Source organism: Trichomycterus rosablanca, chromosome 6 (genome assembly GCF_030014385.1).
Source record: "Trichomycterus rosablanca isolate fTriRos1 chromosome 6, fTriRos1.hap1, whole genome shotgun sequence".
NCBI classification, from domain to species: Eukaryota; Metazoa; Chordata; class Actinopteri; order Siluriformes; family Trichomycteridae; genus Trichomycterus; species Trichomycterus rosablanca.
This window is the reverse complement of record NC_085993.1, coordinates 7,977,306-8,029,695: the sequence shown is the minus strand read 5'-3', so window position 1 is coordinate 8,029,695 and position 52,390 is coordinate 7,977,306. Positions and strand designations below refer to the sequence as shown.

The 52,390-nt window shown below is 38.8% G+C and overlaps 5 protein-coding genes across 8 annotated transcripts; 3 read left to right on the top strand and 2 right to left on the bottom strand.

The window, feature by feature from the left end:
* Positions 1 to 1,023: 1,023 nt before the first annotated feature.
* utp6 (UTP6 small subunit processome component) lies at positions 1,024 to 14,376 on the bottom strand. Its single transcript, XM_062996571.1, has 19 exons — positions 14,139 to 14,376; positions 13,967 to 14,051; positions 13,007 to 13,048; positions 11,074 to 11,166; positions 10,950 to 10,997; positions 10,341 to 10,404; positions 9,528 to 9,646; positions 9,270 to 9,347; positions 7,797 to 7,878; positions 7,622 to 7,703; positions 7,357 to 7,532; positions 6,620 to 6,699; positions 6,074 to 6,151; positions 5,441 to 5,620; positions 4,980 to 5,060; positions 4,146 to 4,255; positions 3,977 to 4,043; positions 3,821 to 3,893; positions 1,024 to 1,332 (listed from the first exon to the last, which is right to left on the bottom strand). Exons 1-19 carry the CDS (start codon positions 14,228 to 14,230, stop codon positions 1,178 to 1,180), a joined length of 1,785 nt encoding a protein of 594 aa, XP_062852641.1. The 5' UTR covers positions 14,231 to 14,376; the 3' UTR covers positions 1,024 to 1,177.
* A 2,042-nt stretch (positions 14,377 to 16,418) lies between these two features.
* Positions 16,419 to 28,332, top strand: suz12b (SUZ12 polycomb repressive complex 2 subunit b). Its single transcript, XM_062997355.1, has 16 exons — positions 16,419 to 16,637; positions 17,280 to 17,326; positions 17,566 to 17,630; positions 17,741 to 17,809; positions 18,640 to 18,689; positions 18,851 to 18,936; positions 20,189 to 20,420; positions 21,032 to 21,143; positions 21,437 to 21,542; positions 21,634 to 21,808; positions 22,003 to 22,121; positions 22,818 to 22,961; positions 23,495 to 23,652; positions 23,789 to 23,987; positions 24,572 to 24,651; positions 25,485 to 28,332. The coding sequence occupies exons 1-16, from the start codon at positions 16,487 to 16,489 to the stop codon at positions 25,765 to 25,767; spliced, it is 2,076 nt and encodes a 691-aa protein (XP_062853425.1). The 5' UTR covers positions 16,419 to 16,486; the 3' UTR covers positions 25,768 to 28,332.
* Positions 28,333 to 31,602: 3,270 nt separating this feature from the next.
* Positions 31,603 to 42,170, top strand: atad5b (ATPase family AAA domain containing 5b). Of its 4 annotated transcripts, XM_062997351.1 has the most exons (14): positions 31,603 to 31,640; positions 32,718 to 33,562; positions 34,459 to 34,544; positions 35,050 to 35,183; positions 36,052 to 36,184; positions 36,591 to 36,743; positions 37,103 to 37,224; positions 38,041 to 38,134; positions 38,999 to 39,063; positions 39,812 to 39,997; positions 40,361 to 40,983; positions 41,637 to 41,786; positions 41,881 to 42,008; positions 42,081 to 42,170. In XM_062997351.1, the coding sequence occupies exons 2-13, from the start codon at positions 32,778 to 32,780 to the stop codon at positions 41,957 to 41,959; spliced, it is 2,610 nt and encodes an 869-aa protein (XP_062853421.1). In that variant the 5' UTR covers positions 31,603 to 31,640; positions 32,718 to 32,777; the 3' UTR covers positions 41,960 to 42,008; positions 42,081 to 42,170. The 4 variants fall into 4 exon arrangements, with proteins under 4 accessions (XP_062853421.1, XP_062853423.1, XP_062853422.1 ...); XM_062997353.1 differs by lacking the exon at positions 42,081 to 42,170 and having other exon boundaries at positions 40,733 to 40,983; positions 41,637 to 41,922; XM_062997352.1 differs by lacking the exon at positions 42,081 to 42,170 and having other exon boundaries at positions 40,730 to 40,983; positions 41,637 to 41,922.
* On the bottom strand, positions 41,507 to 46,946 carry tefm (transcription elongation factor, mitochondrial). The gene is made up of 4 exons (XM_062997354.1): positions 46,834 to 46,946; positions 45,866 to 46,347; positions 43,507 to 43,656; positions 41,507 to 43,416 (listed from the first exon to the last, which is right to left on the bottom strand). Exons 1-4 carry the CDS (start codon positions 46,874 to 46,876, stop codon positions 42,991 to 42,993), a joined length of 1,101 nt encoding a protein of 366 aa, XP_062853424.1. The 5' UTR covers positions 46,877 to 46,946; the 3' UTR covers positions 41,507 to 42,990.
* A 1,129-nt stretch (positions 46,947 to 48,075) lies between these two features.
* On the top strand, positions 48,076 to 51,881 carry LOC134316712 (E3 ubiquitin-protein ligase RNF135). The gene is made up of 4 exons (XM_062997141.1): positions 48,076 to 48,238; positions 49,445 to 49,543; positions 49,633 to 49,909; positions 50,571 to 51,881. Exons 1-4 carry the CDS (start codon positions 48,200 to 48,202, stop codon positions 51,098 to 51,100), a joined length of 945 nt encoding a protein of 314 aa, XP_062853211.1. The 5' UTR covers positions 48,076 to 48,199; the 3' UTR covers positions 51,101 to 51,881.
* The last annotated feature ends 509 nt before the right edge of the window (positions 51,882 to 52,390 follow it).

Genomic DNA, 52,390 nt, shown 5'->3' with positions numbered 1-52,390 from the left:
ACAGCTGATGAAAATAAAATATTTTGTTCTTCTGGTTCCAAAACTGTGGTACTTAAATCTATAACAGTAGCTACAATAAATCATTAAGAAACAATTGCTGCATTTTAGATCCACTTTCATTGCAGCTGTGCAGGGTCGAGGCGCCTACACTAGAGAGGGGTACTGGATTTGGTACTTTATCCAGATTTAGCTGCTGTGTGAATGTGTTAGCAAAACAAGGGTGTTTTTTTTTTTTTTTTTTACATTCATGCATTTGTTTGACACTTTATTTAAGTAAATAACAAATCAAGCAACTGGAACCAACAATGCAGTCTAAACTGATTAATATAAACCATCCCTGCTTTGGCTTAGACAGCTTTTATTTAGTGCTTTCTTGCACCAGATGAGGACTGAGATTCAAGTTATCTGATATTTTACACGTCCTCCATTTTCTCTCATTATGAGGGGATTGTTGCTCAGCATTTGGACTTTTAGAAATTTCTGCAGCTCAGTATTTAATTATCATTATTAATCAATTATGCACTGTTCTATGGCCACATAAATAATCCGCAGAGCACTATTAAAAAGCAAGAAATGATTAATAAACTGCTGGTCAAAATAATGATTGGCATGGTGGCGGTGCTGATGTGGCGCTGACTAAAGACAAGGAGAGTGAACTTACAAATCAATCTTGAAATGTTCCTGGACTCTGGACCTCAATTTTATTATATTTTATTAATCATTTTTTTTTATTTGCATTAAAAGCAGATGTGTGGTGTTATTCACTCCTGTATACACTATATACATGCATTTACACACCAATAATCCAATCAATACTAGATCAGTCAAATAATTATTTGTATGTGCACATGATTTCAAGCTTGTCCACCATTAAAATAATGTTTTACAATGTAGAATTTTGACTCTGATATTAAGATTTTTTCTTTGTTCTATAAAACAAATTCACAATAATGAAATATAGAAAACCCATTTCTGGAAAAGTTGGAACATTTTGTAAAATGCAATAAAAGGAAGAAGCTGTGATTTGTTCATTCTCTGAACCTTTATTTAACGAACAAAAGTACAAAGAAAAGATTTTTAATGTTGTCACTGACACTGACTTTCCGTAATCCAGCAACATAAATGCGTTGGTGCATACGTGTCTAAACATCTGCATGTTTTTTTGGCTGGACCGGGATTAGATGTGGCCGGTCTGTAGGAGTGTGTACTGGGTGGTGAAGCGCTCCACACTCTCTCCAGTCAGGTTTTTCACGGCCCTCCAGTGCAGCTTTCCACAATTCTCTGGGTTTCCAAGAGCACTCATTTCTTCTCTGATGTAATCCATCCACAGATCTACACACACACACACACAAGCTGATTGTAAATATACCAGAACATGAAACATTTGTAAACATACAAATTGTAACAATACTGTAAAGTGTAAGTATTCACTCCTTATTTTAATAGAAATATTTGCTGGAATGTCTTTATGTAATTACTCAAATGGAACCATCTTTTCTAGCCATTACAGTCAGTCTTTTCTCAACTCATCTGCACAAGATGGAGCAACTTTGGTTTGCTTTCATTTATGAATTCCTGTTTAGAAAGGAAATTTCCTACAAATTACACATAGAAGCTCCTACTAATCAAAAGCATCACTTACAGCCATTTACTTCTGCAACTTGGTCAGAATAACAGTTGGTGTCACAGTGGAAAATTTTAACAATCTTTGTAATTGGTTTAAATCAGACAGGTGGCCTGACCTACAGTGGTGCTTGAAAGTTTGTGAACCCTTTAGAATTTTCTATATTTCTGCATAAATATGACCTAAAACATCATCAGATTTTCACACAAGTCCTAAAAGTAGATAAAGAGAACCCAGTTAAACAAATGAGACAAAAATATTATACTTGGTCATTTATTTATTGAGGAAAATGATCCAATATTACATATTTGTGAGTGGCAAAAGTATGTGAACCTCTAGGATTAGCAGTTAATTTGAAGGTGAAATTAGAGTCAGGTGTTTTCAATCAATGGTATGACAATCAGGTGTGAGTGGGCACCCCGTTTTATTTAAAGAACAGGGATCTATCAAAGTCTGCTCTTCACAACACATGTTTGTGGTAGTGTATCATGGCACGAACAAAGGAGATTTCTGAGGAACTCAGAAAAAGCTGGAAAAGGTTACAAAACCATCTCTAAAGAGTTTGGACTCCATCAATCCACAGTCTGACAGATTGTGTACAAAGGAAGGAAATTCAAGACCATTGTTACCCTCCCCAGGAGTGGTCGACCAACAAAGATCACTCCAAGAGCAAGGCGTGTAATAGTCGGCGAGGTCACAAAGGACCCCAGGGTAACTTCTAAGCAACTGAATGCCTCTCTCACATTGGCTAATGTTCATGAGTCCACCATCAGGACAACACTGAACAACAATGGTGTGCATGGCAGGGTTGCAAGGAGAAAGCCACTGCTCTCCAAAAAGAACATTGCTGCTCGTCTGCAGTTTGCTACAGATCACGTGGACAAGCCAGAAGGCTATTGGAAGAATGATTTGTGGACGGATGAGACCAAAATAGAACTTTTTGGTTTAAATGAAAAGTGTTATGTTTGGAGAAAGGAAAACACTGCATTCCAGCATAAGAACCTTATCCCATCTGTGAAACATGGTGGTGGTAGTATCATGGTTTGGGCCTGTTTTGCTGCATCTGGGCCAGGATGGCTTGCCATCATTGATGGAATAATGAATTCTGAATTATATCAGAGAATTCTAAAGGAAAATCTCAGGACATCTGTCCATGAAATGAATCTCAAGAGAAGGTGGGTCATGCAGCAAGACAACGACCCTAAGCACAAGTCGTTCTACAAAGAATGGTTAAAGAAGAGTAAAGTTAATATTTTGGAATGGCCAAGTGAAAGTCCTGACCTTAATCCAATCGAAATGTTGTGGAAGGACCTGAAGCGAGCAGTTAATGTGAGGAAACCCACCAACATCCCAGAGTTGAAGCTGTTCTATATGGAGGAATGGGCTAAAATTCCTCCAAGCCTCCAAGACTGATCAACAGTTACCGGAAACGTTTAGTTGCAGTTATTGCTGCAAAGGGGGGTCACACCAGATACTGAAAGCAAAGGTTCACATACTTTTGCCACTCACAAATATGTAATATTGGATCATTTTCTTCAATAAATAAATGACCAAGTATAATATTTTTGTCTCATTTGTTTAACTGGGTTCTCTTTAACTACTTTTAGGACTTGTGTGAAAATCTGATGATGTTTTAGGTCATATTTATGCAGAAATATAGAAAATTCTAAAGGGTTCACAAACTTTCAAGCACCACTGTATGTAGTGTGGCTATAATTTCATGTTTTCTACACTTTCTTTATAATGGACTGAACAATACTCTTGAGAATTTTTTTATTGTTCTGTTTGGCACATTGAACGGTTTCAGATCAGTGAAAACATGATAGTACACAAAGAGAACTGGTGGGTAAGAACATTATGCCAACAGTCAAACATGGGGGTGCTTTGCTGATCAGGACCTGGAGGAACTGGCATTATTAGGGAGAAAAAAGTTTCACTGGCAGAAAATTCTAGAGGAAATGTGAAATACTGTGGCCAAACAGGATTATGCAACATGACAAGTCAAAATACAAAAGCAAGTTGATGCATGAAAGACTAAAAAGAAACAACATTACAAAACAGTAAAAGACTAATGATAAAATATAGAAATGTTTAATTATTGTCAATAGTTATGTGGTGTTATTTGACGTTTGTGAGCAGGTGATTACTTTTTTCTAACCTGAACTATGTTGAATTATTTGCTGGGTTTACACTCACCGTCGTCTGTAGAGCCGAACTCTCGCAGCGCTCGCTCGTAGTAATCTCTCAGGTTACTCATCTTCGGTTTCTCCTGAGACAGGGTGAAGGACAGGTTTGAAAATGGTGAACCATGATGTGCTGTACATACCTTCATCTCTGCATGTTTTAACTCACCTGTTCTTTCTCGATCTGGACCATTTTGGTGAAGAAGTTCTTGGAAAAGGGTCTGTGCTCGTGCAGGCTGGAGGAACAGCGGAGCAGAAATGTGATTAAGACTGGACTGCACAGATGTGTTTACAGGATCGTTGTAACCTGTGTTGGGGCTTTTTGTAGTGGTTCTTACCTGGTGAAAATCTTCCTGGCTTTTTTGTAGCCCCCGGTTTTGTAAGCCCACTCTAGGTAAGTCTCCTTCAGCGCTGTGGAAACTGCAGGGACTGACGATAACAGCGCTTTCTGAAACACAGCAAATACACAAGGAATATACATTCATCATTTTATAGTCATTTTTGTTTCATGATCAACATCTTAACACAGCAGAAAATGTGCTGAACCACATGCTTGTGGGTAATTAACATAGCCAAAACCAACCACCATGCTCTACGCAATATTTATTTATAATAGTATATCTAGCAATGCAATCTTTTTGAGGAAAGTCCTCTGTGTCAGGGTTTTAAATACCCCTGCATTTTACCTGACCTAATCATTTACATTTCCCATGTTGCAAATCTCTTGCTGCTCGTACGACCCCGTGAGGAGATCTGAGACAGCATCTTTTGTAAAATCGATCTTTTCAGTATCTTTTCCTTTCATCTTTGGTCAGTGGTGGAGTCTCACAAAGAGACAAGAACACCCCTCTCTAGTGCAGGTCAACCTTCATACCAGAGGTCACATTTGTACAGCCGCAATATAACCCAGAAGTAAATGGGTCTAAAATGAAACCACAATGTGCTCTCACACCAATTTATATTTGAAAACACATATACAGTATATATATGACTAATAAATAACTTATGATTACTTTTCCACTCACACTCATATCAGCCACTGTGTTTCATTTAGAATCGAGCTAAACAGGTTATTTGTGTCATTAAATGGTAAACAATTACTAATATATGATCTCACTACTAAACTGGAACTAAATATAAAGCCTGCAGATCCAGGATCAGTTCTGAAGTACCTGAAACAGAGCTTCTGTCATGTCCGGGCTCTGAGATGCCATGCTCCACACCACCTGCAGCTTCCACACTGGCAAACTCTCCTAAAAATCAGACAAACACATGAAAGAGCCAACTCCAACACCCAACCCTCCTGTAGTGCTGCCTAAATTGTAATGCCAACAAGACTATCAAGCATGTGAGTGTGGTCTGTTTTCATCTGTACAGGTTTAATGAAGTTTATACACAGTAATGGGATTGAAAAAAAACTGGAAAATAATATATATATTTTAATCACTTTTGTCAAAAGAATGTAAACATATAAAAAAAACACACAACGAGAGAGAGATAAGCTCCAATTGGCCATGACTGGACGGTGTGGGAGAAATTCAAACTCAGAAACTCGAACTCTGTGATGGTGGCATAGCATATTACACTGCTTTACCATTCTGGGCTGATGTGTGTTGGGAGGAACCTCAGGTACCTTAGGATTGACATGTTTCAGGGCTTCCTGGAACAGACTTCCCGTCTCTGCAGTGTCTAAATGAACCAGTGTCTGCAGGCTCAACAGCCACGTCTCCAATGATTGGCTGAATCTTTTGGTGGCTGCTATGGCCACTTGAACAGCGGTTTCAGTTTCCTCAGATGAGATCAAGACCTCCAGCTGAAGGGAAAAAAATACTTAATGTTAACAAAATCAATTGGGATATTTTGAGTCATAAGCCAAAATTAGGTTTGAACTCTGATTACATCACTATGTTAATAAAGCAGGCTGCTACTTGACAGTCAGCTATCAACAAGTCTGACAAAATGTGCATTCCTAGTTGCTAAATAGTTAAAAGTGAAAGCAAGAGGTGCTTAAATGGTGCGGTCATTTGATAGGTTCATCTGATGCATGTGATTAGCAGGACAGTACAGTACAGAGTAATGACCCTTCCACCATGTTTTGATTCTGGGCAAATTGATCAACATGATTTCGTTAAAAAAGAATAATCATGTCAGATCATTAAATAACCATCTGAATCAACTTGTAAGACTATATGCTTTTTAAATCACAATCCATTTTTTGCTACATTCACATTGTAATAAATAGCATCTTGTTGGTTGATGGTCTCACCCAGGTCTTGTAGAAGGTCTCCTGCAGCAGTTCGGCATCGTGAGCTCTCTGAAGCACACTGAGCAGTCGCTGTCTTCTCTGAAAAATGTACAATCACCACACAGACACACAGTCAGTACATAGTACATGCTATTAGTAAAACGTAAAATGCTTAGTAAAACGTGGACATTTTCAAATGCAGGAAAATGTCAGACATTTGGATTTTTTTTACTGCACATTAGATATGACAAACAAGGTCCTAGTGATTTCAGGGTTTCAGTTCTAACTGAAACGCACAAGAGGAAATAATCATTTATTTCCCAGATAAAACTAAAAGTGCTGCCACAAAGTAAAGTGTTTAAGTAAGTGGTTGATGAGTAATGTCATCCACCAAGAAGTTCCACTAATTCTTATATTCTGGGTGGTTCTTGTTTCTGAATGTGTGGTGAAAAGCCTGTTTTTGTAATTGAATGCTGCACAATACAAACGCCTCACATTTAAAGAACCTGAATCCTCAGTGTGAGATAAATTCAGTCCATAAACCTTAACACACACCACCACTCGTACCTTTTCTTTTAGCACTGCAACATTAGTCTTTCTCTTAGATCGGTCCAAACAGAACCTCACATACGACGTCCACATCGGTTCTGAAACACAAGAATTTACACATATGAGCATGTATATGAATATGATTCAGTATTACCCACCCTACTAGAAGTTATTTATTACAAATATGTCAGGGTTCCATCAGGCTGCTGTCGGTTAATACAATACTGGAGTTTATGTTACCTGTGTTGAGACTGTTCTCTGGTCCCTGTGCTGTGTTACTCGTGTTGAGGATGTACCCTGTATCCTGTTACCTGTGTTCAGACTCTGCACTGTGCTACCTGTGGTGAGACTGTATCCTGTGCTCTGTTACCTGTGTTCAGACTGTACACTGTGCTGTGTTACCTGTGTTCAGACTCTACACTGTGCTACCTGTGGTGAGGCCGATCTCTAGACCCTGTGCTGTGTTACTTGTGCTGAGGCTGTTCTCTAGTCCCTGTGCTGAGGCTGTACCCTGTGCTCTGTTACCTGTGTTAAGACTTAGTGTGCTGTGCTACCTGTGTTAAACTGTACCCTGTTCTGTTTTATCTGTGAAGACCGTACTCTAATTCATGTGCTGTGTTGAGGCTATTCTCTAGTCCCTGTGCTGTGTTACCTGTGTTAAAGCTGTATTCTGTTCTTTATTACCTGTGTTAAGGCTGTTCTCTAGTCCCTGTGCTGTGTTAATTGTGTTCAGGCTCTGTAGTGTGTTGCATTACCTGTGTTGAGGTTCTTGAGTCCTTCCTCGTACACAGCACTACAGCGTTCCTCTCTGCAGCTGATGTCGGAGGCTCGACTCTGTGCTGACTGAAGCTCAGGAGCTCCAGCCACCTCCAGCTCACGCCGAGCCATGAAGTCCCACGTAACTGAATCATCTGTGTGCTGACTCTGCAGACTAAACACACATTCATTTTTCAAATCATCTTCATGCTTCAGATCAGCAAAGACGTCATTTAGTTATTGATCTGATGGGGGAAATCTTACTCCTGCAGAATGTTGTGCTGCAGATCCTTGGTGAAATCAAAAATGGAAGCAATCTCCAGTAATGAAAGCATGAACTCTGCTCCTGTGGAGAAAAAAAAGGATTAGCAATTGGCCATCACACTAAACAACAAAAGTAGAGAAGTAAAAAGGAATCTACAAAAAGAGAGGGGATTACCTTTGATTTTCTGGGTGGCATCTCTGTAGATGATCTCAGCCAGCTTTCCACTCAGGATCTCCTCAGAGAACTCATACTCCTCCTAAACACAGTCAGCATTCAAATATATATACTGCTCACAAAAATTAGGGGATATTTGAAAAAAGAAGCGTTTAATTTTCTTTTATTAAACAAGAACACCAGAAAAGCAAACGATAAGTCAAAGAAAGTTGTTCGATTATGCAAATGAGATGCAAACTCAGTTATCGTGATTGAGTAGCAAGTGACATATTGGTGGGGGTGAACAGAAGCATGTCACTGGACGAGAGTGCCACACATTGACTGTTCAGTAGGGTGTATGGTCTCCCAAGACTGCCAAAACACACTGACAGCGATGGGGCATGGACAGGATCAGATTGTCCAGCAGTTCTTGTGGGATCCTCTGCCAATTAATCCAGGGCAACTTCCAGCTCAAGAAGTGTTGTGGGAGGCATCGGACGGTTTGCCAGACGTCTACCCAGTGCATCCCAAGCATGTTTAATGGGATTCAGGTCTGGAGAACGTGAAGGCCAGTCCTTCTTTTTTTATCGCTTCATATTCATTTTGAAATATCCCCTAATTTTTGTGAGCAGTGTATAATCATAACAATATACTATATAGCCAAAAGTATATGGACACCTGGCCATGAGTTTGGAAATGCCATTGTCAGTGTGTCTGTGGGAATTTCAGTCAAAAGAATATTTGTACGATGAATCGCCATTCCAGTTGATGATGTGTTCAGAGTTCAAGGCTCTGTGCAGGCCACTGGAGCTTCTCAAACTGTTGTTGCGAAGCATTTACTGAATATACAGTAATTTATTTTATTTTCTTGTTAGCAATGGATGTGGCTAATCATTTATTAAGAGGGGTGTAACGATCACCCCACATGGGTAATCAGCGATTGTGTACCCACAGAGTGCATCTTTATGGTAGATGTAGCTCATAGAATGGCAAATGGCCGGTTAGTGTAAAAGCATGATATCAAATAACTCAGAGCCTCAGTTCACATAATGACGGATCCTGTGGTGCCGCTGGCCTGTGGTAGTGGCACAACCCACCCCACCCCCACTCTAAATAATAAAACTACACAACACAAATACTGTCCAAGTTCTCAGTTACAAATTAATACTGGTATAAATTTACATGTCTTTTAGTGAAAAGACTGTTAAATAATATCAAGTGTAACAGTACAATAAAACTCTTATTCCAGATATCCCCATGAAGCCCATGAGGCCAGAAGAGTAAGGGACCTTGCTTTAAGGACCCAACAGTCCCGGGATTCAATTATACAACCTTTCGATTGATAGCCCAGAGCTCCGACTGTAAATTTACATATGATTATAGAATAAAGGGACAATCAAGCAAGGCACGACTTGTGAGCTAGTGTTATATATAAAACCTGACATTCTTTTTATTGCTAATTTAACTTTAAAAAAAAGAAAAAGATAGACATACAAGATCGATTTTAGCCTGTTCCAGTTCCTGCTGCTGTTTCCTCAGTCTCTCAGCGTGCATCAGCTCCATCCGGAAATACTAAACCCACACATGTACAAACACTAATAACTACATAAAACCAGACATTTCTATAAAAAGAATGTTCATAAAGTTTTATAACAACGAAAAACATCAGACAACAAAGAAATATTTAGATTTTTCGATATTTACTGCTTCTAGACCACTGTGTGAATCTACATATAAAGCAGTGATGCTTACCTCCTGGTAAACCTTTTTGTTTTCTGGATGAAAGCGTAAAGCTCTGAGGAATAAATGGCGAGCGCTCTCTGACGAATCCCGGTCTTCCATCTCACATTTCGCAGCCATGATCCATAAACCTGAACAATGTGTGTACAATCAGGAACTTTTTTGCTTCTGGCTATGCTTACTATAGTGCTAACATTAAACAAACACGAGAAAAATAGACTTTTTAGACCATGAGATGCCGATCGCTTCTTTTCACCGCGTATAGACAGCCATGCAATCAGCCGCCCCCGAGCAGGCACCTCAACTGGTCAGCAGAGGTCGTAATTGCCCCAGCAACAAGGGACGCTGTGTTAGCCATTGCCCCTCCCTCCACAACCAATTGTGTGTCTGTGTAGATGCCCAGCCAGCTGATAGCAGAGCTGAGATTGGAATTCGAGAGCTTATGATTTTAGCACTGGTGGGCTATAGTGTTTTATCGCCCCACCACCAGGGGGCCCCAGAAGACAGAATTCCTGAGTGCTGTGACATAACCTCTTGACTACACAAATGTAGTTATGATCAACTACAGCTGGGGGGGATGAGGTGGGGGGATGGTTTCCCACCAACTTTTTCCCAATCTAGTAGTTCCCTTGCTACATGCACCACCCCTGCACTGACCAAGGAGTGCCCCAGACCACTACAAACTCTATACAACACATCCAACCACGTCTGTATTTACTAGTAAAGTGTTGCTTTACTAGTAAAACATTTTTTTCCTTTCTAAGCTGACCGAATATTGGAAGGTGTATAATGTTCGAAAATATTGAGTGAAGGGTAAAACTTTACTGGGTTTGTCAGGATGGATGGCAAGCATGGAGGAGAAGATCTTGCTAAGTTGACCCTTCGTCCCCTAAACACAAAGAAATTGAGAAAGAACTTTTTTTAAAAAGCTTTTTCAGCATGGAATATAGACAAAACTGTCACTTTAAATAAAGAACAACATTATCAAGTTATGTTAAGTCAATTTATTTCTACATTCTACATTTAAACACAGATCACTTGCTGGAAATGACCAAAAAACATGATCTATCAGTCGACCTTCGTCTGCTGCTCCAATGTCCAAAACTTTGGCTGCACTAAGACACAAGCCATGAGTTTTGCATATTGTCAACATGTGATTAGTATATGCTAACTGTTTTAATACACAACTTGAAAGACAAGTAGGTTGTCTGAGACACAACCATGACATTTTTGGTGCTCTTTCAGGTGGGTTTGAAACAGGATAAAATCTGTCAAGCTGCACAAGGAACTTACAGATTCACTTCTTCATGATTTTAGCAAAGTGTTAGAAATCACTCATGCCGGAGCTCCTGATTGCACACCTCTAAAAAGGAAGTGGAATGCTTGGACTGATTGTGAATGAGTGGGTGTAAATAAAATAGCCAGATCACTTACCCATTTCTTACAGAAGGCAACCTGTGAGAGCCACAGCTGGACATCATCCTGGAAGAATGGTTTAAAAATTAGATAAATCGATAATAATAATAATAATATAGCATGACACCATCCCACCACCTACCTGCCACTTTGAGAGAGCTCTTCTGAACACACTGTTGATTCGCTGGATGATGGGGAACTCAATATCCTCCCGCTTAAACTGGTATCCCACTCGCTGTGAAATCACCATAAAACTTTGTTTTAACTCCTAATCTACCAACACTGACTTCAACATTGAACTGATTTTGGAAAGACTCACTCAGTATTATAACATTAACAACAGGTTTCAGTCAAACACTACAGATTAAAAGTTTACATACAGCCGTAAGGACCATGCAGTCATGAAATCGAAATGATTACAAAACAATTTGTTTAAGTAAACTGCAGGATCTAAAATACATGATAAGCAAAAAGCAGAGAATGACACTCCATACACAATACAGCTCTTTGTGAGACTTCACAGCTGGCATGTAAAAAAAAAAAAAAAAAACAGATGTTGTTGGATGTTTTGTATAAAGTTTGTAGTAGTCTGGGGGACTTCACAGTCATTGCAGGGGTGGTGCATGTAGCAAGAGAACCAATATATTGGGAAAAATTGGTGGGAACCCCCCAAACACACACACAGTTGACAATTTGTGTAGTCAGGAGGTTACGTCACAAGATGTGTTACATTTATGGCATTTAAGCAGTCACTTTGAGCCAAAGTGACGATTGCAATGCAGGCAATTAAGGGTTATGGGCCTCTTTTTATATTCAGGGGACTTTTGGTGGTGCTAGACCAGGGGTGTCAAACTCATTTTCTCCGAGGGCCACATCAGCATTATTGTGGCCCTCAAAGGGCCGATTGTAACGTATCCTGCTGTGATTGCAGTCTGCTGTTTTTCTTGGAGGCTAAATTCTGCATTTATATTGTTCTACTTTACCACAGACACGGCCTCATAACACAAGAGACGCACCGGTTTCTCTTCCTGAAGCACAAACTTGTTGTCATTTTCATTAAATTTCCTCCTTCTGCTTAATTTTCTTACTTTGCTTCTTGTACATTTTGGTATCATGTGTAAATATTTCTTAACATTATCTACTGGTGGGATGTGTCACTTTGCAGGTCACAACATCAGCATGCATTTTGAGAGATGCAGTTAATGTAGGATTTTACAGTGTATTTTAAGACGATTGTTCTGCCCTCACTAATAGTTTATACCCCTTGCTCAGCTAGACAGACAGACAGACAGAAAGACAGACAGACAGCTCTCTTCAGAATACGGTCGGTTTTATTTGCTTGCCAGCTGTGTGATACACTGTGTGCACCAGAATGAAGTAAAAATACAAACAATAAAAACAATAAAGAACTTACTACAGTACAAGCACACAGCTGTAGTCAAGTGTTACATCTGGTACAATATGAGATTTAACCAAACGTAAAATAACGCTAACGAGTTAGCATTCTGTGTAAAGATACTAATTGCTATAGTAACGGTAACAATTGTATTTAATTACGGTAAATTTGTAACTAAAACACTGTGATATACTCACTAAACATTTACAAACAACTGAGAATATAAACGCCACTACTTACAGATGATGCTTTGGTATTATACTGAAAGATAATTATTTATATTTATTATTATTGTTTATATTACTACCCGCGTTCTTTTGCCGTAAAAGTCACATGGCTTCTCAGCGAAGGTTAAAGTTAGTTGCCATGACTACGATGCCACCGGTTGCCGTTTAAAGGTGCAGGTGTCCCATTAAATTATAAGTGCATCTCTGTAACGACTCGAACCATCACAACAATCGTCGTTTAAGCTCTCGCGGGCCACATAAAATGACGTGGCGGGCCGGATCTGGCCCGTGGGCCGTGAGTTTGACACCCCTGTGCTAGGGCATAAACAAGTAACCTATTTCAGTATCTTAACACTAAGCAATGGCATGTCCCTTACAAGTGTATGAGTGTAAACTTTTAAATATTATTAGATTAGAGCTATTGAATTATAAATATATAGAGATATACTTACAGCCCTTCTCTTCTTTATGAGCTCCAGTAAGTTTATTTCATACTAATAAAGAAAAGAAAGCACTCATTTCAATCTAATGCAGAACTACAAGCACTTTGTTTCCATACTAAAATGTTATATGAAAAATGTTTTCTTTCTTAACCGCCAAGTAGAATAGTTACAGAAAAACAGTTTATAAGCTAAAAAGAAAACAAAAATGCAGAACGAATGCCCAACACTATATCTAGCAAACAAATAGCAAATCTACAAATCAAACAAGTCTAGCAAACCTCTGGAAGGTTTATAATGTATTAATGTATCAATAAAGTTAGGTTCTTCCACTGCATGTAAGAATCATTGATCTGATTTCTTTTCTTTCTTCTAAATGGTTCTAAAATAGCTAAACAGGCTTCCAAGTTATATTAGGTGAACTGGTTGTTTGAGTATATGAGGGAGCGCATACTTTAAATCTATTATTTTATGTAATGTGTTTGATTCAGAAATCGTTCAGTGTTATAAATATGCAATAACAATGGAAATCAGTAACAACACTGTAGGTAGGTGAACTACTTTAATTTTCTTGTGCTGTACATGATGCTCTCTCATATCTCTTACACAGTTTAAAAAGTTGGGCAAGGTTTACATTTCACTGTAGGTTGTATTTATTCTACATAACTGTTTATCAAACAAATAAATCTTAAGTCTTGAAATGTAAAATAAATAATTAAACATTTACATTTTCAGCATTTAGCAGACGCTTTTATCCAAAGTGACTTACATTACAGTATACAGTTTGAGCAATTGAGGGTTAAGGGCCTTGCTCAAGGGCCCAACAGCAGCAACCTCACAGTGGTGGGGCTTGAACCAGTGACCTTCTGATTTACTAGTCCAGTTCCTTAACTACTAGGCTACGGCTTGATAACAAACACAATTTGTTATCATGCTATATCACTTTAGTATACCAAAGTTAGTAAACGTTACCTGTATGTAGGAAATAAAATCCTCTTTGCTCAGCACACTTCTGTGTAGTTTATATTCCAGAGCTGTACATCTCTTCAGCACAGATCTAAAACATGAACAATAATACATGAACAACATTACCAGCAGTAAATAATGAATAATTTAATCACTCTGTGATCATATGAACACTTACTTTATTTCTTTATTAGTAAACAGACCGACTCTCTGTAACTGTTCGAACCCAGGAATTCTCTCCTCAAGCCTCTGCTGCACTTGATCCGCCATCTTTAATATTACCTTCTAAACCACACTCACTTACAGATCTAATGTAGATTAAGACGTAGATTCGAATCAAATAATTACATAATACAAAACAATAATAATAATAAATTTATTTCAGTTTACGTGAGCATTTTGGATTTCTATGGTCGTACACACGTGGAAAGTGGAAGCTCCACACCCATAATCCTCCGGGTAGAAACACAGACTGTAGTAAATAGATCCTGAGTGATAATACTGTATAATTCCATCAAGTACAATTATTTATTTGATCCAAGATAAACAAATAAATTAATTTATTCTTTAGCAACCACTTTTTCCTGATTAGTGTCGCGTTGACGTAAGAAAATGTACATTTGTGTATTTTATGTGCAATATTTAAAAAATTATATCTCATGACCACTTGCCATGTTATATGTTAAATATGTTTAAAATAAACTAGTCTGTTAGTAAAGAATATCTTATAACTATGTGTTTTATTGGCTTTAGGAATAAACTATTATAAAGAAATGTAAAAAAAAATCAAATCACCAAGGTAAAACTAAATGGACTTTTCACAGTAAAGCAGCTCACCAGTACCAGCTGAAAATCCTTCTTACAACATGACACCTCTTTCCTAACCGTGCTAGAGATGGACTGTTGCATACCTCTTAAATCCTGGTTCATTTCTCCAAACAACTCTGAACTCTCAAAACCAGACCTTCTACAATCTACAAGAAACTTCATAATGTCTTTGTTTTTCTCAAATAGAAAGGGCTTCTTAACATGAGAACCTTTTTTCATTGTTGTTCTTGAAAAAGTCTTGTTTTCTGGGCTCTTGATTTTTTCTGCTTTTAAAAACAGTAAAATATCAGACATTAAAAAACAGTTACTCCAAATTGCTTTGGCCTTTCCAGATCCTTTGGAATAAAATAGAATGCATTCATTTGTCATATATGCATTTACTTGTGTTTGAGGCCTTGCTCTGGGGCCCAGTGTAAGATTCAAACCCTTAACCAATAAGCCACTAGAAGAAGAAGAAGAATGCCTTTGTCATATATACATATCCAGATGCACAGTACAACGAAATTCTTTTTTTCTGCGTATCCCAGCTTGTTTGGAAGCTTGTGTGGTCAGACTGCAGGGTCAGCCATTGTACGGCGCCCCTGGAGCAGAGAGGGTTAACGGCCTTGCTCAAGGGCCCGACAGTGGCTGCATAGCAGATCTGGGATTCCCTTTCCCCCAGTGTTGGTAGGAATTAAGATTCCACCAACCTCTTCCCTTTATTTCTGGCAACATAATTGTTTCTTCAATCTTTTCACTGTAACAAAAGTTAAGTTGCAACTAGTAGCACAGAGACTGAGTGGTCAAGTGGTCTCAGTTGTTTATTTTTTTTATTCTTGCCAATTTACCGACTGATGATTTGTTGTTAAGCCCATTAAAAGCTTAATGTTTTACCATTCCGTGTTATAACGTCTCTTTATGTGATGAAGCATGAACAGCCATTTTGGCGGCAGTTTTGAAGACTCGAGAAGCGTCAATCAACTTGAGATTCACCAATCAAATTATAGAAGTATAGAGCTGTGGAATCTCATTGGAGGAGAATGTCAAAATGGGCGTGTCTAAGGCGCCGCCACATTTTTTTCAACGAGTCAACGAGTCCACGATTTGTATTAATTTAAAATTTTAATCGTTTATTTATGCAAACAAATCTGATTTTACTAAAATTATATTACAGTTATAACATCCAAGCGGTGTGACTTGGACGGTGAATAACAAATAGAATATCAGCCTCTGTTTAGGTGTCTGTGTAGAGATGATTTGCTCTATACCAATGCAACTGCATGTGTAGCGAGGTTTACTAAGTAGGGTGCAGAAACGCATTAGAAGTAGGGCGCCTACTTAGGGAGTACGAAGGGATTTGGGATTGGTCCATGTAGTCTTCGCGGCTTAGGGTTAGCTTAGCCTTCTTGTCTGCCTGCTCAATGGTTTTACCTGGATTTGTTTTTACTTGTTTACGTTTTTGTTGTTTATTAAAATAACATTTAACCGGTCATGGTGTCCGGCGCATGTTTTAATGAAATATTAAAGGTTCATTCGATTGGAAATATGAACATAGTTTAAAATAGAGTTGATTAAAACATTAGCGCGCGCCTGGTTAGCTACATGCTAGCCGAGTGATTAGCACTACTGGCTTTCATAGTGATACTTTTATATGTTATTACTGTTGTGATATTATTCGTTATATAAGCTTTAATTACATTTATAATAAAATCAGATGTGATGGCGCCTCAGAAGTACACAGGTCAGGCTGTGAGCGCTGCTGTAAACGGTAAAAGTGCTGCTACAGTCTGTTCATCTTCTGTTAATATGAAGAAACCCAGAATGGAGCAAATCCAAGCTGATCATGAGCTCTTCTTGCAGGCTTTCGAAAGTAAGTTCATTATTATATTATTATTGTTATTATAAAATCATAGGCATGGTATACAGTCTAAATCACACCCCACTGATGCTGATACATGGGTATGAGACAGATAATTCAGACGTTATACCCACCACACAATAACATGATAATAATAATTTAACATCATAATTATTATAGTTTAAAATAATAATAGACATTTATTATCATCTCTAAGATTAATGCAAACTATATTTTGCAGATTATAACCAATTAGTAATGATCCTGTTAGTGAATTAGTGTCTCACTGCAGAACATTTAAAAGATACTTTTATTCTTTAGAGTTAAGGATAGGTATGCACATCTTTTGCAAAGAAAAGTTCTTTCATACGTTTATTGTGTTTTTAGGAACATATACTTGGTCAAAAATTGACATAAACAAAATAGCTGCTGTTCTTGCCTTTTCTTTATTCTGATTAGCAACAAACTTTAGTTAAGCTTTAATTGTGGACAGTGTTGCTTGGGTGTCTTTATGTACATTTCTAACTAAGTAGATGTGGTCTTTTGGGACTTGTGTCTTGGCTCCTCTTCTATTAAGTTAATGCAGCTTTGCACTAATATGAAACACATATTTATATATTTATGTGTGTGTGTTTGTGTTTTTTTCCCGAACAGAGCCTACACAAATATACAGATTCCTGCGCACGAGGAACCTAATTGCGGTATGTACACATCTCTAAACTCGCCAAAAACTGCCAAGAAGTAGAGTTGTATTCTAAGATCCATGTAAAAAGCTTTATGGAATAAAAACAAAGCAGTAAACAGAACTGTTGCTTGGAGTTTTATTACAAACTAATATTAAAATATTTAATTATATGAAATGGACACATTACAAATGAGAATTGTTTGGCGTGTGGTCTGGTACGTTGGCCAATTGAGACTTTCTGTTTCTCTTCTGCAGCCGATTCTGCTGCATAGATGCCTGACATTCATGTCCCACAGAAACTCGAGAACAAACGCCAACAGGTACACACCATTTCAGGTCAGGTTTAAATTCCTGACACTCTTATTAGTTATGCATTATTGATTGGTGTTATTACTGCTTTATAACGCAGTATGTGAACCCATGTTCTCAGGAAAACATTTAAAGTGGACGACATGTTGGCGAAAGTGGAGCGGATGAAGGGGGAACAGGAGTCACACAGGTACCAGTGCTCATCTATGCACATATCAGATATAAAAATAAAACCACCTGCCAAGACATGGACTCCACAGGACATCACAGCAGGTCCTGCACATGTGGAGAGATCTGGGTGATCACAGCTCCTGAGGTCCTGAGTTCAAATCTCAGGTGGTGCTTTTTACCAGACCAGGCATCCAGCTGGCACAGTTGACTGTCTGAGAAGGGGAGGAAGGTGGACAGGGTTTGTTGCGACTGCCCAACACAACCTCTACTGTCTTGTTAAGATGCCTACACTAGTGGTAGATAATACAAAGCATGACTCTCCCTATCTTCTACCCTGTTTGCACAGCTGGCCACATGATCTTGAAGAATACAGGACTTGTTAGACCAGTCAACCTTCTTCTATTGCTCTAATGTATTGTTCAGATGACTGTGATCATTGAAGGTAGTTTATTGAGAATATGCAGCCCTGTACACAGATGGGTTCAATGCACATTACAAGGATTAAAATCATGTCCCTTCGCGTAAGGGAGTCTTGGCTTCTCAACAACCTGTTGGTGGCTTGTCCCTCCTGGGACACCCTTTGCTGTTTCGGTGATACGTCAATCCAGTTGTCTGGCCATAACAATCTAGTTCTTATCAAAGTCCTTCAGTTCTGATCAGAGGTGCATTCAACATGTGAAATACAAGAAACTACCATCAGCTTAACTTCTAATTGGTCCCTCACCAGTGCTGCTAAATAGACATTGCCTTGCAGATTTTGGGGGGTGGTTTTAATTTTATGTCTCATTAGTTTGTATTACAGAAATCTGAGTGGTTTTTAAATACAGTGTTTTTCTCCCCACTATTCAGTTTTTCATCACACCTGCAGCTGACATTTACTGGTTTCTTTTCTAAAAATGGTAAGTGCAAAATTATGTAAAATGATCTAGAATTACTCATTTTAGAAGTTTCAAAACTTGCTTGTGTACAAAATGACATTTCAATAATGTATCTGAATTTAAGATGTCTAAATATTTAGCCTTGCTTTTACTGATTGATTAAATGATTAATGTTTTTACAGATAAGCCATGTCACAACTCAGAAAATGAGCAAAATTCTGTTTCTCTTGAGGTGCTTCTTGTGAAAGTCTGCCATAAAAAGCGTAAGGTATGCTATTTTTTTTTACACTTTACCTAACATGCACAGTTTTCATTCTCAGCTCCCTTTAATTGCTGCCTGGCACTTCGCTCACTAGAGGGACCGAGTAGCTAGTGTTGTGATAACTCAGTTTTTACCCCAATTATTTTATCTAATTGTTTCCTACTTTTCTCTATGGTTGTGTAGTGTGGACGTGGTCGCCAATGTCCCTGTGGGGCGAGCGCGTGGCCACCTGTATCTGTTTTCTTTTCTGCATGAGTATGTGGAGTGTGATACCCCCTACTCCACTAATGTGCTCTTTTATCTGTTCTAGTGACTCTCCATTGTATTTTGATTTGGTTTTATTTTTCATTCTTTTAGTCACTAGATATTTTTTTGTTTGTTTGTAGCTGCGGTATTGTTTTACCTTTAAATGTTCTGTAGACTAAAGCAATAAGCCACGAGAGGCCGTACGTTACTGTGATTTTAGCACGGGGATGACGTTTTTAAAACTTCTTTCCCCGTGCTAAAATCGTAACAGTAACGGTCTCGAGTGGCTTATTGCTTTTATAAAACGGCAGTCAACATAAAATATAATAAATACAACAATGTTTAATCATAAATGTATTTATTGTGTATAAACTTACAATAAAGCATTCTTCCGCGACGCAAGGTAATCCGATTAACAGTGTTGCTAGGCAACGTAAGGGCGAAAATAATATTAACTTTCTCTATTCAGTGGCGTATTAATATGGAATGATGTGAGGTGGTCCTAGGTGTGCGTTTATCGGGGATTTTACAACGGCTTCGAACGCGGCTCAGCCAATCAGATTTTAGGACCGGAACTATCCGTTTTATAATGTTCCTTTTAGTACAAAGTGAAGTATGTAAAGACAAAAATCAATACATTTGAGATGAAGAAACTTCGGTGGCCTGCATAGAGCCTTTGTACAGTTGTTAGCAAACCTTTGGGATGAATTGGAATGTTGATTGTGAGACAGGTTTTCTTATTAAACATCAGTCCTTGACCACTCAAATACTTTTTTAACTGAGTGCAGGCTGTTACAGTGGCGAAGAGTCAACTCCATATTAATGCCTATGTTTTTGTAACAGAATGTATAGCAAGCTTATGGTCAGTGGTCCTCATACTTTTGGCCATGTGGTGCATAACTTAGACAATACATATTGTATAACTGAATACCAACTCAACTGCTCATTCGAGCATCTGAAAATCTGCTCATTGCTGTGCTTGAGAACCACATCACAGTTACTGTTTTTACAGGATGTCAGCTGCCCCATAAAGCAAGTGCCTACTGGGAAAAAGCAGGTGCCTTTGAACCCGGATGCGAGGCAGACCAAGCCAATGTCCTTCCCCACACTGATTGTGCCCAGCACGGAGTTTGAGCCTAGTAACAGCCACATGGTAAAGTCTTACTCACTGCTGTTCAGAGTGTCTCGCCCAGGAAAAAGCCACTCCAGCTCCTTCATCAATGGAGAGACGGACGAGAATGTTGGTCAGTACTCACACTAATTACAATATCTACATCTGTGTACATTTTCCCCAAATCTGGACACATGTACAGTCACCAAGTTCTTTTTTAGCGTTCATGGGCTAGTGCAGTAGAGCATCAGGTGCACATCCCAATGGCTAGACAGTTTGCTCTTCCCCCCAGATATAGCCATTTATGTCTGTAGACATCTGACCGGTTAATAGCACAGCTGAAATTCAACCCCTGAGCGGTAGTGGAATTCAATGTTTTACAGCAAGCACCCCACTTATTGCTTTTTTAAATTGTTGAAATGAGTATGGTGGTGGCTTAGTGTTTTATGTACTGGACTACTGATCTCATGGTCAAGGGTTCAAGCCTACATTGTTGGGCATTTAAGCAAGGTCCCTGACAAAAGTCCTTATTTAGATTTGATGTTGTTTCAGTTGCAATTACCTCTGAATAAAAGTGCCTGGCAAATTCATAAACTTGGTATTGTTTATGAATTAAAAGGTTGTTAATTCAGGCTCCACCACTGTCAAGCTTCCACTGATAAGCCCTCAATAGTAATTATGTTATATATTTATTAAAATGTTAGTGTTTTTTAAAGCTGAACATTATTTTTCTCTGCCCAATAGATGTAAAGGAAGATGTGTCGAGCAGGAAGAAGAGGAGCACATCTCACCGTGATGATGATGGTCACTTTTCAGAGACATTTGTGGCACAGATGACCGTCTTTGACAAGAACAGGTAATGCACGTCTGTTTTTTCAATTTCTTACATAAGTTTGAAGTAAACAAATGCAACACAGTAATTTAGGCTAATTCTCCAAATAATTGTCTACACTATATGAGTAAAAGTATGTGGACATCCGACTATAAGCTTGGTTGAACTAATGTCTTACACCTGTTAGCTGGTGTGGCTAAACACTTGAACTTCATAATCTAAAAGGGTGTCCACATACTTTTGGCTGTTATAAAAAAGCATAGAGTGGTTGTCTTTTTCTGAAGTTTGTTCTAAATGTAGATGTTTTGTGCTGACAGGCGGCTGCAGCTCCTGGATGGAGAGTATGAAGTATCTATGCAGCAGATAGAAGACTGTCCCATTAGCAAGAAAAGGGCCACCTGGGAAACCATACTGGATGGAAAGGTGCAGTCCGCTTTGTGGTGTAAAATTTACCACATCACAATAACAACAGCGTGATTATCTGTCTTAATAATTATATTGATTTGTTTTGCAGAGGCTTCCACCATTTGAAACATTTTCTCAGGGACCGACTCTACAATTCACTCTACGCTGGACTGGGGACCCCAACAGCACTTCTGTGGCCCCTGTGACTAAGCCACTGTCTACACGGAACTCGGACTGCAGTGGCCCTGAAAATCGGCCTGCCACCCTCAGATCCGCACAGGGGGGTAACGTGTCTATACTGTTGTTTCATTCCTATGGAGGTTATTTGTAGTTTTTCAGACCCTAAAAGTCATTGATGCAGTAAGTTTAGATTTATTTATATATGGGCTTTAAAAAGCTAAGAATTTTATATTTACAAAAATTTTACAACATAAAGATGTTTCTTCTTATGGTTTTTCCTCTGATTTTTTCTCACTAGCTTTGAAGGAATCTCTGAACAGCAGTAGTAACAGCAGCAGTGGTGGAAGTGGTGGTGTTCAGACCAGGAGAGAGCAAACTGTCTCTGAACCCCGGCAGAAACTCCGCATTTTCTACCAGGTGCTTTTTTCTTTTCCAATACGAAAAATGTGTACACTGATAACCACCCTCTTCGCTTCAGAGGGCATGTGTTAAAAAAACAAATGGGGAAAAATGCCTAAATTATTGTTAAATATAATATATACCTCTAAAACTAACTATTTTTATGTTTGCCCTTGCATTATTTCTTTGGCTTCTTCGGAATCACGTGGCGCAGTGCAATAACACACCGCATACAGGACTACAATCCTTTGTGTGCCCTCAGCTACCCAACCCATTCTCGAACACAGCCAGTTATGTCTGTATATAGCGTATGTATAAGGTGCCGGGACTGGAGATGCTTCACAAAAGCAGTGTGTGTGTCTCTCATTACGCAGTACAGCTTTCTGTGAGACTTAAATGTGGTGGGTGAAAAGATGCATCCAGGAACTGCATGTGTCTTCCCGGTCAGGGCAGGAGCAGTGTTGTGGAGATCAGGGAATTGGACACAACTAGATTGGAGAGTGGAAAAGGGGAAAATGCTTTAATAAGTAGAAATCAGGTTTACCACACACAAACTTTGTTTTACTGTTTTTACTGCAGAATATTTCGTTGGTCAGTCGGTTCCCCAAACTTGGTACCCAAACTTTGAGTTAAGAGGACACATTAAAGGGAACAGTCACTTATGAGCATGCATTTTGCAACTTTTGCAACAAAAACACTTTTCTCTGTTTGTAGTTTTTGTACAACAATAACACACGGCAGCAGACAGAGGCTCGGGATGACCTGCACTGTCCCTGGTGCACACTGAACTGCCAGAAACTCTACAGCCTTCTTAAACACCTCAAACTCTCACACAGCCGCTTCATCTTCTACTATGTGGTGAGTTGACTGATCTTTACTGTGCAAAAAAGCCTCACATGAGTGACTTATGAAAATATGTTTCAATATTCTGTATCTGCAAACCCTATTTGTAGAAAATTTGGGACACTTAATGGTCTCGATTTGTAAATTATCTTGAACCTTTATTAAACCCACACAAGAACAAGGAAATAAAGAAGAAAATACATTTGCAGTGTTTTGAAACACTTTATAATGAGCAGGTGAATTGGTAACAGGTGAGGGTAACACAATTGGGTGTAAAAGGAGGGAGGATCCACCAAAAGCTCATTCTTTGAAAGCAAAAATGGGTCGTGGCTCATCGTGTTGTGCCAAACGTCAGTTAAGAAAAGAATGCAAGATTGCAAATAATTAAGATCATTTTACCATCTGCTGTACATGCAATTATGGGAAGAATAAGGAAGTTGTGTAGGGCAACTTTTTGATTCTTGTCTTTAACCAACACATTTAGCAAAATAGTTTCTATATCCAGTACAGTATATCATCTTAATAATATTCTATCAATTCTTTCACAGCCTCATCCTAAAGGGGCAAGGATAGACGTGTCTATAAACGAGTGTTACGATGGCTCCTATGTAGGGAATCCCCAGGATATTCACAGCCAGCCCGGATTCGCCTTTAGCCGCAACGGCCCAGTCAAGAGAACAGCCGTCACACACATCCTGGTCTGCAGGTACAAGCTAATCAGAGTGCTCACAGATAGTTAATTATACTCTTAATTCTACACTTTTGTGTTTAATTCAGTAGTCGTCATATGGACGGCTGTCAATTGCAATGGTTTCGTTTAAAATAGCATTTTCATTCCTCAGGCCCAAGCGTGTTAAGCCCAGCTTGTCTGAGTTTCTGGAGTCAGAGGATGGTGAGCTGGAGCAGCAGAGATTGTACGTGAGCGGCCACAACCGGCTCTACTTCCATAGTGACAGCTGCATGCCACTGCGTCCTCAGGAGATGGACTTGGACAGTGAAGACGAGAGGGACCCTGAGTGGCTGAAAGAGAAAACCGCCACGGTAAGTGTTACATGATGTTTGCATCTCTGCAAAGCAGCATGTAGATGGGGTTTATGAGATGCTCAACTGGTCCAACAAATCCTTTAAAATAGTTTACCTGGGGAAGAAATGGCACCATCATGCACTGTATAAGGAGTCTCTTGCTTTAACACCCTGGTTCCACATATCTCAGCACTCCTTCAAATGTGTTGTGATGTCTTGGGGGGCAGAGCCGTTTTGACAGCATATTAGGCAGGTGGTCCTAATGTTTTTGCTCATCAGTTTAGGTCTATAGTCTTCTCTCTTAGTTTTTCCATCCTGGTGTTTCAGCTAAATGTTTTGTCCTTACAATAGGCACTGCTAATAGATGGAAAATGGAGTGATATATTATAAATTCTCATAAGCATCCTGTTTGTGACACTGTATTAAAGACAGAATAATGTAATTTAACTGTATGCAGCACTAATGGACAGAGGTCAGAGTATTCCAGGGTGAGGCACCCACTTTGGGAACCACTGCCATAATATAATGATAGTAGCATGTCATGTGTAGATGGATCATTTTGCAAACAGTGGTAAAATTGTGTTCGTTTAATTCATGTGCAGCAAATTGAGGAGTTTACGGACGTGAATGAAGGAGAGAAGGAGGTGATGAAGCTGTGGAACCTCCATGTGATGAAATCAGGGTATGTTTTTTATACACACACACACTGGTCAAAAGTACACTGCATAAACAAAATTAATGCGGCACCCCTTCTCATGAATGAAGTGTTTCAGCCACAGCAATTTCTAACAGGTGTAATAAATCATAATAAAAGTAAGGGAAATTATATTATTCCAACTTTGCAGCAACAGTTTAGGGAAGGCCATTTTCTGTTCCAGGATCACTGTGTTCCTGTGCACAAAGCAAGATCTATAAAGAAGTGAAGAACACAGACAATAATTGGCTTTGTCTTAAAGGAGATGGTTGAACAGGTTCCTTGTTGCTGCTGCAGTTGTGGCCTTGGCTGGCTGGTCGAGGCACCTGCATGAGAGATGGGTGATTCATGAAAAGTAGTGCGTGGGTGGTGCTCTCTGTGAGATTTAGTCTCTGGCAGGTGAAAAGAAGCAGTCGGTGACTATGCACGTCAGAGGGAGCGTGTGTGCTTTGCTCGATTTGGTTGGGGAAAGCTACTATTGGGGAATTGGATATGACTAGGTTGAGAAAAAAGTGGAAAAGGCAAAAGTATGATAATATAATAGTAATAATAGTAGTAGTAGTGAAAAGAAATGTGTTTGTATGGGGTGGGTGTTAATTATAATTGTAGGTTTTCTAGAGATCACATTGTGGTTCAAAGTATGAAAAAATGTTCAAAAAAATGAATGTTTACTCATCCCTGAAGTTGTGTTTGTGATTTTGTTTAATCAAAAACTAGATAAACTGTAAAATAGACAGAAATTGAACGAAGCAGACAACAATGACAGCCACAGGACAAGAAGGTTTGTATCTAAATGCACTTTGGTTTAATGTTTCCACCAGGTTTATAGCAGATAACCAGATGAACCAGGCCATCATGCTGTTTGTGGAGAACTGTGGTCCCCACATCGCCCGTAGGAACCTGTGGCGCAACTTCCTGCTGCACCTGGTCAGCATGCACGACTTTAACCTGGTCACTACTGCCACCATCGACCGAGCGATGACGAGGCTGAGGGAGATCCAGGCTGAGATGCCCAAACCACACGAAAGCACCTGCAACGGTCACGCCATCTCCTCTGACTTCTCCCTGCACGGCAAACGCACCAAGAGTGCTGTCTCTGACTAAATAACCAGAGTGTCAAGAGCTCCAAAATCAGACTCGACTCCGCTCTGGTTCTTCTCACTCTTCAGAAACCTTGGTAGCTGCAAGCTCGAGAGTTCAGGTTCTAGAGCAAAGGTTACAGACTTCTCAGCCAGCCAAGATTTCTCAGCCACAAAATGATCTTGAAAAATGGTATGAATGCGGAATGAGGAAAGGTGTCTTATTATTTTAGGAAGCATAGAAACGGTTCTTGCATTTCTATCACCTACAGCAATCTCTGTAGGTTTCTCTGGAAGTTTAGGTTTTAGAATTAGTTGTTATTCTGGATAGGAGCACAGCTCTGCTGTTTTACGTTTCATTAAGTTTTATTTCAACACAGAATAATTTAGTTTCCAGCAAGCTTGTTAAGTTTTGCTGCTGCTGTTAAAAATATTGCCACAGGGTGCTCAGGTGGCACAGCAGCCTAGTGCTAGCTCACTGCCACTTACAAGTGAGTCTCAGTAGTGCTACTGACCTGGCTGGGCGTCCAGCAAGCACAGTTGGTCGGGCCTGACAGAGGGAAAGTCGACAAGGTTCCTCAGTGCAGCTGTAAATGTGATCTGGATCTCTATAAAACACAGGTCTGCTGAAAAGACTCCATACGTGTCTGAGGGGGCACTGCGGCTATTAGAACCAACCCCCTCCCCCACCCAGACATTTAGACTGTTGTAGTGTTACTGGAACTGTTTTTAGTTGCCTGGCCTGGAATTTGTTTATGCCAGAACGTTCAGTGTTAAGGATGTCTTTGGTCTTTTCCAGCACACAGCCTGGTTTTCATTTTCAGATGTCAGTAAATCTAGAGCAAAAGAAGTTTGTGGATTGGTGGATTTTAAAGATAAGGCAAGGGTCAGAAACCAATTTTGTTTGTTTTCTAGACTTCTATAAATATTTAGATCTAGTTGGTCAAATTAAAAGTTGCATGATTTACAGCCATTAGAATGCATTTATAATTGTGATTCTGGAAAACTGTTTTCAGATTTCACTAAACTTTTGGAATTAGTTAGAAAATGATTTTCTATGGTGTGTTCTTTGCTATTTAGCTTTGAGGTTGCATAAAGATTTTTAGCTCTAGAAAATACTGTTGTTTTCCCCCTAGAATTTACAGATGTTGGTGCTATTGAAACCACTGGAGCTAACATTTTTGGAATAACTATTTCTGGAACTACGTCACCTTGCTTGCCTGGCTGAGAACCTTGTAACTTTGGATCTACGGTTCCGATTTAAACCAGAGTTGATTTTTAGACGATTCCTGGCCTTTCTGAGAGTGACTTTTTAAAAAAGGACATTTTAGACTCAAACAGCCACTAGTTTGAGAAACTGGTGCGTTTTAATCTGACATTTTGCTTTTTAAACCACATTATGAACGTTTGTGGTTTTTCTTGATCAGGTTCCTTGTATTTTCTTTTGCAGTCACTTCACTGTGCCCTCACAAGGATGATGAGAAAGCGCCTGTCTCGGTACATTAGACCTTATATACCTGTTAAATGGAAACCCTCCTGGTCTTAAGTAGTTGTGTACAATTATTCGTTTTACAGTTTATTCGGAGCTCCGATAATCTGATAGCTTTGCAAGGCCAGACGTGATCTCTGTCCAAGTCTGGGGAAAGCCGAAAGTCTTTGGAAAAGTTGCTATTAAACTGCACGCTGATACTCAAACTCAAATCTTCAGACTGAATGTTTTAAAAATAGGCTGTAGTATAACTGTAGGTATCCGTTCCTTTAGCATCATGTTTGCTGAATATATTGTCTCAAATGAGTGATCAGCAAAGACTTTAATGATAGAAAAACGACTTCACACTTACCTATGCTAGCTGGTTATCTGTTAGTCATGAGAGCCTACTGTGTTCCAAACTGCACCCTTAAGTACTACACAGTGTGTAACTACTATTGCTCGTGTACTAATTACACATACTACGTTCGTAGGTAGAGTGTGGTTTGGAATGCAGCCCATAGTGACAACCCTTGTCATTTGTTTTGTACTTTTTCAGCCACCTTTAAGCCAACATGATCAGCAACTTTCTCCAGCTTTTTTAATCTTGTTGCAGATAACATCTGGCCCTGCTTGCCTTGAAGGTTAATGGTTTCTTGGGTTCTACTATGCATCTGATTTAACAAACAATGGTTTACTGTTCGCTTTGATTGTCTATCAACATTAAGTGTTCATGAATTTATCAGGATCACCAATGGCTACAGAATCCACGTGTTTTATTTCTCCTTCGAGTGCAGCACTTTTTTCATTGCTCTATCAGCATTAATAGATCAGCAATATATAAAAGCCTTTTCCTCAGTCATGCTTGTTTTCCCAGTATTGCCTTTAATACCGGTTAAAGGTGCACTTGGTTTAAATGTCAACGGATGGACGGACAGACGGACGGAAGGAGTCAATAAGCCGCTTTGATAAGCTTATCCTGTATAAAATGCCAAAGTAAATGAATGAAAGTCCCCTCTGTTCCTTTTTAATATACAGTGTATATTTCAAACTGTTTACTTTAGAGAACTGAATTACTGTAAACATGGAAATCTGAAAAATTAAACATGTTTTAAATGGAAATGATTCTGCTGGTCCAGCTGGACAAGATTATGGTGCTTTTATTAAAAAACAAACATTCGGGGTGCTCAGGTGATGCGGCGGTAAAACGTGCTAGCCCACCAATGCTGAGATCTCGAGTTTAAATCTCAGCTCTGCTATTGGCCGGCCAAGCGTCCACACAGACATCATTGACTATGTCTGAGGTTTGCTGGGCTAAAGGGATTCCTCATTACCGTTGCGATTGTGGCCTTTGCTGGCTGATTGGGAGTGCTGCACACAGATGGTGAATAACGGAGAGCACTGTGTCACACTGTATGTGATACTGCTCTCTGTATGAAACTGTCTTGGGCAGGTAAAAAGAAGTGGTTGGCTAGTATACACATATCGAAGAGGGTGTGTGCTAAAGTACAGCCCTTCTTGGTCAGGGTAGGGGTCTGTGGCAGTAGAGGAGAGATACAAGTGAGGAATTGGCTGGATTGAAAGCAAAAGGGAACAATGCCAAAATAAATGAAATATGTTCAGGGTTTATGTTATCTACAGGATGAAGTTCTGTAAGGAAATCATTCTTTTATTATAATTCAGTGATGTTCACTGTAAAGTTTCATTGAAATTTAAAGCTTCATTTAAATGCTTGGTTCTGCAGAACCTCTTTTTGGTGAAGAAATACTTGGATCATCTTGCAGCATCAACTTATTAATAAAATAGTGCTTTAGACTTTACTTTAAATATATTCCTATTATGTTCCCACTTTATTCTTGAAATATTAATACTATTAAAAATAAAAACTTAATAATCAGAACTGTTGTTCTAGAAATATTTGTATGTTATTATTTTTGTTGCCTTTTTACTTTTTAAATATCAGAACATATTAAAATAAATATGTAAATGTAAATTTTCATTATTAATCAGCCTCATTATTCCAATCAGGGTTGCAGTGGGCCCTGTTCCATTAGGAAACACTGGGTGCAACACAGGAAAACTCACACCAATCCATTGCAAATATATTTTCATTCACATAGTCGATCGTGTCTGTGTCTCGCTGATAACAGCTCCGTGACTTGAACCTGGATCCCAGTGGTGGTGGGCTAGTGTAATAGACCGCTGCACTACCCAAGCACCCACGTTTATTCTTAAAAATGAAACCCATAGGATTTTCCCCCCAGAAGTATTAAGATGTGCTATTTTATCTCTTTGTTTTCAAAATATCAAATATTTAGACTGAGAAACAGTACAGCCTTATTTTTATTTACCACTTTATTCTTCAGAACTACTTTAACATTAAAAAAAAAAAAAAATTTATGTTAATGTATTTATGTTAATATTAGTAATAGTGAATTAGTTTAACTTTTTATTGACATATTTTACTGTATTCTGGAACATTTTATTACAAGTATTATTTAGTACTAAAGTGACACGGCAGTTATAAAAAGCATTTTACTGCTAGTTGTACCATGTGTGACTTGTAAGTTTGATTTGATTTGAAAAGTGATCAGACGTTTTCTTATTAACTTTTTTTAAACAGCACATTATTTTTACTTTTATAGATTTTATTTATTTATAAACTTAGGAGACACTTATTTCAAGTGACTTACAACTGTGACCATGTTCACATGGTGAATACAAACAATTGAAGGTTAATGACCTTGCTTAAGAGCCATGTGTGGTGACATGGCAGTAGTGAGGCTCAGACCAGGGACCACTAAAGACACTTTTTATTTAATGCAGCTTACAATTGCGAGCAATTAGCCCAGGGGCCCATATTTCTGATCTCTATTCAAGTACTTAACTGCTGAGATGGCCCTAACACACCATGTCTTCCACCACAGTGTTAATTTTGCTTTGGCCTACGTTTAACTGTTTCTACTTTTACAAATATAGTTGGAATAGACCAAAGACACGCAAGGGAGTTGAATTGTACATGGGTCATTCCTACAATTCGGTGCCTTTTGTGTCCCCAGTACTGATCATTGTATTTATTAAGTAACTTTTTAAACAATACAATTTTCTAAACATCTTACTGAAATAATTAACACTTTCAAATACTAAACACAATGTTTTCTACCCCCCCCCCCCAAATAAAATTACTGTATACATACTGTTTTTATCTCTTAGATAGCAGAGGTTTTCCCATGTCCCCAGTGTTGTACATTCTGATTTAGTGATGATATATGAGGTTTAATCATGAAAACATCTGTCTTTCAATACTGTTTAAAAGGTTAAAGTCCCTCTAAACCCTGGATTTTTTTTCTTTATGAGTTTGATTTTATTGCTGATTATGAGGGTTTTTCACACGTCCCTCAGGTTGCCGTCCACCCTGTTATCACTTACTACTGTCTTAAAATGAAGAGCTGTTTCACATACTGACATCATTTCCTGCAGCTCACATGATCTTTTTGGAGGGAAAACAACTGAAAGATAAGTGGCTTATTAAACTCCTTATTTTAATGTTGTTTTTCCACATTTTATCCTAAAAGTCTTATATGGTCAACCATAACATGTCCACCCTGTTATGGGATATATGAGAAAAAGCAACACAATTTGATCATTTTAAAAATTATCACACTAAAAAGCAGAGAATTCTTTGTCTGAATTCACTTTTATGCTAGCATGGTTTTGCTCACTTGCTAGCTAATGGCTAATTTTTTGTCAGAATGTCCACCCTGTTATTTACATTTTACATTTTTGGCATTTAGCAGATGCTTCTATCCAAAGCGACTTACAATTATGACTGAACACAATTTTGAGCAGTTGAGGGTTAAGGGCCTTGTTCAGGGGCCCAACAGTGGCAACTTGCCAGTGGTGGGGCTTGAACTGGCAACCTTCTGATTACTAGTCCAGTACCTTAACCACTGAGCTCTCACTGCCCTATAGCCCACTCTGTTACAACCTAATACGTAACAGGGTGGACGTCACAGTGTATATGAGGTGCATGTGTAATTTAGCTTGACCAATATTAGTTTGTAAAAGTATAACACGTCCTTTTTATAATAAAACATGAAAAACAAATAAAAACATTGTTTTATTTTCAAAAGGTTTTAAGGTCCAAAAGGAACCAAATCCCAGGAATGACCCAGATACGAAATTGTCCCTGACTGTGTTTGATATTGAACTTGTGAACTGATTAATCTTGTGTAACCAATAAAACATGACGTTAAAATCCTAATAAATAAATACATGTTACAGTAACATTTGTGAGTGGAAAACTACATATCCCACGAACACTTGCGGTATACGTTACGGACGTGTTGACGTCATCATAAAATCGGTATTCTTATTGGTCACTTGGTTATGAATCTTTGGCGCTGAACAAACTACATAGCAACAGACATGTAAGTAAACCAACTTCTCATGCTCGTGTTTTGTTTGATTAGCTCTATACTAGTGGTGGGCGGATCGATCCAAATATCGATATTATTGATACTAATGTTGGTATTGGTATCGGATCGATATAAGTGTGATGGGATCGATCTTTAGTTTTACTTTTTCTCCGCTACATTCAGCACATTTCTCCTGTTTAATCAGAAAGTAAAGATCATGTGTGTACAGACAGCAGCGGCTCCTCTCACATCTTACATGCTCACCTCACTCCTGCTCCTCCCTCCTGCTCCGCTGGGTTTTGTTGTGGTACCGTCACGCTGTTATAATCCTAACATACATCAGTACATTAGTAGGCATTGGAAGATTGTGAGTATTTTAATACTTTGCTTTGCAGATACAGAAATAGGGGCGATTTTATGGAAATAATAGCCTTAACCATACGTACGTAAAGTACGGACGCACCTTACGCACATGAATCGGAGCATGCGCAGTGAGGCTCTTATTCTGCGTGTTTGTGTTTTGGTGAATGAGAGTTCTCTTCTTTTGAATTTGTGCTTATAAATGTAAACAGAATAGCATCAGTTTTTTTTATTTTAAATGAACAAGGACACGTATTCGGTTACTATTAAAAATTTACAAATGTATTCACCCAGCAAACACAACAATGAGTTAGCCGCTTGGTGGTGATACACCCTGATGGTAACGTTGTGAGAGAGTAAAGCACCAGAAACAAGAAATCGGACCCCTTTAAACAACTACATTTATTTACAACCCTACTGAGAGCAGCTACTTACAAAAATTTATGTATTACAATAATACCCTTAAAGGTCATGAAAATTCATTCAGATTTAGCAATTTGAAGATGCATCTACCTTAATTATTAAAAAGTATCGGTATCGATATCGGCGATACTGGCCCTGTATTTACTTTTTGCAGTATCGCACACCACTACTCTATACAGCACGAAAATTTGGAAAGAAGTCTTTAAAAATTTGATTCTTACAGTTAACAGTATTTGTAAGTTGTTAAGATGAATGAGCCTAAATGTTAATCATCCAGATGATAATAATAGGTGTTTGTGTACTCAGGTGCTAATCGTAGGTTGAAGCTGTGAGGAGAATGAAAGTGGCATCAGATTGTGCTTTCAAATGGCACAGTGTAGAAAGAACTTACTGCCAAACATGACTGCACCCATCACACAAAACTGCACTGATACTGAGGAACCAAACCAACCAAAGATCAACAGACTAAAGCGAGCAAAGAGAACTGTGAGGTCTGCTAGAGAACATCCATCAGTTATCAGCACTGAATCTGATCTTTCATCTGATCCAATATTTAACTGTGAAAAAACCTGTTCAACATTCAGCCCTGATGACCAAAAGTTCTCCTCAAGTGCACAGCCATACACCAGATCTCAGAGCAAAGCTGGTGCACACGATTCAGCCCCAAAACCTGAAGAGCTCAAGCTGAAGGGATCTTTAAAACAAACCAAACTTCAAATAAAGTCAGAAACGATCACCAGTCATGATGGACATCTTCAGAAATGGCGACGCCCAAGCGAGAACCTGAACACATCAGAAAATCTTGACAGGTTCCAGATCAGAATGAGCAGCAGTAACAGACTGAACAGTAGCCGCAGAAAGAAACAGCACACACCTCCAGCTAATGCAGCTGTGCACAGAATGCAGCAGGACAAGAACAACACGACTGGAGATGATGGGGCTGGAGATGATGGGACTGGAGCTGATGGGACTGGAGCTGATGGGACTGGAGCTGATGGGACTGGAGATGATGGGACTGGAGATGATGGGACTGGAGATGATGGGACTGGAGAAGACTTGATCGGGGATGAAGTGCCCTGGACAGAGAAATACCGGCCACGCTGCTCTGACCAGGTTATCGGTAATTCAGCCGCAGTGAAGAAATTGTACAGGTGAGTGTACCAGGTGATATGTGCCACAATAAAATGAATGATCACAGTAATCTGAGTCCATGGAGGAAACGATATATGAATACAAAGGAACTAATAGTTTTTGGGTCCTAGTTTTTCCCCAAAATAGCTTAAGTTCCTTCTAAAAAAGTTCTAAATGGGCCTTTTTTTGTGATAGGGCTTTTGATTAAATGTTGGAGCTTTTTAAAGAAGACAATCAACAACTATGTAAATATATTAATGTACCTAACAATTTCAGCCAGATTCTGCTCATACTGTTTTTTTCCCCACTGTACTGTAACTGTTACAGTAGAACATTGTTAAACATCCTTTGGCTTCCTTCAAATTTTTAAAATGTGGTTAAATTTTCATTGCTCAGGGGTCCAGGTTTTGTGCTCCTCATACCAAGTGATGCATCTTCATGCATTGCTTATTTGAAACTAATTATTTTTTAATGCTGGTACTGGATTATCGTGGTGCTTATTCAGTTGGATTCAGATCTGGTTTTTGGAAGGCCATTGAAGTACACTAAACTTATTGTCATGATTTCAGAAGTTTTCGATGTCAATTACCTAAAGCTTTTGATGCATGTCTGTGTTATTGGACCCTTCAACACTAATCAAACATGGTTTAATAGCCACACCACAACCTGAGCATTATAATGGTGACTTTCAGAATGCTAATGCACCATGTCATAAAAGGGGTTCTATTATTATGGTGTTGCTAATAAAGTAGCCAGTAAGTGTATACTGTGCATTCAGATCATCATAATAATACATGAGTTTACCTTTACAGAGGTTATAAAACTGGTATTCTGGTATTTCTTGTATTGTTTTAAAATGTAAGAATAGTTTTTATTACATTATTTGTTTGAAACCTCTCTGTTGGTGTTGGGAAAGCTGGCTGAAGGAGTGGAGGATGAGAGCAGATGTGGAAGAGAGAAGAAGAAGATGTGAAGAGCGCAGGATGCAGGAAAAAAACAGCGGTAGGCCTACACATCAATAACCAGAAAATAACATTAATATCTAATAGTTGTTATTGTAAAATAATAATAATATGAATATTATTAATAATAATTATTATTATTATATCAAGAAAAACAAGACTAACATAATAATAATTATATTCATAATATTAATACAGTAAGTAAAAACAATAATGATCCATTGTATAATAATTATTTTAATTATAATGATAAGACAATAATAACAGTAAGAATGATAATAATAATTTACCTAACAATAGTTATTATATAATACTATTGTTATAATAATATTGGCAATAATAACTATAATTATTTAATAAGTTAATACTAATTATTAAATAATTAAAAAGTAATAATATTGATAATTATAGTTATTTTTTAAATCTAATTGTAATTATACTAATAAATGTAATAATAATTATAATAATTTAATAATCAGCATGTTCTTCCAGGTGTAGGATTCAGTGTGTAATGATGAATACATTTCTCTCCTCATGATGTGTAGGATCTTGGGATTGTGGTGATTTCAAAGGGGACCCGATGACAGAGGAGTTGTGTAACACAGTATTGATTCATGGTCCTACAGGCGTGGGAAAAACTGCTGCGGTGTATGCCTGCTCTCAGGAACTGGGATTCAGGGTCTGTAATTTGCCTGTTTGGGTAACACACACACTTATGAGGTGGATGGTTTTTGAGTTTCTATAGCATGTTTTTATTAATAATTTGGTGTAAAGCTTTGTTTCCTTGTCGTCACCTAGTTACAACTACTTCCTTTTTCACCCAGTCCAGTCGTGTCCATTTCAAGCCTATGTTGCTTCTTTTTTCCTGCAAGGGCAGGGGTCTCACAAAGTGCGGTATCCAGGCAGAGAGCCATGACTCCTGTGCAGGTGCCTTAACTGACCAGCAGAGGTCAGAATTGCAGCAGCGTTGAAAATGCTGCTTTAACCATTGTCCTTTCCCTCTTCAAACACAGACAATCGGCCTGGCCAGTTCAGTTAGACTGCTTTTTAGACAGCATTAGACTGCTTTGCCATGCTGGAGCATCCCCAATTCATTTTTCAATGCTATCAATTCATACAACATATTGTGTGGTCACCAGGTTAGTAAATCACTGGTGTCTTATAAGTGTAGGTCCACTTTGTGACTCACTAGTGGCCCCAGTCCAGTGGTGGAGAAACCCTGTAGTAAAGGAACTATATTTCTTGAATTTAGCATCAGTAAAACAATTTGAAATCATTGTAGTGAAGGATTTCAAACTGAAAAACACACGTTACTGAATAGCTATTAAATAATGATTATACGTCTAATATTTGCAATTTATTTAAATTAAAGGAAATAGGAATGGTGCAACCCCACACTTACTGAAATAACCACATGCGAAGGGTAGGCTTTGGATCCACTGTGACCCTGATTAGGATGATGTGGTTACTCAGGATAAATTAATGAATTAATTCTGTCAGAAAGAGTCAGGTTAATGTAAGTACTGAAGGACTTCTGTTTCTGACAGATATTTGAAGTAAACAGCTCGTCCCTGCGTAGCGGCCAGCTCGTCCTGTCTCAGCTGAAAGAGTGCACTCAGAGTCACCAGGTGGGGGCGCCACACTCTTCCTGTACCACACACAAACCTTCTGCAACCTTGCGTAAGTTATGACAAACTGATCACTTACTGTACATCTGTCAGTTTACATCAACATTTACTGCCACTTTTTACATTTTGTATCTACGTTTCTATTAATGTTTCTTTTGTAATATTAAGTGTGTGGCCAAATGTTTATGGACACCTGAGCATGAGATTTTTAAATGCCCCCTGTAAAGTTATTGTTATTATTATGCTTTAAATTCAGCTTTTTTATATATAAAATGAAGAGTGATTCTCTTTTCTGCTTTTCCCTTTTACTGTTACTGCTGGTGTTTAATGGTATCTGTAATCTACAGCTGCTCATATTGGGTGGTGAACATGCTTAACATTTTTAGAACCAGTTTCTGCAAACATCATTGCTTTTTTATACACAGTCTTTATTCTTTATTGGTACCTGTGTGTTCTAGGCAAGACAGCTCCACGAAAAGTCAAGACCTCCTCCAAAAAAACATCAGCGAACTTCCAAAGAAAGAAACGTGCTGCTCCACCATCTATCACCCTAAAACATTTCTATAGGAAAATTGAAAAGCCCATCAGCACCCACACTGATCTTCCACAAGGTAAATAAATACATCAGTGATACAATATAAAGCAATAATCAGCACTGGGTGCTGACTTTAATATTATGTATACACTATAAGGACAAAGTGTTGGGACACCTTTTTTAATTATTGAATTTATGTGTTTCAGCCACAACAATTTCTAACAGGTGTAAAAAATATTTATATAAAAATTGTGTGTCCAAGCTTGCCAAAACAGTTTGGAGAAGGCTATTTACTGTTCCAGCGTGATTATAACCCTGTACACAAAGCAAGGTCTATAAATACCATAAGGAAAACCCTGATTTAAAGAAGCTCCAGTGGTCTGCATATTTCTGCCTGTATTTATGTTTTTTACCATGTCACTTTTTTTGCTGTAGGAGTTTCTGGGGTCTCACTGACTGAGTCTGAAACTACAGAAGAGCCATTATTTACCAGTAAAGACTTTTCATCAGAGAAAGAGGACAGAAAAGCTGCAATATCACTCATACTGTTTGAGGAGGTGAGAAAAGCACAATATTGTTTTTGGAATAGGAGATCCAGCAAACAAGGGTGTAGGGATGCCAATGATTAACCAACCAGTCAGTCAGTCAAATATCTCAATTAATTTTTAAACGCTGATGATTGATTTCTGTCAAGCTACACATCTCTGCAGAGAAATTTGTAATGCACCCTTAACCACCTCAGCAAGAAGCAGCATCCAAAAACAGCAACATAATTCCATTTTTATTTGAATTCTATTCATATCCAATTGCACAGTTATATCTTTCCTCCACTGCTGCAGATCCCCATCCTGACAGAAATGGGCCATACCATACACCTCCTCTGACAGGTGTGTAGTGCTCAATGGCTACTTTTCACCTGCCTGAGACGGGCATCAGCATCACATAAGGAGAGTCACGCACTGCTCTCCATTACTCCATTATTATTCTATTATTATGACCCACCGGCTGAGGCTGCAATTGCAGCAGTGATGAGGAATCATGTCGAAAGCACAGCTGAGATTCTAGCATGCCGCAGTTTTAAGCTGAACATCAATACATTCCTAGTCAGGTGATCTGACTCTCTTTGTGCGAGTGGCAGTGGATTCACAGTCAGGAATTGGAAATGACTAAATAGGCAGATAAAAGGGGAGAAAGGAGTTTGTTCACTCCTTTGAACTTTGATCATGATGTGGGGGTTTTCTCAGCTTTTAGGAGTGGCAGTGGATTCACTGTCTGGAATTGGAAATGACTTAAATGAGAAAAATCCAGAAAAAATAAAATATTTCCCTTTCCTCCAGTTAATAACAAACTTTTTACTTGTTTGTTTACTCCAGGTTGATGTGATCTTTGATGATGATGTGGGCTTTTTCTCAGCTATAAGGACTCTAATGAGCACCAGCAAGAGACCCATCATTCTCACCGCCAACGGTAAAGCCACAGCTACAGCCATACATTTACATACTCTTGTAAGGGACATGTTTCATCGCAGTTCATTTTGGGTTTTCAAAACGTACAACAAATTCTGCTGGGTAAAAAATATACATACAGGTGCTCAGTGGGCTTAGAGGTGCTGTCGGGTTTTTGGATGCACTAAAGACTCACTTACAAGGGGATATTGTCTCATGGATATTGTTACTAATGCCTGTTAGGGGGCTCTGTGTAGATATCCACCACTGACTGGTGAAACGAAGAGCCTGATTGGCACACTTGTCTGTGGAGACATTTGCTAGTCTGGCCAGCATGGGTGTTGTGCATAACGCAAGGGTTGAAAAAGTAGTGGGGCTTATGACTGTGCTTTCAGTTAGATCAGCTGTAAGCAACATACATGAAACAATGGTCACCATGCCAAGGTCTGGAATAAAACCCAAACCGGCAGCTTATGTCAGAGAAATTCCAGGAACCACTATAGTCCAAGCCTGACTGTGTACAGTATCATCCATGTCCCAGCAGCTTTTCATTTGTGGCAGACTTTTGTTTTTGGTGACAATCCTCAAAAGTTTTTATTTTGACTTTTGACTGTATTAAGACTCAGTGGGTTTAAAATAAATATTTGATGATATATCAGTATTGTTGTATACCATGGTAAAGAAATCTGACAATAATATACAGGCTTCCCTGCAATCCGAAAGTGGAACGTTCCTATTATACCTTTGTGGGGACCAATGTCATCAGTCCACCAGCTTAGTTAGTAACTTACCCTAATAACATCATCTTGGTATAACTCCTCACTAAATATAATCTATTGCAGTGGGAAATAATTTAGATGATTTAGAACATCACTGTGTTCTGCAGATCCCACGGTTGGTCAGTCATTTCAAGATCATTTGGAGGAAATCAGGTTCAAAACTCCTACAATGGTATGACAGCAAACACACAAATAAACACAGAAGCACACACACTTACAGCTGTACAAGAAAAAAACACAGACATATAAAACATGCCTCCACAGACACAGACAAGAAAACATGCCCACACACACACTGACAAAAACACACAGATCAAAAAACAGAGACAGGCATGCACAGACAGACAAAAACACATAGCCCTACACACACACACAGCAACAGACACACACAGAAAGACAAAAATGATAGAGCCCTATACACACACACAGCAACACACACACACACATGTTCACAGACAAGAAAACACACACACACACACAACAGACCAAAAAACCGAGAGGAAAACACAGAGCCCTACATACATGCACCAACACACAGTGACAGACACACATTGAAAGACAGAAAACGCAGAGCCCTACACACATAACAACAGACGCATGTGTGTGCAGTCCACTGCAGAGCATCATACACACATTCCATCAAACAATCACACCAAAAAAAACACACACAGGAGGTGGGGGTAACCAGAGTGCCTTGCAAAACTTACGTGAGCATGCAAGAACATCAAACCCAGGAACCATGTTATCTGATTCACTGACCATAAGCTTGTCCTATTAGGAATCAATATAGAGGAGGCCATCTCACTTTGTACACAGTCATGCTGGATGAGGAAACAGCCTTCCCCAAACTCTTGCTACACATTTTAAAGCATATGATTTGGGTTCTTCAAGAGCATGTTTCTGTTTTGTTGTTTGTACAGGAGAGTGTGGTAAACTACCTGCAGTGGTTGTGTGCGGTAGAGGGTGTGAAACCTGACCCAGAGCACATTAGCTTTTTGCTACAGAAGAATAAAGGAGACGTGAGGCGCAGCATTTTCAAACTGGAGCTGTGGGTGCGTGGTGGAGGAGGAAACACACAGTGTCAACTTCACAAGAACACACCGGCTGTGAGTGGTTATGTCAAGTCTCTACATTCGACACACACACAAAATGCTAAGTTATACTCAAAAAAATTAAAAACCTCAGGGGTAAATTTCATATTGTGTTGTTACGGATTTTTTTCCACTTAATCTTCTAATTTAATCATTACCAATTCTCGGTTGTGAATCTGCAACTATGTATACATATGACACTGTTTGACTATATTTGATTATACATATCCCCCACCCACACACACACACACCCTGATGAGGATAAGTGGTTTAGAGAGTATGTGTGTGTATATATATATGCAGTGTCTGATGTAGATGAAAACAAACCACATCATTTACTGAGAATTTCTGTGTGTGTGTGTGTGCGCGTGCTGTTAGTGTCGTTCCTATGCCGAGCTGCAGAGCAGTGGATGTGTGCAGGTTCTGGTGGAGAGTTGGAGAACAGGCCAGAGCTTACTTTACTCAAACCTGGAGCTTCTTTTAGCCCCAGCCACTTCTCATACCTCAGCTCAAAGCACATTTGATCACAGAGCACACTGCACCAAATTCCTGAATAATCCTGCAGTTTCTTCCAGCCCTGATCTCCACAAGTTGAAACTAAGGAGACTTTCTCGATCGAGAGTGAAAACGATACACATTGATGAAAAATCGAAACGCACGCACAAATCAGTCGCCGACTGGTCAGAGCTGGACTCTCTGGCAAAGTTTTTTAACTCCATGTCGTTCTTGGACTCACATCTTTCCCAGAAGGTCTCAGATGTGTGTAAATCTGGACTTTTCGGGGCCAGAGTTTCAGACTCCTTTCTGGACGAGCTGAGCGAGGACGAGGTTTGGACAGCTGACATGGAGAGATGGTACGAGATCCAGGCTGTGGTGGAGGGTTTGGGGTTCTGCACGTGCAGAACAGAGATGTATGAGATGAAGAGATGTCAGGGGGAAATGAAAGGACAGAGAATGGAAGAGCTAAATGCTTCTGTTGGACACACAACATGGAATTCTGGGTAAATATGTGTGTGCCCTGATTGATTCAGTTCTCATTTGTCCAGTTTTTTATTTGTACACACTAAATTAAAATTATTTTGGTGTACTTCATTCGTTCAGTTATTTTTTTACAGGTCAGGGAAGTTGTACCAAGTTATGCATTTTTGTGCTTTGGTTTTTAATTGTCCCTATTTAAAGCTACTTAATTCTTTGTGGCGACCTCTAATAGCATTAACCCAAACGCAATGCTCTCTGTAGTCTTTTATCACTTGTGCCAGCACCCTGAGCAGACAGTAGAGGTCACTGTTTCAGCAGCTTTTCCTCTCTCAGACATGACCAACTGTGTCTGTCTGATGATTTTCACAATTTGATGGCAGAGATCCACAGACAGTTCCTTGTACTTCATGATTTGGTGTAAATGATAGACCCACATGTGCCATTCCAAACTATGTCCAATCAATTCAGATTGCAGAATGAGACTTCAACTGAGTTCTAGACACTGCTTAAGAATCATGAAAACAACAGGATGCATCCGAGTACAAAAATCTTAAAAAACATTTACTTCTTCATTCTGGGTGATTGAGTGCAGAATAATGAAGACAGTATAAGTAATTATATCAATTTAAATTCAAATTTTACATTCAAAAATGTTGTTTGTTTCTGGTGTTTTTAGTGTCCAGGAGACTCGAGACACTGTACACAAAGTGCTGAACAGTAGAGCTTTCCGATATAACGGTAATAAGACTGCTGTAGTTACGGATTACCTGCCCACCCTGCACTTCATCTGCAGAGCGGAACGCATGAAGTCCCAGCATAAACTCAGGTACACAATCAGCACCCTATTTACTGTACATTCGCACTACCTAATTAACTATCACAAAACCATGCTTTCTTCAGTTGCTGTGTTCCAATTACAGATTTCCTCACTACCTCAAGGACATCGGCTTATGTTTACCTAAGAGCACTCTCAGCCTTTTAGCGGCAGAGCTACGGTGATATACGGCACACTCAATCAATCATGTCATATCCTGTGTCCACAAGTCTTGTAAGTTGTGTAAAATAAGTAGAGATGTATATTTTTCTAGATATATTTTTGATTGTTTACTTATATTTATAGACAGCAGTGTGTTGTGGAAGCAACCTAGTGTCAGATTCTCAAGCGGAAACATTGTGTCATACAATAAACAATGTAAAATAAAAATGTGTAACTGTTTGTCTTGCTGGCAGTGGCTGTGCTTCTTTTTACTGTGTCAAACACTGACTAAGAGAAACCTCTACCAAAATCAGGTTTGTGGGGTGTAAACGGAAAGGGGCGGGGGGTAAAAACACTATATAGTCTAAAGTATTTGGACACCTGACCATGAGCTTGTTGGAAACAAATTGTGTTAAAACGGAGTGATCTCTATGTGATCTTTTTAGCTATTACAGCCACTATATTGTGCTGCATGTGACAATATTTGGCAACCCTGGAAGTCATAAAATTTGTGATGGCAAAAGTCATCTGAGACACTTTTTGGTACCAGGTAATTATCAGTTGGTGCTATCCACTTCTGATTGGATCTTCTGAGACAAATCAGCACACAACTTTAAGGTTAGCAGGAAGATGCTTTAAGTGTCGCCTGAGTGTAAAAACGTGACTCAAAGCAAGACTGTTGATGATACCAGAAGTATTCAAGGCGACAGTGTAACAGTGTGATAAAACAGTACAGAATAATCGAAATCATGAAAGTGAACTATACAGGTCTCATCAAAACTCACTGTATCAGGCTGCACTTGAGGAGAGGTGCTGTGTCAGACAGTGAACTGAAAGGCTGTGTCTCATACCAGACTCTTCTGCTCTGTGTGTACCCTGATACAGTGAGGGACAACGTTTCATTTTATAAAAATGATATGCACAGTATTTTCAGTGCCTTTTTTAAGTCCGTTCTCAGTTTTTCCTCCCTCTAGGTTTAGAGGCCCCAGCTGCCCCCACTTCCCACATCTATGCCAGCTTTGATCCACTTGACTTGTACTTGCTGGTGTCTCTCTCAGGTGGTGAGCAGTTCGTAGAAGGTGATAGCCTGCAGCAGAGCATCACACAGCTCTTCTCCTTTATTCCTGCTGTTGATCTGAAACGATCCTCTGTAGCGCAGTAGAAGTTCACTTGGGAAGATCACCCGTGGCGTCTTCTTTAATGCAGACTCTGCCATTATGTTCCTCACTGTCTCTGCACCGCTGGTCCTGCTCTCGCCCAGCATCAAGCCGAAGTGGCGGCCCACGGCCGGCCGCATCATGTTTAGCACGTTGGGCGGAGCTCCTGCTTCTCTCCTGGAGCTGAGCAGGGCGAACAGCATGGCCTCCACTGTCCGCAGGTGAGCCATCACCGGGAACAACGTGGTGTTCTGAGCAGACACGCTCGGCTTCTCCACCACATAGAAATCTGCCAGCGGAAGGTTGGACACCACAGCTGAAACCTGACACAGTGTAATGTTCATTAATATAGCAACACTGCATGAGTCAGTATTTCATGTTTATATCATGATCACTGAAATGCTTGATCTTACATCATCTAAATAGCTGGATGCCATGTAGGTGCCCTTCATGAAGCTTTGGCATTCTTCCTGCTGCCAGTCTAACACAGTCATCGCCCGGTCCATGTGTGTCCATGCTATCTTGTTTGTCCCACATACAACAGACACGATAGAGGTGGCGTCCTGCAAAACAGCATCAGAAGATAATTTAACAATTATTATGAATTTTTGTTGTCTGATTTTCTTGTTTTAGTCACTGTCTGCATCACTCAAGGTGGTCTGGACCCCTGTGCTTGGACTAGCTAGTTTTTTGTTTTTACACACACACACTTCTGTAGATTTTCTCCTCCTCTGTTCATGTTGTATTTTGGACAGTTTTTAAAAACTGGGCATCCCTTAACCTTTAACTGGTGTTATTTTTATTGCGGATCAATCATTCATAACTAGGGCCCTAGTTAATGTGCTTAATTTCATGGACCTCGTTTTCCAAAAAATGCAGATTTCACGAATTTTTAAAGAGAAGTGCCACATTTCACGGCAGTCATTAAATAACACTAATAAATTAAATGATTTCCATGTTTTGACTCACGCCCCTCTGTATACACATAATCGGTTTGAAGTTTTCCAAACTTATTTGTGTTTATAGCTGCTTTAGACTTCGGCATCTTGGACATTTTGTCTAACTGAAAAGTAAAACGTACAATATGGACAAAAGTTTTATTTTTGTTTATGCATTATACACAGTGGTGTATAGTAACGAAGTAATAATACTTCGTTACTGTACTTAAGTAGTTTTTTTAAGTACTTGTACTTTACTGGAGTATAAACATTTTCGGCAACTTTCACTTTTACTCCACTACATTTTCCAAAGAAATTGTGTACTTTTACTCCGTTACATTCGCTGTATGTAAATTCGTTACTCGTTACTACAGAATGAAGGTAAATGATGTGAGATGTGTGACGGACTGCACGCTGGTTTGGTGAATCTGCGCTTGTAAATTAGATGGTGGTTAAACACATTAATGCGCATGTGCAAACGTTCTCTACAAGCTATCGGAGTTTTCTAAAAGTGCGTCGTTCACCCAAAGACCCGCAAATATGGAGATTTCAGAAGCTCCAACACACTGATGTAAGTTAACAATGATTAACAAAGTAAAGCTGTAGCATCAGCGTTTTTTAATATTATTAGCATTAACATTGTTCAGATATCTACCTACCATTTTTACCCATTACATTCCAACCACAAATAAAACGTTTCATAAATCATTAAATTTGTTTGGAATTCATTGACTGCAAAACTCATGAAGACACGTCCATTATTTTTAAAAACTCACCTACGGACAAATATTTCCTCAGATAACTTCTGTATTAGACCAGTAGAGGAGAGATTCATGGTGCTGAGGAACATGCAGCACATCTTTAACCCTTTAATCATCTCAACAAGAACTCAACTTATCCAACTTATTATTCATGATTTTTCAGCTGCTGGCTTCAAGTTAGAAATGGTGTTTTCTTAAAGTAAGAATACCAATATTATTTTAGTTTAACACATGCCATTCAGTGAGTAGATACGGCCCCAAAGAATATTATTTTATTTAAATACAACTTATTTTACTCAAATATTTTGATTTAAAATAATGGTTGAACAGATCATAAAAGGGATAAAAGTGCCACACGTTTCATTAAACTCTCCTGAGTTTTGCTTTAAATTAATTATGCCAAAATTATTTTGTTGTTTTTGAAATATACTACCCAAATAAAAAAATGGGACAGTATAGAAAATGCAAATAAAATAGATGCAGTGTTTCTTACATTTACATCGACTCACATTCTAAAAACGTTGGAACAGGAACATTTAGGACTAGTAATAAGTTAAAAAAAACAACTAAATAATGTCATGATTTCAAACAGGTGATGTCAACAGTTGATTATGATCATGAATTGGCACAAATCATGTTCAAATGAAAGGAAGAAAACAGGTTAATTGTTAAGGTGGCTTACAGGCTTAAAAGAACAATCTTTATATTTAAAATGACCGCTTCCATTTATACTAACAGCATTTACTTTTACTTCTACTTTTAATACTTAAGTACATTTAATATCAAATTACTTTTGATACTTAAGTACATTAAACACCAGATACTTTTAGACTTTTACTCAAGTAATATTCTAAAAGGTGACTTTTACTTCTATCAAAGTAAATTTCTGGTAAGATACTTGTACTTTTACTCAAGTATGGACTTCCGGTACTTTATACACCACTGATTATACATGTTTAGTCTTACTTTGCCTGCTGAATAAAGACCATGTGTAAATAAGTTGCAGAACTTTCACAGATCCCTGACCTTAATCCTACTGAGCACCTTTGGTATGAATTGAACTCCTGACTCACCTCTAGCAGAGCTTTATCCACTTCTGGTCTGATAAACTTGGCGAGTTGAATCCTCCCTCCTTTCTTCCTCTCTCTTTTCTCCACCGGGTTCAGGATGGAATGAAATGCAATCAGGGCGCTCTTATGCTTCAGCAGTGGAACATTCACCACACTCTCTAGGTCTTTAAAAGGTCCATTCCTGCTCCTGTACTGCACAATATTGGCTGATTTTCGACCCCGGAGCATTTTTACCATGGAGAGCTCGGACTCGGAGGCCGTGTTGAGGAGCTGCAGGATGGTGGTGCGCTGCTCCGAGGTGTAGAAAGAATCCAGCTTTATGTCGGTGTCATGCTTGAACTGATGATCTGCAGGTTCAGAGTGCAGTGCAGTCAAGTTCAGATCTGCAGCTGGGATTCGAACCCTCCAGCAGCAGGTACAGTGTAGAAAGTGCAACTCCAGGTCCGGCAAGGGTCTAGGAGGTCGCCTGAAGAGCGAAATGTGTCCTACAGAACATTTACAACAGTTTGTTAGGGTAAAATGTACAAAAAAAAGTTATTCATGCCATGGTGACATAACAACACGACGCTATATCTACTCCGGTCACTGTCTGTGAGTTTGTCATGTTCTCCACATGTCTATATGGGTTTCTCGTTATACTCCCATTTCCCCAAGCCTTGCAGTAGGTGGATTGGCTGCTCTAAACTGCTTCTAGGAGTGAATGAGTAAATGTTTGGGTAAGAGTTGTTTTGCACCATGTCCAAGGTCTGCTGCTACTTTAAGTCCACAGTTTCTGAGCAACACCGGACCCAGAACGACCCTGACCAAGGAAAATGACTACTATTCAAGAAAATTCTGTGAAAGTATCACCGAAATAATAAAGTTCTGCTGGTTGGTAGAAAACGACATTCTAAATCCAGTGTTTATACAGTACATCTGGAACATGTGCATGTAAACAGAGCTGTGTGTGAGTACTGAATAAATATCATTACCTTTCAGAGCCACCGGTAACACCAGACGCCTAAATATCCACATTTTATCTTTAACTTCTTTAGTTTTCCATGCTTATGGATGAATCAGAATGCCCCTGAGTTACACATGGAGGTGCCAGTGTCCTCCAGCGTCCTTACTACAGTCCGGTGGAAAACATGAGTTACCAGTTATCAGTTCCGACTAACAACTAGTCACTTGTCGTTCACAAATGAATCGACTCTACGAGTCGACTCGCGTTGAACTTCTCTTTAATAAAATATAGGTTAAATAGTAGTTTCGGCGCTTTTCTATGTTTTAGTTTGTACTGAATAGAGGACTTGTCCAGAAAAAGTTGTTCGGTTTACACTCGTTCCGAACTGCACGACTATATTTAAAAGAGTCGGTTTAATTCATTAGTGTTGAGAATCGATTCTGAGGTTTCGAAGCATATTACGAAATTCTCTGTACATTTATGTAAAAAGGAAAGTATACCCTTATTTAATTCTATTTGGTCTAGTTTAAAGAAAAAAAATCAATACATATTAAAATATGTTGGGGTTTTTTTGTCACACAAGTTTGATTGTTTATAAACGTTGGTGAGAAGCACACAAATGTAACAGAAACATAAATGTATTAATATTGTAAATGTCACCTTTTTAATTGTTATTATTTGCACTGTTTTTATTATTATTTTATTCTATTTTATATTTTTGCACCTATTGTAACTGTTTTGTATATATTTGTTCTTATTGTTATTTTTATTCTTTTATTTCTCTGTAACTGAGCTTTGGCAATACGAATGTCCTATTTTGTCATGCCAATAAAGCTTCTTTTGAGTTTGAGTTGAGTAACATAGAATTAAAAGAGGGTGCACTTTCTTTTTCCCATAACTGTATATGGTATGGATTTAAAATTTTGATAATGACATGTAGGTTCAGCGTGGGTGTTGTGCACCTAGGTGTTCGAGATGGGATTTGTACTCCGGTTTTTTTGCTGACGTAACGACCTAGAGTCACATAATTCAGCGGCTACAGAATTTAGTTTGACACCCTACTAGCGTCATTCTCATGTTGTTAGCTCCACTTTTACTTTCGATTCTGTTTCTTGTGATTCGATTCCTCCGTCAGTATGACTGTGTTGCACGAAGAAGTAATCCGATTCATAGGTAATAATCTGAAATGTTCTATTTGTTTTGATATGTTTGTACATCCGGTTACCTTAACGTGTGGCCACAACTACTGTTTAAAGTGCATTAAGGATTATCTCCAGAGAGGTAAAAACAGAGACTGTCCTCAGTGTCGGGCCCCATTACACCAGGATTACAAACCAAATAAAAATGTCACCATCAGTGATATTCTGGATTTAAATGGAGCTGGAGGCCGGGAAATGTGGGATCAGATTTTGCCGGAGCAGAAGTTCAGTAAGGTGAGTTTTACTGCAGTATATGATGTAGGTGTTATCATTCCAGCCATGTTCATTATAGTATAAAGAGTGAAAGAACATCTACACTGATCAGCAGGTATTATTTAGGTGGTGGATCATTCTCAGCACTGCAGTGACACTGACATGGTGGTGGTGTGTTAGTGTGTGTTGTGCTGGTATGAGTGGATAAGACACAGCAGCGCTGTTGGAGTTTTTAAACACCAAAAATGCCAAAAATAACGCCCCATGGGCATGAGCGTTCTGTGACCACTGATAAACTCAAACAGCAGCAATAGATGAGCGATCGTCTCTGACTTTGCATCTACAAGGTGGACCAACTAGGTAGGAGTGTCTAATAGAGTGGACAGTAAGTGGACATGGTATTTAAAAACTCCAGCAGCGCTGCTGTGTGATCCACTCATACCAGCATAACACACACTAACACACCACCTAAATAATACCTGCTCTGTAGTGGTCCAGGAAGAGTCCTGACCATTGAAGAACAGCATGAAAGGGGGCTAACAAAGCATGCAGAGAAACAGATGGATTACAGTCAATAATTGTAGAACTTCAAAGTGCTCCTATATGGTAAGTGGAGCTGATAAAATGGACAGTGAGTGTAGAAACAAGGAGGTGGTTTTAATGTTATGGCTGATCAGTGTAGCTGAACTCATTTGTTATGAACATATTTGTTATGTTCCTTTTCTGTGACTGAATAATTGGAATCAGTCCTTTCTTATTTACAGTGTAGGTTTTACATTTTAATAGTGCCTATAAATGGCTGAGACACCTTAAAATTAGCTATGGATTGTGATTTTGGTGCCCATACAAACATGACTCGTTTGCTATCACCTATTGGCACCTATATCACCTTGGCACAGTGCCAAGAAGAAAACCCTAACTGTAATCTTATGCTGGGAGGAAATTTGTCAGTTGTAATAATAGGTCTGCCCTGGCATGACTGACAAAACTTCACACTGTAACAAAAGGTTACACTGTCTACAGTCAAGTAAGCTTCATATTACAATAGGCTTAGAGGCATTCAGGCAAGAAACAAGGCTTTGCTTCTGTGTTTTCTTTATTGATTAAAACAAACTTAAATCAAGCTTTTCACAGCAACCCTTAGCAATTGTTCTGTTTGCACATGCTGTATAGACCTTTACAAAATTGTTTTTTGTACCTAGCTGAATTCTCTCATTTTCTAATTAGGATAGAATGGTTCATGTTCAGGACAATTTGAAGAGAAGGTTGGACTTTTTTAAGCAGGAGATCAAAAAGATTGAAGCGGAACTAAACTTTGATAATCAGGTAAAAAAACACACTAATACCACAGTTGATTTTAATACATTGTTATCTAAAACTTACAAACATACATATCTTTTCTATAATCCACACAGGACAGGACTGATGAGAGTTCATCTTCATCATTATTATCACCATCATTATTACCTTTATCATCATCATCGTCTTCACCTTCTTTATCATCACCACCATCATCATCATCATCATCATCACCATCATTACCTTTATTTTCTTCATTACCACTATCATCACCATCATCATCACCATCATCATCACCATCATCATTACCATCACTGTCCTCAGCAGCAGAGGTTTCCAGTTCCTCACTGGATAACAGCACTCAAAACACTGTCGATTGGGAACCAAATCCAGGTATGTCTAAGAGGAGTACAGCAAAAACTGTTCGACCGGATGATTCACTATAGCTCAGAGTGAACTGTTGCTTCACTGCGTCATAACTAATTAGCATCACATTATAAAAATATCAATTGCTACTGAAACTGATGCTCCATGTTTCATCCTTCTTATACCTGCAAGTTTGAATACAGAGTGAACACTATTTTTCTCCCTATCTGCAGAAAAATCACAATCTGACAGCATTACTTATTAAACCTTCAATTGTAATTGCCTTTAATCCATTTAACGCAAATATTTACAGAGTGGAGCAAAAGTATTACTTATATTATCTGTAATTACACCTCATTCTGTCTGTGCATATACAATAGAACAGCCAAAAACATATTATACTATCAATTACAGCTACAGTAGTCCACGGTCAGTATAGTTGTTAGAAAATATCACTTATTACACCTTTAATTAAACACTTTAATCAGCTGGAACATCAGTTGAAAACATGATGTTAAAATCCTAATAAACAAACAGACATCACTACTGCCATTACATCATGATACACTTGTATAAAATGTTATGTTATGCACATTTAAAATTGCTTGTTTCTCAACACCACAAAAATACACTAGAATATATGATTATGTATTGCATATTTAATTCCATCTTGTTTCTCTCTGTACAGCTCTCAGTAATGAGTTTGTCATGCTGTCCTTTTCACCCGAATTGGGTCACCAACGTTTGGTCTTTTACTCCGAAAGACAGAGAATAGAAGTGACGTCATCTCGATATCGGATGACACGACTCTGCCGGTTTGATGTCTGTCAGTGTATGGCAGATCAGGAGTTCTCCACAGGAAAGCACTACTGGAATGTAGATACAAGCAGGTGCAGCGGGTGGGCCATCGGAGTGGCGCATGCCCACCTAAAAAAGGATGAGCAACTTGGAAGAAGCAAAGAATCCTGGTGTATTGAGTGGAGCAGTGGGAAATTTAGTGCCTGGCATGACAGCACAGAGACCCTGCTGGAACACAGACACCCGAATAGAGTCAGGGTTCTGTTGGATATGGACAACAGGGATCTTTCCTTTTGGGGTCTAACAGAGGAAGAAGTCGAGCTGTACAGCATCAAAGTGAAGTTCAAAGCTCCAGTTCGCCCAATGTTCTGGTTGTTTGGCATGAAGATAGGAAATGCCTTGTCCTTCCCAACCCCCTGAGTCTAATTTCTCAGAATGAAAGCATTTAGATCATCAGTAGAATGCTGGGTTAGATCCCTAAACAGCTGAACTCTTTCTGCAGCTGTGATTAAACAATTGGAACATGCACGTTATATATATTGCTAGAAGTTTGTGGACACCTGACCATAGATACTTATAGAAGGTCCTCCTCACCTTCCCCTTTGCAGCAATAATAGCCTCTGTTTCTCTGGGACAGCTTTCCACTAGATTTTGCAGTGTGTCTGAGGTTATTTCTGCATATTCAGTTAAAAGAGCATTTGTGGTCAGGCATAGTTTTACAGGAAGGTCTGGTTAGTAGTCATTTTTCCAATTCTTCCCAAAGAGCTGTAAATGAAGTTGAGGTCAGGACTCTATGCAGACCACTGCAGTGTCTCCACATCAAAATTGTCAAACATAGTGGCACAGGCATGGTTCACTTCCCTAGATTGTTGATTCTGATCCATATTTCAGAGCCCTGATCACTGAGCTACTGCTGCCCAATATGTATTAGTTTAGTATTAGTTCCCGGGGTGGAAGAGGACCAAGTGGTTACTGAATACGATTGAATGCAAGAATGAACATATGAATGTTAACACGTTACATATCTGTGCTTAACACTTTCTAAACATTTTAAATGAATGGCAGGGCTGAGGATGCACAAATCTCATCTATTTACTGATATCACAGCTTTTGGTTTCCCTATATAATAATTATTTGGAGTACACAAGCAATTTTATGCTCTGTTTCTGTATTTTTTACATTCATGTAGAATTTTAATACTGAGTGCATTTAATAATATATATTGTACAGATACTGAACAATGTACTGTTTTAAAAATGGTATGGTTCTTATTTCTGGAATTTATAAATACAGACATAACTGCATTTTACTGTTTCTGTTTTTTTTATATATTGAAAGCATTGTTTTACATTTACAGCATTAACAGACACTTTAATCCAAGGAATGTGCTTCTTCAAAACAAAAAGTTAACTATGGACAGTTTGGGATTGGGAAATCCCATACAAGTCCCAGCCCACACAGGGTCTACACTAACATTCAGAAATGATCAATCATTTGTCAGTCAGTGTCCCAGTGCTTAACATTTCAGTGCAGACTTGCTTGGTGAGTATGCTACTAATGCATAACCTCTAAAAAGTAGTTTCATCTTTAAAATTACAAATGACAGCTTTACCCTATGACAGCTGTCAGGGCAAAGATGCATGAAGTCTGAGACAGAGTTTTTAAAACAATGTGAACACAGAGTCTTGTTTACATTTGCTCTGCTAGTCA

Coding starts and splice junctions, on each gene's coding strand:
- atad5b (XM_062997350.1), top strand. CDS start 32,778: ATGGCACAGTGTAGAAAGAACTTACTGCCAAACATGACTGCACCCATC. Junction 36,744..37,102: donor CCACACTGATCTTCCACAAG/GTAAATAAATAC, acceptor TTTTTGCTGTAG/GAGTTTCTGGGGTCTCACTG. Junction 38,135..38,998: donor CATCATTCTCACCGCCAACG/GTAAAGCCACAG, acceptor TGTGTTCTGCAG/ATCCCACGGTTGGTCAGTCA.
- LOC134316712 (XM_062997141.1), top strand. CDS start 48,200: ATGTGGGATCAGATTTTGCCGGAGCAGAAGTTCAGTAAG. Junction 49,544..49,632: donor AACTAAACTTTGATAATCAG/GTAAAAAAACAC, acceptor TAATCCACACAG/GACAGGACTGATGAGAGTTC. Junction 49,910..50,570: donor CGATTGGGAACCAAATCCAG/GTATGTCTAAGA, acceptor CTCTCTGTACAG/CTCTCAGTAATGAGTTTGTC.
- suz12b (XM_062997355.1), top strand. CDS start 16,487: ATGGCGCCTCAGAAGTACACAGGTCAGGCTGTGAGCGCTGCTGTAAAC. Junction 17,327..17,565: donor GCACGAGGAACCTAATTGCG/GTATGTACACAT, acceptor TCTCTTCTGCAG/CCGATTCTGCTGCATAGATG. Junction 17,810..18,639: donor GGGGAACAGGAGTCACACAG/GTACCAGTGCTC, acceptor CCCACTATTCAG/TTTTTCATCACACCTGCAGC.
- tefm (XM_062997354.1), bottom strand. CDS start 46,876: ATGTGGATATTTAGGCGTCTGGTGTTACCGGTGGCTCTGAAAG. Junction 46,348..46,833: donor GTTACCGGTGGCTCTGAAAG/GTAATGATATTT, acceptor AATGTTCTGTAG/GACACATTTCGCTCTTCAGG. Junction 43,417..43,506: donor CATCCAGCTATTTAGATGAT/GTAAGATCAAGC, acceptor ACACTGTGTCAG/GTTTCAGCTGTGGTGTCCAA.
- utp6 (XM_062996571.1), bottom strand. CDS start 14,230: ATGGCGGATCAAGTGCAGCAGAGGCTTGAGGAGAGAATTCCTGGGTTC. Junction 5,621..6,073: donor AGACCTTCTACAAGACCTGG/GTGAGACCATCA, acceptor TTTTCCCTTCAG/CTGGAGGTCTTGATCTCATC. Junction 1,333..3,820: donor GTTCGGCTCTACAGACGACG/GTGAGTGTAAAC, acceptor GTGTGTGTGTAG/ATCTGTGGATGGATTACATC.